This window comes from Vanessa cardui, chromosome 23, assembly GCF_905220365.1.
Source record: "Vanessa cardui chromosome 23, ilVanCard2.1, whole genome shotgun sequence".
Taxonomy (NCBI): Eukaryota; Metazoa; Arthropoda; class Insecta; order Lepidoptera; family Nymphalidae; genus Vanessa; species Vanessa cardui.
In genome coordinates this window covers 6,089,926-6,162,014 of record NC_061145.1, presented here as the reverse complement: position 1 = coordinate 6,162,014, position 72,089 = coordinate 6,089,926, and the positions used below count along the sequence as shown (strand labels likewise).

Below are 72,089 nucleotides of genomic sequence, written 5' to 3'. Positions count from 1 at the left end.
AAGTTATAAGATTATTAATAATACAAGACGTAATAATCTATTGAAATCAATATTGCGTTGTATAAGGATTTTTTTTTTTATACATAATGAAAACTTTATTGAAAAATAATGAAAATTAATTTGTGTTTGCCTGGATTTGAAATCTCAACTGCATTGGTTAAAATATACGTGCTCTGACCACTGGGCCATCTCGGCTTTATCACTTAGTAATCAGTTGAAAATAACAGCAAATATCGGAACCTCTATATACGGAAGGTAAATTTATTTTCCGTAATACAAACATTTTTAGGGATCAAACACACCTGTGCAAAACTTACGAGCAAGCGTGTGGCTTAACAGAACATAAAATCCGTAGTCGCGATCGTTTCTGCTTCGCTTGGTTAAAAGTGATTTTTGGAACCTTCGAACAAATAACTTAATAAAAAAGTGAATATGGTCCTAATTCACTAATGCATGCATACTTGCATACAACAGCAACAGCCTGTAAATTCCCACTGCTGGGCTAAAGACCTCCTCTCCCTTTGAGGAGAAGGTTTGGAACATATTCCACCACGCTGTTCCAATGCGGGTTGGTGATTTCACCACCAACATGTGGCAACCACACATGTGGCAGAATTTCTATGAAATTTGTCACATGCAGGTTTCCTCACGATGTTTTCCTTCACCGCTGAGCACGAGATGAATTATAAAGACAAATTAAGCACATGAATCAGCGGTGCTTGCCTGGGCTTGAACCCGCAATCATCGGTTAAGATGCACGCGTTCTAACCACTGGGCCATCTCAACTCTCTACTTGCATAGTTGTCTGTTTTTTTTTATTTATGAGACGAGCAAATGCTGTTTAAGATGTCATTTCGTTTGTCAATCAATCCGTCTGCTAATATTGAGATACCACCGTAAGATTACAAAATTCGATAGATTACAATCTGACGAGACAGATTGTAATCTGATTGCAATTTAATTAGTGCCTCAAAATGTATGAAAGTTTAACGTGGTATTTTTTATTACTGTATATATCATCTACGACGTCACGAGAGCAATTCAGTGTTGGGACAGCACACGTACGTTAAACGTCAATCCCTTTTTATTTCAGCAGCGCTGAACTAGGCTTTGCCAAAGTGTACCGATGCTATCCGAGCTGTGTTTCGATGAGAACCAATATTTAAATATCACCTATTGCGTCGATTGACTGCTCGATGGTCTAGTGAGCATATAAAAGATCACAACTCCGAGGTTTTGGGTTCAAATCCAGGTCGGCCCGATAGAAATGTATTTTGTGTCGAAAAATTAGTCTGGAATTTGGATTTTTTTATTTTATCGATAATTTAGACTTATTAGGTTTTGTGTTTAAAATATTTTGTGTAATTCGGTATATTATAATATTTTATTTAACATGTTAATTTCATTAGTATTTAATCTGAAAAGACAATGCTATTGGTTCTCCTCGTGTCTATTATTAACTAACTAGATATTTGTGGTGGATTTACAGTAGATTCTTGTTAGTTAAGCTAATTTAATGCTTCATCTATACTTATAATAAATCTGTAGAGAGGCCATTTCTGTACATGAAATTTATTTAAAAAAAAACTATCAAGGGATGATAAGGGATCGCTACTGGTGCCAAAAATGCAATCAGTAAAATTTTTGTCTGTCTGTCTGTCTGTCTGTCTGTCTGTATATTCGTTATAGAAACAAAAACTACTCGACGGATTTTAACGAAATTTGGCACAATTATTCTTCCTACTCCTGGGCAGGTTATAGTATACTTTTCATTACGCTACGATCAATAGGAGTAGAGCAGTGAAGGGAAATATTGGGAAAACGGGAGAAGTTACTCCATTTTTTAAGCTTCCGTCGCGTGTGCAGCCTTAATGGTTAAAGCTACATAGAAATCATGTACGACACAAATGTTCTTAAATTATTATATAAAAATAAATCTTTCATAGTTGACTCACAATAACACGTGAAACTTCCGGAAGCTTAGCAATTCGGCGCTTTCTGACTATATTTGTCTACTCTTACGTTTACAATACTCTCACTCATCCCTAATTACAAAAGTTCACATTACAAAATAGGTAACTATTCAATAAAAAAAAGAATCATGTAAATCGGTGTAGAAACACCAAAGTTATACATGAAATACGCTATAAGTCATCGCGCGTGAATACAGAATCATGCCATAAGGATTATTTTTGTGTATCGGTTGCCGCGTTCGACGCGCTACGCCGCGGGAGGTATAAAAAGGCGGCGGGTCCGCGCGCGAGCTTCATACAATATTTGGCTGTTGATGCGAATAGACGTTTAGAGTGTTCGACCTTATTGACAGACAATAATTGTTATTTACCAACCGTGCTTTTCAGCGCGACTTTTAGTCTAAGCATATTATTAGTTAAAATTTTATTTCTTTATAAGTGAAGTAGTAGTAGGTACGCATTTTAGTTATTGTGGTAGTGTTTAATTATATTAATAGTTTATTTTCGTAATTATCATATAATAATAATTATTACTATATAAGTATATCATATAATTATTACTATATATGTAAGTAGTGTTTAATTATATACCATATTTAGTTATTATATAATATTAATAGGTTTCGTAAGTGTAAGGTAGCTTTGGTTACTGTTGATTGAAAATACACAATGCCACCTAAAAAAAGACCATCTTTATCTCGAAATTCGAGAGATGCTAAGAGGATGAGAAATGCGCGTTCTCAAGAATCGGCAGAGGAAAGAGCACATCGGTTAAACTCTATGAGAGTTAGTGCCTCAACTTCTCGAGCCAATGAAAGCTCTTCAGAGAGAGAGATGCGATTAGCAGCTGACAGAGAGAGACGAGCTACATCACGGGCGTCTCAAAGCTTTTCTCAACGAGAGCTGAGGCTTACTATTGACCGAGAACAACATGTGTTATCCCGAGCAGCTGAAACTGCTTCACAGCGAGAATTGCGTCTCACAGCTGACCGCGAACGACAAACTTTATCTCGCGAGTCTGAAACATTTACTGAAAGGGAATTACGTCTCACAGCTGACCGCGAACGTCATATATTGTCTCGCGAGTCAGAAACCTCCACTGAGAGGGAATTGCGTCTCACAGCTGACCGCGAACGTCATATTTTATCTCGAGAATCTTAAACTTTTACTCAATATGAAGACCGTTTGACAAATGATAGGGTGCACCACAATATTATTAGATCTCTCGAAGATGAACATGAGCATGAACAACGACTAGAGTCGGTACGCGAACATTACAATTCTTTGAGACAAGAACGATTAATAAGTTTGTCTAATGAAAGATTAAGAATCGAAAATATTCGGTCTCTTGAAACGGACGAACAGCGAGAGGCCCGTCTTACTGCAGACAGATTTCGACATAGTCTTAATAACTTAGATGTATACATAGAAGACCAACCTAGAAATACGGTGGCATGGTCCGACAAATATAAAAGTGGGTTTGCTTATAACCTCACAATTGATTACAAATCATCTTCTGTAATAGGCGATATGAACGTGGTATGTTCTTTTTGTAATGCTTCAAAGTGGAGTAAGGAGTCGGCTGGTTTCTGTTGTTCTGGAGGCAAAATAAATTTGCCTTCATTCGAAGACCCACCGGAACCTTTGAAATCACTACTTTTGGGGGAATGTGCAATCTAAACAGTTTTTAGACAACATTCGCACTTATAATAGTGCATTTCAGATGACATCCTTTGGTGCGCAACAAATCTCCGAAGGTCCTTTCATGCCTACTTTTAAGATACAAGGTCAAGTTTACCATTTGATAGGAACTCTTTTGCCTGAAGACCAACCTAAGTTTCTTCAAATATATTTTGTATCCGACTACGACGAACAGTCGAATATAAGAAATCAATATTTCCCGAATTTAAATGCTGAACTCATTTCACAACTTCAGAACATGTTGCATCAGGTTAATTCGTATGTATGCAGTTTTAAATCGGCATTAGAAGCTCTTCCTGGAGATCATGATAACAATTATAAAATTGTTATAAATGCCGATAGGCGTCCAACGCAGGAGCACCCTGGGCGTTACAATGCTCCATCCACGAATGAAGTTGCTGTGGTATTGGTCGACCAGGAATGTGATATGCGTGATATCGTTATCCGTTCTAGAGACAATCGTTTGCAACGTATTTACGAAACCCACAGAGCTTACGACAGTTTGCAATATCCTTTGATATATTGTCGAGGGGAAGATGGTTATAATTTTGCTTTATACCAAACTGATCCGCGTACAGGCGCACCTATTTATAATAAAAAGATTTCATGCCTTCAATTTTACTGTTACCACTTGCAAGTAAGACGGAATAGGTTTGTATACTTGCAACGTTTTCGTGGCTTATTCAATCAGTTTATTGTAGACATGTACGCAAAAATTGAAACCGAAAGATTAGTTTACATACGATCTAATCAAAGGCAGCTACGCGCTGAAGAATACGTGCACCTTCGCGACGCCATGCAGCAAGATAATGATACGGTGAATATGGGCCGTTTAGTTATTTTGCCCTCTTCTTTTACTGGTGGTCCACGCTACATGCACGAACGTACTCAAGATGCTTTTTGTTACGTGAGAAAATATGGACGTCCCGACTTATTTATTACTGTAACTACCAATCCTAAGTGGGATGAAATCACTCGGGAGCTTCTTGAGGGTCAAGCACCGCATGACCGTCATGATATCATCGCAAGTATTTAATTTAAAATAAGATTTCATTTAAAATTAAAATCAATGATAGATCTACTTACCAAAGATAACATTTTTGGAGAAGTATTATGTTACATGTATAGTGTTGAATGGCAAAAACGCGGCTTACCCCACGCACATATCCTGGTTTGGTTAAAAGATAAGGTTCGATGTAGACAGTTTAATCAGTGCTGAAATTCCAAGTCCGATTGCAGATCCTGAGTTATACGACATTGTTAAATCTCATATGATACATGGTCCATGTGGTGTATTTAACGGAAATTCTCCTTGCATGCAAGACGGTCGTTGCACTAAAAGATATCCAAAAGCCTTAGTGGATGAAACTGTAACAGGACATGATGGATACCCATTATATCGTCGCCGTTCAAGAGATACTGGTAGTTTCACTGTTGAAAAGCGAGTATCTGGACAACAGGTTATTTTAGACAATAGGTGGGTCGTTCCGTATTCTCCTGTGTTGTCCAGAGCATTTCAAGCTCACATAAATGTTGAAATGTGTAATAGTGTAGAGTCAATAAAATATATTTGTTAGTACATTAATAAGGGCACTGACCAAGCTACATTTGCTTTGAGAAATGAACATGATGAAGTTACAAGATATCAGTCAGGCAGATATATAAGTTCTTCAGAAGCTGTGTGGCGGATCTTAAGTTTCAACATTCATGAAAGATTTCCACCTGTGACTCATCTGGATGTTCATCTTGAAGGTGGTCAACGTATATATTTCAACGCCGAAAATGTCACAGAACGGTTAGAGAACCCTAGACAAACAACTTTATTAGCATTCTTTCGACTTTGCCAAACTGATGATTTTGCAAAATCTCTTTTATATGAGGAAGTTCCATCGTATTATACCTACGATAAGCAACGAGGTGTCTTTAATCGAAGACGCCGTGGCAGGCCTGTAGATGGTGAGTCAGGTATTTTCAAAGAACATGTTCTTGGCAGAGTATACGCCGTTCATCCTATCAACGCTGAGTGTTTCTATTTGCGATTATTATTACATACTGTGCGAGGACCAACCTCATTTATAGATTTGAGAAAAGTAGACGATGTTGTTTTTCCCACTTATCATGCAGCTTGCCAAGCGCGTCATTTGCTAGAAAATGATCAGCATTGGGATGACGCTTTAGCAGAATCCTGTGTTAGTGATAATCCAAGACGGTTACGTAATTTATTTGTAACATTACTCACATTTTGTAATTTGTCAGATGCTGTACAATTATGGGAAAAATATAAAAACAAATTTTCAGAAGACTTTCTTAGAAATATATCTAACAACGATGAAGGCACAACTAATGATAATTTCCGTGATCTTGCCATAAATCAGTGCTTATTAGCTCTTCAGGATGAGTTAACAGCAGTTGGCGGTAAATCACTATGTGAATATGGTTTGCCAACACCAACCTCAGTCGGAGAAGTAACTAATAGGGAATATTCCGATGAGATTAGCTACAACTTAATGGAACTGCTGACAACATTAGAAAACGGTATCCCAATAATGACTGCAGAACAACGTTCAGTTTATGATCGCGTGTGCAGAAGTGTCCAAAATAATTTGGGAACAATATGGTTTTTAGATGCACCTGGAGGAACTGGAAAGACCTTTTTGACTAAATTAATATTGGCTTATGTTCGAAATCAACGTAAAATAGCTCTTGCCGTAGCTTCATCCGGGATAGCTGCAACATTGCTACCAGGAGGTAAAACGGCTCACACAATGTTCAAAATACCAATTGATTTAGATTGCACGGAAAGTCCAACCTGTAGTATTTCAAGAAATAGTGACAAAGCTAAGGTATTACGCGAGTGTAATTTAATCATATGGGATGAATGTACGATGGCCCATCGAAAAGCAGTAGAAGTAGTAGATAGAACTTTAAGGGATATAAGACAAAATGATCGACCAATGGGCGGTATCACGGTTTTATTTTGTGGTGATTTCCGACAAACCTTACCGGTAATACCACGGGGAACCCGAGCTGATGAGGTTAGGGCTTGCCTGAAAAGCTCTTATTTGTGGCGTGATATACAGTCGGTGCATTTGACTATAAACATGCGAGTGAGAACTGGAGATAACCCGGATGATAGTCAATTTTCTGATACATTATTAAAGATTGGTGAAGGTACCTATCTACAACTACACCAAGGAAAACTTATTCTGACGCCTGAATTATGTTGTATAGTGCAATCTCAATCACATCTTATATCGTCAGTTTACGGTGACGTAACAAATATATTGAATAGGGACAATTCTTGGCTATGCGAAAGATCTATTTTAACTCCTCGCAATGATCAGGCAACTGAGATTAATAACAAAATACTGTCGAACATACAGGGGGAAAGCAAAGTTTATAGATCAATAAATAGAATGGTCGATGAACAAGAAACTATTAATTACCCGATAGAATTTTTAAATTCTTTAAATATGCCCGGACTTCCTTCTCACGAAATTTGTTTAAAAATTGGCATTCCGATTATTCTACTCCGAAATTTAAGACCACCAAAACTTTGCAATGGAACTCGACTAAAAGTAACCCAGTTGCAACAAAATATAATCGAGGCTCAAATTTTAACAGGTTGCGGTGCAGGAGAAACCGTCTTTATTCCCAGAATACCCTTAATACCAAATAATTTTCCATTCCAATTTAAAAGGACGCAATTCCCAGTTTCGGTGTGTTATGCAATGACAATTAATAAGGCTCAAGGGCAGACTTTTCATGTTGCCGGAGTAGATCTCGGTGTCAGTTGTTTCTCTCATGGTCAGTTATACGTTGCTCTTTCCCGTGTTAGCAGTTCTAGAAATCTTTATGTTCACGTGCCGGACGGGTCAACTTTCAATATAGTTTACCCGGAAGCTTTGCGCTAAAGTATTTTGGTTCTATAGGTACTTAAGCCCCATGTGAACGTGATGAAAATAATATTACCAATACATTTTAATTTAATAACACACAAGGAGTTACACGTTGACGAAGTCACAGGCACAGCTATCTATACTTTTCTGCCGGAAGTCACTATTCCACGCGGACGAAGTCGCGGGCAAAAGCTAGTATTTAATAAAATCAACTTTTTTTGTCTTTAATCGGAGCGTTGTTAGTTGATCGTCAATCTTGTATTTACTAAAACCATTCAGATTAGCGTTATTCGTAATTAATTGCAAGTATTCTTGAAAACACAAACGATTTTATACCAATTTTACCTAAAATGTTATCTGAGGAAACAGGGATATCAGAAACGTATCATCTAAACCGCAATTCAGCTTGCATTATAAATATTTGAATTGGAGTTTTGAATGTTTTTGATTTTTAGAAATATTTGCTGTAATATTCGACGTAAACGATAGTGGTAGCTGGGATATGATATTTTATGCTTCAACACCTCTTAAAGTTAACGCATCCTTACCTTTTTAGGTCAGTCGTATTATCGAAAGCTGCAGCCAATACTTTTGCTCATGTATATGTTTACGTTAAATATGTGTTTAATTGAGAAATATATTTTAATATAATGTTACAAATTCATCATCATGTATTTGGTACAGTATTTAAAATATAACATTCCATGAAAATGGAATTAGCAGAGGCTATCACACGTCAGTATAGCAAGAAATTTATAGTAAACATATTATTAATTAATTGTTTATCTCTAAAAACTGATGCAATATATAACGAAGTTATCAGTTAATAAAATAAATACGTAGACAGTTTAAATGACAAAACGTGTTATTAAAACACATAGACTTTAATCAGGCCTAGGTTATAGTTTCTTGGAGGGATAACTTTTTATGGGACGATAAACCGCTTCGTTACGTAACGCGTTACGGCGCTAATCTGTCTGCCTTCTCTTTCTGTTACGCATATGGCAGCGGTAGGTTGGCTCATCCTGTCTCACTCTAACTCACAGTCCTAACCGTATTCCACACTTAGCGTCCTGAGGCGTACACACACAAGAAAAATGAAAAAAAAAAACATTATCTAGGTTGCCAGTCTTTGTCTGCTTCGAGATCTATTCGATATTTGAATACAATTAAAATATGATAATTGTAACAGCTAAAAATGAAAATATAGGTGCATAATATAGTTCCCAAAGGATGATAATAATTGCAAAGCTATATCTAATTAGCATACAAATGAAGATGATATAACATTCGTTCATATACCAGTTCCAGTGAATGTTTGTTTAATAACTGTTGAAAAGGATTACGATAAAAAATGAACAAAAACGACTGCGATTCTTTTCACTCCACAATTGATTCCCATGGGAGAGATAGCTCCACGCTAAATCCTACAGGCGACGGGTTTCTGAAGTAGGATTTACTTGTTGCAGAACATACAACATTATTCTTAACACTGTATTGGCTTAAATATACTTTACTGAATTTATATCGGAGGTTTTATACGTCGAAGTTATTGTATAAATTATGTATTGTAAAAAAAGTTGGCGTACAACGAAAATGTGTCTTATTCATTATTCATATAATTTATTAAACACAAATTTTCTTTACAGAAAGTTGCTAAGGAACGGAGGTTTTTTAGTAACAAGCGATGCATCTCGGTGGCACACATATTTAATTTTTCTTGAATTTTCCGGCTTGGATTTTTGGAATTCTCTGCTTTTCTTTATTATATAATAATAAATAGTAAACAAATAAGAGACAAGTTTACATTACTCAGATCCTATATAAGTAGTTAAAGCACTTGTGTTATGGAAAATCAGAACTAACGACGGTACCACAAACACCCAGACCCAAGACAACATAGTAAACTAATAATAATCTACATTGACTCGGCCGGGAATCGAACCTGGGACATCGGAGTGGCATACCCATGAAAACCGGTGTACACACCACTCGACCACGGAGGTCGTCATGTACTATACGTGTAAACGTGTTTATTAATAAAATAGACAGTCTTATTATGTTTTATTGACCATATTTGACAATACAATGTAACTGATAAAAATATGTATGGGTAGATAGTGCTATAAACTTACAAAATAATGTACTTTGAAACACATGGTATGATATAATAGATAAATATTTGACAACAGTATAAGCTACATTACACAAACTAACAAATTTAAGTCTTGAGTTCGAATATGACGATTAAAATTTAAGTGGGCGTTTAAAAAAAAGAGGAGTATTCATTTAAATTTATTTCAGGTTTCTGAAAATTTTAATAGATTCTCGTCAAATACTTTACTTTGGCTGATGATGATAAGCGTTTATAGGAAAGCGATTACTCAGTCATACTTAACAAATCAATATACGCAATATACATTACTATTATACAATGATTAATATTTTTATTTTTATTTTATTATAATTGGGAAACATACAGTATACACCACATACATTATACAACAATTAATTCGTTCACACACCAATCAAGGTTCCACTTTAAAAAAAAATTAATAAAAAAAAACAATGACTAAATTGACAAATGCTCACACTAACTCTTTTTTAAATGTTTTTTAAAACTACGGAAACTTATCTATTTATACAAGAATCATTACATTAATTCCTTAATTACAAAAAAATTAAAAATAGTGATACAGGGATATGTGACACCGTGGATTTCCCTATTCAATCAGAATTATGATACCCTGCCATAAGGCAAAAAGTTATCTTGACACCATGATATCCACTCAGGAACAAAAAGATAAATATATTTCCAATATAACGACTATACAATAATATTTACATTGTTGTTTTACGCGCCAAATTAGCTCTTATACAAATAACATTTGTATTTGCTTTTTTTGTTTAACTTTGATGTTCTGTACGCTCTACTTGCATTTTATTTAATAACTTGATCGCGTTGTATCCTTGAATTATCTTAAGATAATATCGCATATCACCAATTTGATACATTAGAGTGAGTTTATTCTTAAAGAGTGGCTTAACAGCTAACCGTCTGACATTTAAACGTCGAGTTTCAAGTTTGTGCGAAATGGTTAAACGTTTTCACGAAACGGACGCAGACCATTTCAAATATTGTTATGACAATTACAATGAACGGCAATCAGCTTAATTAAGGCTCTTTGAATCAAATTCGATTTATTATTTCGAATTAAGCGCGTATCAACCGATTATTAATTATTATTATATTTTGAGGAAAATTTGTATTGTTTCCGTTACATTTATTTGAATGATGACTTTTGTAATTATTTTATAAATAATTATTTATTTACATATGTATGTATGTACACAGACATATACAAATATGCAAATGTATATACATATTATTTAATAGAAAAAACCGAAATATATATAGTCTTGACTTGGATATTGACGAATTAATTCAATTAACTTTCAAATTATTTTAATTGTATGTTTCAGAACGACAATATACTCTTACAAGAACTACCCTCTTCTCAAACAGGACCAAGCGGAATCACATAAATACGGCAGAACGTTTAGTAACCGTTTAATGTTCGGTTGACTGTCGGTCGATTAGGTTCGAGTCTGTTTGTATCGGTCGTGGTATTTACTGTTCTTGCATACGTACTAATTAACCATCTATGTATTGAAATATTCTTGTAACCGATTAAAGTTATGTAGTGATGGTAATTGTGTTCAATTATAAATAAATAAAGATCTGTAAAGTATAGGTTAGTCATTCGTGTTATTTTTTTTATTTAATTAATCTTAGGGTTAGTTAGAATAGTATATTAATATTATACAGAAAAAAAAAATATTTTCAAGTTATACGAGGCTAGCCTGATCTGAAACAAGATATTCATGGGATGATCATCATTTCCGAAAATTTGGAATTATACGAATGTTTTTAACTGAATTGCTGAGTCTTTATTTATAAAATCAAAATCAAAATAAACTTTATTCAAGTGGGCGTATACAAGGACTTTTGAATCGTCATTTAACAATTAAGTGAAGCTACCACCGGTCGTCATCGGAAAGTAGATTCTACCGAGAAGAACCGGCAAGAAACTCAGTAGTTACTCTTTTTCAACATTTAAAAAATACAATCATATTAGTTATATACAATTATAAAAAAAAAGCCTGTAAATTTCCCACTGCTGAGATAAGGCCTCCTCTTCCATTAAGGAGAGAGATTGGAACATATTCCACCACGCTGTTCCAATGCGGGTTGGTGGAATCCACATGTGACAGAATTTCGATGAAATTAAACACATGCAGGTTTCCTCACGATGTTTTCCTTCACCGCCGAGCACGAGATGAATTATAAACACAATTAAGCACATATATATAGTGGTGCTTGCCTGGGTTTGAACCCGCAATCATCGGTTAAGATGCACGCGTTCTAACCACTGGGCCATCTCAGCTCATATACAATTATATACAATTATATATATATGTAATGTATCCTGCCTGGAAGACAACTGGTATTAATTGCATGATTTTTATCATCTTCATAATCTTGTATCGAATAATATGCCTTTTTTACCAATGTATTTTTTACAAACGATTTGAATTTACGAAACGGCAAACTTAAAAATATCTCTTCTTTAGTATATAAGCATATACTAAAGAATACATTATTTAGTTTATTAATAAAGAAAACGTTAAGACTCCTTTGAGAACTTGTTTAAATACCTAAATTCGGTGGCTTTTGATAGGGACACTGCGTCAAATTTAAAACCGTTTCAAAGTTTTATTTTCTTTTTCGGGACTCTTCGTTTTTATTGCCTTGAATTTTTAAGGTTATATTCGAAGCGAGCGGGAGATAACTCTGTTTTTATTTCGAAGCTCACTTTTGTGATGCGAATTCCACTTCTGATATTTATAGCCGTAAAGTTGTGCTAAACTACCGTGTTTAAATATTCCGTTTATTCTCATATTAATTGAAATAGCCATATATTTTATTAATGCCATCATGCAGCTTCAACAACAAACAACAACAACCTGTAAATTGTCCACTGCTGGGCTAAGGTCTCTTCGGGGAGAAGTTTTTTAACATATCGCTGTTCCAATGCGGGTTGGTGGAATACACACGTGGCAGTATTTCTATGAAATTAACACATGCAGGTTTCTTCAGGTAATTTCCTTCACTGCTGAGCACGAGATGAAGTATAAAGTCAAATTAAACACATTATATTCAGTGGTGCTTGCCTGGGTCTGAACCCGCAATCATCGGTCAAGATGCACGCATTATAACCACTGGGCTATTTCGGTTCTCATACATATATAGCCTTATAACTTATTAACACTATCATGCAGCTTCCCACGGGTACAATTTATTTAAAAAAAATGTCTGATATAAACACAATTTATGTTTATAGCACTCAGGAATCATTATCTTCCTGATTGACTTTTGACTCTTTCGCCATCCTACTGACTATGTCTGGTAAGTAACCTAGCCATTTATTTAAGCCATTTTTTTATTTTTCATTAATTTCCGCTTGCAGTTTCGGGCACTTTCGACATAAATATTTTAAAGAGAAAATCATTAAACACATTAATATTAAACGGTGCTTGCCCGCAATCTTCAGTTAAGTCTTGAGTTCTAAATACTACTCCATATTAATATATGAGAACAACCTGGCCATAATGAACACTTTTTTTTAAAAAGAACAACAAGCAGAGATGGACTTGGAAAGTACCTGACGGCAATACAAAAAACGAAATAGATTACATCCTAACAAACCTATCGAGAAATGTAAACAATGTACAGGTTCTGAATATCGCATACCCTTCGGACCCGTGAGGGCAGCTTTTAATATACTTCCAAAATCAAAAAGTCGCAGTAGGTTCGATCGATGCCCCGAACCTCAGTTAAAGAATGAAAAAGAAGTTCAAATCTTTATTGAATCGTTGAACAACTTGTCAGTAGGCATGCTAGACCACAGGAATGAAAGAGACACCGTTCAAGCTTGCTACGGTAAAATAATTAATGCAATAGATATCGCTCTAAAAAGTACAAGCGCACAAGGGCTTACAAGTAGCACAAACACAGAGACAAAGCAAATTATATCAGCACGCACTAAGAAACTAATCAGCAGAAGAAAATAAATACATAAGACTAAACCGAAAACAAGGGCTATGAAAATTGAGCTAAAAGCTCTTACCAAACTCATAAGTAAACGAATCAACCATGACTATAAGGTACATCGCACACAAACGATAAAGAAAAAACATCTTCAAGCCACAGGCAGTGCCAAGAAAGCATACAAAGAATTAAAACCACATAAATCATGGATCGGAGAGTTAAAAACAGTACTAAAACAACACAAAATAGATCGGAAATACTCAAAATAGCAACAGAATTTTACAAAGATTTATACAGCCCACCAAATCAGTCAACATACGAGCTACCGAGTCGTAACACAGAAAAAGCGATTATTGCCTTCACCGAAGAGGAAGTAGCCAAAGGAAATAAAGCCCTGAAATCAGACAAAAGCCCTGGGCCTGACAGGATCACAAATGAAGTCATAAAAGCAGGATCGACGTGTCTTGTTACACCTCTCACACGACTGTTCAACATGATACTGACCAGTACAAACTCTCCACGACAATGGTCTGAATCGGAAATCATTCTGCTTTACAAAAAAGGAGATTCAGATAGTATAAGCAATTACAGGCCAATAAGCCTTCTACCATCATTATATAAACTTTTCTCGTCATTACTAGAAAAAAGGCTAAAAAATTCCAACCCGTCGAACAGGCGGGCTTTCGTCGAGCCTTTTCCACAGTCGATCACATACACTCGCTAGAGATGCTTATAGAAAAATTCATAGAGTTCAACAAACCACTCTATATAGCTTTTATTGACTACCAAAAAGCTTTCAATACTTTACTCCACTCATCGATCTGGGAAGCTCTAATATCACAAGAAGTACCTTTGCAATACATAAAAGTCCTAAAAAACATATACACAATAATACTAGCAGAGTAAAGTTGGAAACCACTGGACCACCCATACAAATAAAAAGAGGTGTTAAGCAAGGGACCCAATCTCTCCAACAATCTTCATCTAAACTAAAACTAACAACAAACTAAACTGGGAAAAAGTGGGCATAAACATATACGGACGTTACCTGAACCATCTCAGATTTGCAGATGATATAGTTCTACTATCAGAAAGCACAACTCAACTACAACTAATGAATGCTTGCTAATCTTTACATGAAGAAAGTCGTAAAGTAGGCTTGGAAATAAATTTAGATAAAACAAACGTCATGACGAATCATACTAAAATACCTATTTATCTCAGTAATCGGCCGCTATCATATGCTGATGCTTACATTTACCTGGGAAAACAAATCTCCTTTAACCCACGCAACAACGAACTAGAAGCAGAGAGAAGGGCCAACATCACCTGGAAGAAATTTTGGAACCTCAAAGAAATCCTAAAAAGCGACATGTCCATAAATTTGAAAAGCAGAGTCATGAACACCTGCCTTCTCCCATCACTAACCTACGCTTGTCAAAAGTGGAAATTCACAAATAAACTAAAATATAAGATCATAACCAGCCAAAGAAGTATGGAGAGAAGCATCCTAAAAATCAAAAAGATACAAAAAATCCGCCATACCGCCATAAGAGAGAAAACTAAAGTTATCGACGCACTTAATTACTGACATAAGCTAAAATGAAGAGGGGCTGGACACATAGCCAGACTCAAAGATAATTGCTGGACTAAAACGACAACGTCATGGCTAGGACCATCTGGCGAGAGGAAAAGAGGTAGGCCAAATACGCGATGGATAGACGATGTCATAAAAATAGTAGGCACATACTGGATGCGAGAAGCTGAAGATAGAGAAAAATAGTCATCTTTGGAGGAGGCCTTTACCCTCCGTTGAGAGGGGTTCTTGTACCCATAAAATATAAAACGATTAAAAGAGAATATAGCACATAATTAATTAATGCATGCAAACTGTTTAAAAGAATATATATATATATATCTATATTCTTTTCTATTATTTTCTTTTAAATTGTAAATCTTTATTTAACCTAGATCTGTATTTGTAACAAGAAATAAAAGGCTTTTTATTTATTTATTAATATACTATTTTAACAGTATTAGTTTAACGAGTGCAAGAATACTGTATATATTAATATAATAAATAATAGCAAACTTGAACTATAAGAAAGGAAATGGGCTACTTTTTTTGGCTTACACATGAGAACCAACACCCTAAAACACAAGCGAAGCTGCGGGCGACTACTAGTATACGATATATTATTTTTAAGACTACAATCCTTTAAAAAATATACTTAATAGGTTTATTTTTGTCTCCAAAACTAGCGTGGCTTCGTATAATGATAGATATAATAAAGGTTTAGCGTCTGTGCGCTTCAGGACAATTTATATGAAAAATGCGGCTCAGGTGACTGTGTGGATGGAACCTAACGTATAACTTCACCGTGATTACGGACTTTTGTACGAATGTAAATAAAACCTTTTTAGTAATATTATATAAAATTGAAATTATATTGCTGTCTGGTAATAAAGATATGTATTTTTTTTAATGTATGTATTAGAATTAAAATATAAACGTGGCTTATTATATCTTTAGTCCTTTATTCAGGCGATTTGTTTTGTGTCTTTTTATAAGCTATTAATATAGAGCTTATAGAGCTTTATGCAAGCTCGCCTCTGTTAGCACCAATCATACTCAAAAACATGCTTTAATTTAACTTATACAGTACTTTACGTCAAATCTTGCAAGTTAAATTGGAAACAGTTTTTCATATAAAGTTGAAATTTGACAGGGCTAAAAAAATCTGTATAAGTCGGGTCCATTAAAGAGTTCCGGTAACATCTGACGGTTTCCGTCTTTCTACGTAATAAAAAATGGGGTCCTAGTGTTTAATTCCAATTAAAATGCATTTTCTTGGTAAGCATGACTATGCATTCATTGGATGTATTGGATGGAAAACCTTTAACGATTACTACACTGCACTACACTGGCATGAAATTTTCCAAATAAACACTTCTACTTTCAATTTATTTTATATTATTTTACGATTATCAAGAGAGTTTTGAGCTATTTTATAATTCTTTTATAAAAAATATGTTTAAACTAGCGACCCGCCTCTGCTTCGCACGTGTTGTTTATTGTTTTTTTACTATATTATCAATGTATTATATACCTTCCTCTACAATCACTCTATCTATTAAAAAAAAACCGAATCAAAATCCGTTGCATAATTTTAAATATATAAGCATACATAGTAACAGACAGCGGTGAGCGACTTCGTTTTATACTATGTAATGATCATACATGTAGGTACTTATTGAACTAGATATATTGAATTTGAATGTTATATAACGCTTCTTGGACGTTTTATTTTAAGCAATATCCACGCTTTGAATACGTGAGTGCATTTTTCATTTCCCGAGAGCAATATTTGATAACCAAACCTGACTCGTAGAACGACTTTAATGTTTTAGATCCTGCACTTTAACGTGCTGAGATAAGCATACATTTTAAAATAGAGCTTTGATTACCGGTAGTATTACTTATATTTGGTATAAGGTTGATATTATTTTGAATTATAGAAAGGCAAGACGGTGTAGTGGTACATTGGAGGGAATATCAGAATTTTCACTAACTGCGGGTATATTTAAATGCGTTAATTTTGTTGTACTTTATTTTTAGTTATATTTTCCTAGCACGATTATTGTTCAGTTGCACTAATTAGGATAACGATAATTCAATTCAAATCAATTACTATTGTACCGTAATTAGGAATGTTATTAAGTATTCAAAAACCTTATTTCAGTAGTGAAGCATAATATCGCCTGATAATGTATCAATTTATATACTGGAACTGTGGCAAACTATTCAATATATAATTTAACATTTTATGCATTTCATCATTATAATAGTTTATATTTACTGTTATATTGTTTTTTTTTTCCGAATTTATACTAAGATAACTTGTTTGAAGTTTTATGTGTTTACAGGACAGTAACAGGATGTAAATTTCCTACTTCCGGGCTCTCCTCTCCTTTGTAGGATATGGTTTGGCCCATATTCCACCACGCTGCTAAAATGCCTGTTGGCAGAATTTGCTGACATTAAACACTTGAAGGTTTCCTCACGATGTTTTTCTTGACCGCCGAGAACGAGATGAAAAACAAACACAAATCAGATAACTAACGAAATAACTGGGTTTGAACCCACAATCATCGGTTGAGATACATGCGTTTTAACCCCTGGGCCATGTCGGCTCGGCACTTATAATCTAAAAGGAAAGGCATCGATTTTAGTTGCACCGAGATAATTTAACGTCTCTTTTAGCATAGTTTGGTCGTATATCTGTTAATAAAACCTTTATTGATATAAATGGTTGAGCTAATGGATTCCATAGATCCAGGCTTGTGTTCGCTTTTATATCACGCTACTACATATATGTGTGCTTAGGAATTTTCTCGATGGTAATACTATTGGCAGTATTATATATATTGCTAGTCGGAACATCTTCAATTATTACTTGTATAATTTCTGAACGCACCCGTAAATGGAAATATGGCCGCCCGTTGAACTGTCATGGAAGAGGCTATTTGACAATGCGAAAAGTATATTGTGAATTATTGCAATCTGTGTATATTATGAGTTTAAAAATGGTTACAACTAATGGAAGTTGAAAATAAAACGTAATTTATACAAAAATCCATAAATAAAAGAGCATTTTTTCAAACGTTTGTCAAGTGACAAGAAACGCCCCTGATTGGCCGGGCTTATGATGAAGTCACTTTCTTGTTAACCTTGCTTTTCTACGTACCACAGATAAAAATACAAGGAAGTAACGTCACCGACCCCATTGCAGCGCCATATTTTCCAAGTAGCGTTTTTGCGCGCTATTTATTTATTTATTTATTATTTAAATATGTACTAGAAATAAAAAAGTCAACTTTTACTAGGTTCCTTAACTTCTGCTAAATAATATAAAATGGGTTTTAAAAACCAGTCAAATAGCCTATTAATATCGAAATGTATCGATAATACGAATTTTGCAGATATATGTTAAACAATAATTATTGTTTAACGATGTATTATTGTGTATAGGTTTCGATCGGGACTATTCTAGAACTACACGATATTATTAATATAAATAGATAAGAAAGTTTATTGTGAAATCCAGAATTAAAATTTCAAGTTGAGATGATTAAATTTAATCGGTTTTTTTGGTAACAAAGTTTCAGTACCAGCTAAGGCTTAGAAGGTAAAACGATTATTGCACCTGATTTTCATCAGATTGTATCGAATTTCCATCCTGTTATATTAGTGAGTGGAAAATGTCTCCAATTTTATTCCTTTGTTTGTACACACTGAGAGCATTATATATAACTTAGTTATAATGCTCTTAGTGTGTACATACAATTTATCTCTTAGTTTTTAGTTAGGAATTTAACTTTAAACATAAAGTGACCTTTGTCAAGGAAAATACGATAAACAGGAAATTGCTTTTTTAGTTCAAATGAACAAAATAAGCAAGGCTCGTGTATGTTTTTGAGTGAGAAGTTTTACTTCTTCGGCGCAATTAACAACTATATAAAAAAATAAAAAACTATTACTCATTACTACCAACATCATCATCATTACCTAGTACAAAACAAAGTCACTTTCCGTCGTCTTTCCCTATGTATACTTAGATCTTCAAAACTGTGCAACGGATTTTGATGTTGTTTTTTTTTTTTTAAAAGATAGAGTGATTAATGAGGAGCGTTTTTATGTATTACAAATGCACAATTTAGTAGAGAACCACTGATAATTTTCGAGAATTCTAATGTTATGTCGTAAATAAATACATTTTTTGCGCTTATATTGAATATGCTTGTTGAACCTTAAAAAGTCCGCAATTGTAAATTTATTGTTCTCTAAAAACTCACATTAACAATTTTGTATCCTATACTTATAAGGAGAAATAATGGCTTATTTTCGAAGCGATTTTCCAATCCAATTAAGTACCTTAAATGCATTGTGCATCGATATAGCACTTTACAGCAATTAATTTAAATGAATATTTTCGAAGATATTACAGATTTAAAATGCACAATTTACTGGTTTGTATCATTTATTCACAAAAGCTGTGAACATTGTATATACATAGAGACATTTTGTATTATTATATAGCATTGCACCCATGCGAAGTCGGGTTGGGTCGCTAGTATTATGATAATTAAAATTTCTTTTTTTTTCACCACTACTATGGTCCTATCTCACAAATTGAAATATTTACAATTTATATTTGATATATAACTAACATTGAAAAATGAGAGAGCAGTGCTGAGATGGCTCAGTGGTTAGAACGCGCGCATCTTAACTGATGATAGCGGGTTCAAACCCAGGCAAGCACCATTATATATATGTGCTTAATTTGTGTTTATAATTCATCCCGTGCTCGGCGGTGAAGGAAAACATCGTGAGGAAACCTGCATGTGTCTAATTTCATCGAAATTCTGCCACATGTGGATTCCACCAACCCGCATTGGGACAGGGTGGTGGAATATGTTCCAAACCCTCTTCCTAATGGAAGAGGAGGCCTTATTCCAGCAGTGAGAAATTTATAGGCCGTTACTTTACTTTTTTTATTGAAAAATGATATAATGAGTTAAATATTTATTACTCGAGCCAATTATCACTTAATTGGTGTTTAAGCAAGCAACTTTATCACGTACACCTCTTGCATGTCACATGCGCACACATTAAAATTTAAATATATCTCTTTCAAAAAGAAGCATAACTTCATAAATTGAATCGAAATTCATCTTCATCATCATCTTCATCGAAATTGTACCACATGTGTATTCAACCAACCCGCATTGGAACAAAAGAGAATATGTTACAAGCTTTTTCCTTAAAGTCAAAGTGGCCTACTCTCTCATTGAGGAAGCTTTAGCCCAGCAATGGGAAATTTACTAGCTGTTGGTGTAAATTTAAAATATAAATAAAATTAAAATTTTAATTTAAAACACTAACTTTTATCTTATATAATTTGATCGAAAAGGGGATAGTGTGAACGGCGTTATATTTCACACACTCAATAAAGGAATACGCTAATCCAAAGCGAAGGATGTTCTGACCATAAATCGAGAGGGACAATCTGCAGACGTGACAAGGCCTCACTATTTCCCTTTTGGTTTCGCCGTCGCCCCTGCAAGTTAACAGCGGAAGTGGCTTTGTAAATATTTTTCTTCGTCATACGAGAATAAATACAAAAATATTTGTATTTTTTCGAACAAGTATGATACAAGTTATATAATATTACGTTACGTACGTACTCGACTTTCCTTTAGTAGTTTAAAAGATGGCGGTTTTCTTCTAAGATTTTTAAATATAACATTGTGAATTAACAAGGTTCCTTTTATTATTACAGTTATTAAATACGGGATTTGTACCATATTTTTTGTTTTTATTTAGTGGAGCTCGATATTTCGACATTATCTACGAGTGTCTTGTTCACGAAAGTTTCGTAAAAATAAAAAATAAAAACATGGTAAAGAATATATTATAAGTATTAAATAACTGTAATAATTTTTAAATATATTTGCATTTTTACACAATAAATGATAAATTTTGACGTTAGCTCTCTGTAACAAGAAGACGATTAAAATTTTATTACGTTCGTAACTGATGTCAAATTTAATCTTAAGCCAAGTCAAATAATTCTGTCAAAGGTACTGTTATTAACTAGTAAAATATTTTTGTGTATATTATTTAGCAAAATTTTAATAAATAATCATAAGTTGTGATCACTTTTCAATATCCAAAATGCAGCTCAATTTACAACATTACATTTCAAAATTTCATATCTGTTATTTTAGTTTAAGTCCATTATTTTTTCACTAAAATTGGTGAATGATATGATACCGCTGGATAAATTATAGTTGCTTAGGTGATGTACAAGCTCCAATGCTACTTTATATACTCCTAAAGCTAAATAAATAGGCACCGCACCAGAAATGGATTGAAAATACTTCAAAAAAATTTGAAGGATACGAATAAGGGTTATTTGTTATTTAATTACCCAATGCATTTAATAACTTTCAACTAGGATCTCCGGCCTTTTAACCAAGCTATTTGACCAGGTAGGTAAGTGTCAAATAATCATGACCAAAAGTGTATGCAAAATCAGTTTAAGCGGGTGAGTGATTAAACTGCCGCTGCAAGATTTGACCTAAATATTAACTATTCCATTAGCATAATGTAATTACATAGTCATTACAAACACATTTGTTAGGACTGAGAACACTAACATCTTTATACTTGTACCCATCGTCGGAGAAAAGATAAATTGTTACCAAAACAAACTTATAAGGAACGTGACTTGGAACTTTTGTCGGCGATAGCCTTTTCCACTTTCCTTAGATTATACGTAATTGTATCAATTTTAATAAAATAAACGCAGAAACTGAAATGTAACGTGTAATTTTAACATACAGAAATATTACACTATTTTTTATCTTTATTTATTAAATTTAAAATTGTCTGGAAGAGCTCTCCGGTGTTTTTATTCCATATAAGTTCTAAAACAAAGACCTTATGGGAAAATCTTCGAACCATGTTTTAAATGTTATTTTAATTTATTTATTTATTTAATTTAAGGTAATTTTAAAGAATTAACATCATGCTAGCAACACTGATGTATTCTTAGAAAGATTTGTAAATATTGGAATCCCTATAATTCAACATTTTTAATAAAATTCTAATATTAATTACGTATTAAACTAGTACATTGAAAATTTATAGTTGATATTTGATCAGTGTTTAATGATCGGCTAATATTAACAAATTTGTAATCATGGTTAAAAACCATACGTGTTCAATAACTAATTATCAACAGTTTTAATTAGCGGGTTAATTAAACGATGATTTATCTACTTCTTTAAAATATATTCAAACACACCCAAAACTACAATCAGAGGTACGCCTATGTTTAATTAATTATTATTACGTAATGATGTTACTTTAATAAACGTTTAATTGTTATACATTTGGGATGTTAGTTACATTATGATACAATAATAAATTCAATAATTAATAATAATGTTAAAATAAATTCTGATTTCTAATCAATATCATCATCATCATCATCATCAGGCTGTGTGTCAGACATAGGGCTCTCACCCGATCCCGACCTTCGGCTCTTCTCATCTGCTTTCCATCAGCCACCTTCCTTACATCATCACCACTTTGCCACAGGGCACCCTCTATTACTTTTTAGTTATAATAGACTGGATTATGCCAGTAATTCCAACAATATAACCTCTTTTTTTGTCATTCCGATTATCTTCTACGAAATATTAAACAGTCCTGTTATCAGCTGCCTAGGAATGAGACGGGGAATTACCAAATTATTCTAAATTTTCAAACATAATGTTGCCAGTAATTATTTATTCAACTATTAATTGTATCTTGTTCGTTCTTGTTTTAATTAAATTAGCTAACTCAGAATTAATTGGATTCAAAAGTTTATTATTAAATTAATTATAAACACATAAATATACACAAGTGAAAACAAAATATGCTTTTTTTAAGTAACTTAATTTTTGCTATATATTGAATTTTAATAATTTATATCGAATCAATATCACATTAAAATTAAGAAATTTATTGTTTCATCACTACATAGTATAAAACAAACTCACTATAGTTGTCTGTCTGTCCCTTTGTATACTTAGATCTATTTACAACCGACTTCCAAAAGGAGGAGGTTATCAATTCGTCTTTTTTTTTTTATGTTTGTTACCTCATAACTTTTCACTGGGTGGACCGATTTTGATAATTTTTTTTTTGTTTGAAAGGTAGTGCTTCCCGTGGGGTCCCATTTTTTTTAAATTTTTTTCCGATGATGGTATCCGTATGAAAACGACATAAGTCTTAAATTTGCAATATGTATATGCGCGACAAATAGGTGAATAACTGAAAATCACGTTAACCAATTTTGATAATTCTTTTTTTATTATAAAATATATACTTCAAGGATAATTTGGTAAAAGTTTGGTAAGGTTTTGAGCACAGGATCCATGGCAAAGTAACGGAACGGAAGGGAACGGAACAATTCTGAGGAGCACGTTAGCGATACTCGGTCGAATCTTTTATTTTTATGTTATTTGGATATTTGAGTCACCTTCCGTAATGCGGTAATGTTAATGTAATTATCATAGTCGAATATTATAATCAACTAGCTACCCAGCCCGGCTTCGCACGGGTGCAATACTGATACTAAATATACTACAGAATTTGTTTATTTACGACATCACATCGCAAACTTCTAAAATTATCAGTGTTTCTTTACTATATTGGTCATGTATTATATATACTAACTTTCCTCTGGAATCACACTATCTACTAAAAAAAACCGCATCAAAATCCGTTGCGTAGATTTAAAGATATAGGGACAGAGAAACCGACTTTGTTTTATACTATGTAGTGATGGAACTCCTAAACGGCTCACAGTTAGGGTGCGATATGGGGCAGAATTTCTTACTATCTTTAATCAAATTTTGTGTATGTGATGTAATGTAATATGATGTACGACATATATTAGCTCTTTTTCAAAGTTTTTTTGCTGAGGTCGATTACAGCTCTTTCGAGGGATCCTTGTAGTTTATGCCGCAATACGTATTAAAGTCGCATTTTCGAAAGTCTATTTTTGCTTTATTCGCAAGTTTCCCTTAAATTGTCCTCGAAGTAGTTTATGACTCATATAAAGGGAACGCTTAATCTATCCATATTAAGAAAAATTAGTTAGTCAAATTCACAAGCTTCACTTAAAATCAAAAAATAAATAAAAATTTTAACAAAAAGAAAAACCGACTTCAAACAAAACACTACTTTAGAACAAATGAATATGCACTAAAAAGTGTTAAAAATAATTGCGTATTCAATATATTTTTTAGAGTCCTCCTAAGTAAAATGAACTTTCTTACTGTCTTTAATCAAATTATGTGTATGTGATGTGATGTCATATGATGTACGACATATGTATATCAGCTCTTTTTTAAAGTTTTTTTTTGCTAAGGTCGATTACAGCTTTTTCGAGTCATCCTTGTAGTTTATGCCGCATGACGTATTAAAGCGCATTTTCGAAAATCTATTTTTGCTTTATTCGCACGTTTCCTTTGAAATTGTCCTCCAAGTAGTTTCTGACTCATATAAACGGAACGCTTAATCTATCCATATTAAGAAAAAATAGTTAGTCAACATCAGCTTCACTCAAAATCAAAAAATAAATAAAAATTTTAACAAAAAGAAAAACCGACTTCAAACGAAACACTATTTCAAAACGATAAATATGCGCTAAAAAGTAATAAAAATAATTGCGTATTCAACATATTTTTTAGAGTCCTACTAAGTAAAATGAAATGAAAAGTATTAGACTACTTAAACGTCGATTTACGATTATATAATGTAGTTATAATTATTGCTATATTTGGAGCCGGTGTCAGCCAAGAAAACCCTACAATATATCTATCAAAAAACTATATACTATGTAGTGATGGAACTCCTATACGGCTCGCAGTTAGGGTGCAATATGGGGCAGAATTTCTTACTATCTTTAATCAAATTTTATGTATGTGATGTGATGTCATATGATGTACGAAATATAGTTGGTCTTTTTCAAAGTTTTTTTGCTGAATTCGATTACAGCTCTTTCGAGGGATCCTTGTAGTTTACGCCGCGTGACGTATTAAATCCGCATTTTCGAAAGTCTATTTTTGCTTTATTCCCAAGTTTCCTTTGAAATTGTCCTCGAAGTAGTTTCTGACTCATATAAACGGAACGCTTAATCTATCCATATTAAAAAAAAATAGTTAGTCAACATCAGCTTCGCTTAAAATCAAAAAATAAATAAAATTTTAACAAAAAGAAAAACCGACTTCAAACAAAACACTATTTTAAAACAAATGAATATCACGAAAAAGTAATAAAAATAATTACGTATTCAACATATTTTTTAGAGTCTTCCTAAGTTAAATGAAATGAAAAATATTAGACTACTTAAAAGTCGATTAACGATTATATCATGTAGTTATAATTATTGTTATATTTGGAGTCGGTGTCAGCCAATAAGACCCTACAGTATATCTATCAAAAAACAATACGAGAATACTTTAACAAATATGTTTTTTACAAATTACCTTTTACACAATAATATACTGGATCAATCAAGGGGCTCGTATCGCTTCTTTCTTTTGATTGTTGGGGCAAGGGCACCGTGGCTGACACCGGCTCCAAATATACCAATAACTATAACTACATGATATAATCGTTAATCGACTTTTAAGTAGTCTAATATTTTTCATTTCATTTAACTTAGGAAGACTCTAAAAAATATGTTGAATACGTAATTATTTTTATTACTTTTTCGTGATATTCATTTGTTTTAAAATAGTGTTTTGTTTGAAGTCGGTTTTTCTTTTTGTTAAAATTTTATTTATTATATATTATAATAAAATATTATATGAATATATTATATTATGTAATGTAGTAAATAAACATATTTTTTGCGCTTGTATTACAAACGCTGTCATACGAGATATGTAGACCAAGATAATGTATTACAGTATTGTACACCTTAAAAAGGTTTACGAAAAAGTCCGGGGTGGTATATATCTATCTTTTAGGGATAGCCCACAGTAACCATTTTTTATCGTTTACTTTACGATACATAATGTTTTATTCACGAAAGGATTTTAAGCAATATATAATTATCTTATTCAATGTCGTACCTTGAAAACATGCGTAATTTAGTACCTTTATAGTGTGTAATTTAAATAAATATTTTCAAAGATATATACAGATTTAAAATACACTGACATTGCCGTTTGTATTGTCTAAAGACAAAAACGCTGTAAACGATGAAAATAAAGACATTCAAATTCTGTAGTCTGCAATGTGTGAAGCCGGGGGCTATTTTCTATTATTGTTGAATATTTTTATTAAAAAACTGCATGCTCAGAAATTGTATGAAATAATCTGTAAACAACTGGAATATCTATTATGTATTGGTATTTCAATAATTCTTGCTTTTAAGCTATCTATCATTCCTGTAGAACTACTTTCATCAGTACAGCTTTGAAAGTTTCAAAGAATAATTTATAGTCGCACTTACGATAAGACGAATTGTAAACTGATACATACGAAAATTCATGCATAGTTCAGACATTTATATCTGAGCTGAAAACTTCGAAGATATTCTATGATTGATCGCCTAGGATGAGTTCAAAAGTAGCCTGGAAACCATGATAAGAATGTGAATGATGGCTCAAAACTTTTAATATATACGTTTTGCTATTATGTGGCTTCACGATATGAATGCAGATAGTTATTTCAGATTATTGTTGTTCGAGGCGATTAAAACCTCCTTGCTATGTACAATAATTACGGCGAGACGTCATTTAAAAAAAAAAGATTGCGCTTGGAGACTTGGACGTCAAACAATACTAAAAATTATTTATACATAAAATATTATATTATACGATTAAATTCATTATTTAAGAGCAAAATACTATTCTCATTTCTCCACCTTGCATTGGCTCGATCAATTGTGATTTTCCGTTACAAAGATTTTCCTTTTACGAAATAGGTAAAAGGATGGTAAGTACCACTGACCAAAGATATTGATGTAAGAAATTTTAAGCATTCATTTCATCGACAATGCACCCACTAACCTTGTGAATTAAGACGTTCGACTGATGACTCGCTAAGTACAGCTGTTTGGTGGTTAAATATTTTATTACTAAGTGGTATCTCCAGACGAGCTGCTAAGCTCTACCACCAAGCATTCCAAGTCACGATAAGAATCCAATCAACTTTACTATTATAAAGTGTTTGAGAATAAATAAAAAAATATATATCCATAACTATTTAGTTCTATTTGAACCCAGGACTTAGAGAATTTCAGTCTAACAAACTAGCAATGATAGTCGTGATGCAGTATTGTAGAAATGCTATACTATAGGTTAAATGAACTAGCACATAATAATGCTGGGTCGGATACGATAGGATTGTCATGCGTCGCTCGCTCCATTTCACCTCGCCGCACTCGGAGGGTTGTGCTGTCACCAGTGAGATATAATATGTGAAGTGTATTTATTTTGCGGACAAATTCTTAGACCGTGGTTAATGCTAGACAAATAAAACGTGGTGTGAATTATGACTGTATTTTGTTTGTTTTATTTTGTTGACATGACATGACATTTTTTTCGCTCCTAAACTTAGGCACTCACGTACATGATTAATAATACTTTTTTTTTTCAATGTTTAATCGTCGTTGGTAAGATTTTGTGATAAAATAGAGTATCTCATATTTTCAAGTTTTAAAATTACCATCAATAAATCTTAATTTTGGTCTGATTAATCTTGATTTGTTTATTACTTTTTTGATTTTAGTTTTTACGATTTTGGAATAGTTATATAGTTGGTTTGGCAACTAGTCTTCTTAAAAAAATATTGAATAAATAAAATTAGAATTTTGTTATTGATAGATAAATATTTTGAATATTTTGGTTTATAATAGGATTAATCAATAAAATTTGAAATCTGATCTTATAGAGTTCTGTTAACTGTGCTTTTGTCGGTAACCATTCCAATATAATGGTTGGGTGGAGTTGTTTGGAATAGTCTCTCAAACCAAGGAGATTTAGTCGATTCCTCGAACTAGCTTTATGTGCTACTTTGTCGTGTTGTTTGGAGGAGGCTCGGCCTTCCTTGTTTGTGTGATAAATACACATTTCCCTACAAACTACATATGACACAATACGCTAAGGTATATACGCAATACATAAAGCTTCTTTGTTGTAAATATTATACCGTGTAATAGAATGACAATTGGGATTTCGTGTACTTTTTTTTATGTTATAGGTTGGCGGGCATATGGACCACCTAAAGGTAAGTGGTCACCATCACCCATAGACAATGACGGTGTAAAAAATATTAACTATTTATTACATCGTCAATGTGCCACCAACCTTGGGAACTAATATGTCATGTCCCTTGTGCTTGTAGTTACACTGGCTTACTCACCCTTCAAACCGGAACACAACAATACTCAGTACTGTTATTTGGCGGTAGTATAACTGATGAGTGGGTGGTACCTACCCAGATGGGCTTGCACAAAGCCCTACCACCAAGTAAAAAGTGTAGGAATTGGATGTTTTATTTAATTTATACAAATCTTTTTCATATTTTTAAGGTCAGATTCATTAATTATATATAAACATAAATTTTATTTTACATGTAACATAATATGATGTTCCAATAATTCTTAGCTGTAAATTAAAGTGTTTTTTTTGTGATTGTGTGATATTGTTAGTTTCATTAATTCTATTCTCTTTAGAAATCGGTTACATTGTAGCTGAAAATTTACAAAGTAAGATTTTTATAGTGTAAACCATAAAGATATCTTTACAATAAAGATCAAGTTTCGTGGTAACAACATTGTTACAAAATTAAAGTGAATTTACTACGAGTACAAAGATCTGATGAAATTCGAACAGAAAAATAACAAATTATTTTTAACTATTATGAATTTAGTATCTAAAAAATATGATTTAAATTTTTTACCTAGTTAATGTAAAAATAATGAGTTACAATCTACACCATTAAACAAGCTCTACGATTTGGTACTTTTTACTTACTGCATATGGTACCCATATGGTGGCGCGGTACATAATAGGTTGGGGAAAAAGTTTCTTCGTATTTTATATGAAAATTCAAAAAGTTTTTTATAGTTTATTTACATTTGACTAAAGTATGTAGGTGCCATTTTGTTCCATAACTTTTTGCCATCTTGTTGGTAGTGACATGATCCCATTGCTGTAAAAATTTTGGGGCTTCTGATCGAAAAACTGCGACAAGTGGTTTTGGCAGTCCTCTCGTGATGTTAACCTGACACTGCCTAAGGAATTCTGCAGAGACCGAAACAGATGAAAATCTGAAGGTGCAAGGTCAGGACTATACGGCGGATGCATTAATACCTCCCAGCCAAACTCTCGTAATTTTTGTTGAGTGGTTAAAGATGTGTGAGGTCTAGCGTTATCATGGTGAAAAACCACACCCCTTCTGTTGATCAATTCTGGCCGCTTTCTCTCAATTTCTTGCTTCAATCTCACTAATTGTTCGCAATACAGTTCTGAATCGATGGTCCTGCCGGGCGGTAACTGCTCATAATGAATGATGCCCTTCCAATCCCACCATACACACAGCATTACCTTGTTGCGAGTTAATCCGGGTTTTGCCACAGTCTGTGAAGCTTGACCGGCCTTTGACCACGATCTTTTTCGCACGGTCTTGTCGTATGTGATCCACTTTTCATCACCAGTTATCAGCTTCTTCAAAAATGGTTCGGTTTCATTACGTCGTAATAAAGAATCACAAATGAGTACACGGTTCCTTAGGTTTCTTTCAGTGAGTTCACGAGGCACCCATATATCGAGCTTTTTTGTGTAACCAGCTTTATTCAAATGAGTCAAAACCGTTTTGTGGTCAATTGCCAGTTTTTCAGCTACATCGTAACTACCAATATGCCGATCTTGCTCCACTTTTTCAAAAATGGCATCAATTTTGTCCGTAACAGGGCGAACAGAGCGAGATGCATCTTTGATATCAAAATTTCCGGCTTGAAAACGCTTAAGCCAAACTTGCGCTACTCTCACAGATACTGCATTAGGTCCATAAATATTACAATTTTTTTTCGCGGCTTGAGTTGCATTTTTACCTTTTTTATAGTAAAATTTTAAAATGTATCGAATTTCTTCTTTAGATTCACTCATTTTAACAACAAAAAAAACAAATGAAAATCACACAAATTCCTAATTTGAATTTGGAAGTGACTTCTTTAAAATTAAAACTTTTTAATGATACCAAAACCAGCAAGATACAAATGGTATAGCCAAAGAGATTTTATTACAAGTTCATACATACTATATGCGAAAAGACTTCTTTCCCCAACCTAATATACCAAAATATCATTTTTTCACAATTTTTGTCTCTCTCTCTGTTTGTTCCGGCTAATCTCCGAAACGGCTGGAGCGAATTTGACGGGACTTTCTAAAGCAGATAACTGATATAATCAGGCTATAACAATCGAGGCTAATAACTTAGGTTACAATAATATTTTTTACGTTAAATTCAAACGCGTACAAGATCGCGGGCACAGCTAGTGTAATATAAAAATATCACATTATGTGATCGGGCCTTGGGCGGCGAGAAATTGATTTCGTCCTATCATGCTGCATTAGGACAGGTCGGCGAGTTGACATGCGTCATAATAGAGGGCTGTCATTTTCAAACTAAATCGAGCTAGAAAAGATATGGAAAGATATATGCTTTTTCATCAATATCCTTAGTAGCTTGTTCAAATTCAGCAAAAAATATTTAGGGCATCCTTGTGCTTACAACAGTATTAAGTCTTGTCTGATTTTACTTGTTTTTTTAATTAAATTAAATATTTCTTCTGCGGTCATTGCAAAACTTTATTTAGGTTTTCATTTTAGGAAGAGATTTTGAGGCAGGCCTTACTCATGATTAATTAATGATTAAACTCGCATTTTTAAAGCGGACGGCTTCACCCAGCAGTGTTCTCAGAGTTGTATCCCTATAAGAAAGAAGGAATTGATTAACTTCAGAATGAGTTTAGGCGGCTAGGTTAAACCCCTTTAGAGTGCACTTGTATCTCCACATAACTTGTGCTACTAGAATATACTGCACAGTTTGTCCTTTGAGAATGGCCAAAATTATTATGATCAGAAGTAGGCATGAATGTACCATACATTCATGCCTAATTTAAAAAATATCTTTGAAGTACATGATTTACAGAGTGAACGGGTATAAATTGTCACATAAAGGAAAGGCGTTTCAAGGGGGCTACCTTTCTTTCTCTTTTTTTCTCTCTGTCTCTTTCTATTAAGATTGATTCACATAGGCTTTGATAAAAACTTGTCATTTTATTGTTCTTGAGCATTGTTAATTTATTTTGCGTCTGTTATTTAATACACAAAACATTGTAAAAGAAACTTCAGTCCAACCGGGTGTATGACGCATCTCTTTTGTATATTTTCTCGTTTATATAATAAGGAAAGTGCCAACCCTGTTTTCCTACGCAACATGTTGATTTTCTCACACTGTGTTCTTAAAGTGATCTTACATAATGGTATAGCCGAAAATAAGTTTGAAATATTCTTGAATTATAGTCGGGTAAAGTAAGTGGGCGGTATATTCTATAAATCATATCAATATTTTGATACAACCCTGACAAACAAGGAGTCGAGATGGCCCAGTGGTTAGAACGCGTGCATCTTAACCGATGATTGCGGGTTCAAAACCAGGCAAGCACCGCTGTTTCATGTGCTTAATTTGTCTTTATAATTCCTGAAACCTGGATGTTCATTTCACAAATTTCATAGAAATTCTGCCACATGTGTATTCCACCAACCCGCATTGGAACAGCGTGGTGGAATATGTTCCAAACCTTCTCCTCAAAGGGAGAGGAGGCCTTTAGCCCAGCAGTGGGAATTTACAGGCTGTTGTTGTTTGTTGGTGACAAACAACAGTATAATACAAAATATATGATCAAATATTATTGTGTTTATTAATATTATTATGAGTATGATTTATACGACATTGATTTCATGAAGGATTGAATTTTTTTTACTTAGGTTTGATAAAGGACGAGCAAAGGTGCCTCCTGATATAACGATCAGTCATCACAGCCCACAGTCAATGCCACTGTAAGAATTATTAATCATTCTTTACATCGTGTATGCACTACTTTGGGAACTAACATGTCATGTTCTTTATGTCTGTAGTACAATTACAAATTATAGGTAGTACAAAATGAGCAAGGATATGTTAGTCGACGTGTTCCGATAGAGAACGAAGGCGATTGACTCTACTACGACCAGCTTGGTGGTAGGGTTTTGTGCAAGCCCGTCTAGGTAGGTACGACCCACTCATCAGTTAATCTACCGCCAAAAATAGTACTCAGTATTGTTGTGTTTCGGTCTGAAGGGTGAGTGAGCCAGTGTAAGTACAGGCACAAGGGACATAACATCTTAGTTCCTATGGTTGGTGGCACATTGACGATGTAAGGAGTAGTTAATATTTCTTACAGCGTCATTGTCTATGTGCGATGGTGACCACTTACCATCAGGTGGCCCATATGCTCGTCCGCCAACGTATACCATAAAAAAAGCTCTCAAGATAAGCCTGTTGAATTGGCAGTGGGATGGTCACATCTGTCGAAGAACTGATAGCCGTTGGAACGATTACTCACGGAAAGTGGCTGGGAGAATGTGGATGAGAAGGGCTCAAGATCGGACAACAACAGTGGACGAATACAGGCTCATATTCATGATGATGATGAACTGTTAGTCCTTGCTCTAATAGGTGCAGTAAAATTTTGCTGCAGAAATTTAGTAGGTACGTAAAAGTTGTATTGTTTCACTTCAAAACACAAAAGTGTAGCATTATTTTTATAAAAATGATTCGAATTAACATGATTTTATTTCGAAAAACAAATCATTTAACCTAGATACGGTAAAACGAGTGAGTGCGCACAAGTGACGTCACATCCGCCGTCAGGCAGCGCTTCCGCTACACGTTTCCGGAACGCGCACTAACGTTCCTTGTTCAACGTTTGGTGAAATAAAATGGTTATTAATTATTATATTATTAATTTCTGTTTTCGTAATCTAGATTTTACATCGAATTAAATATCATTACATAGCATAAAACAAAGTCGCTTATTGCTGTCTGTCTATGTATGCTAAGTTTTTTAAAATTCTGATGCGGATTTTTTTAATAGATAAAGTGATTTGAGGGGAAGGTTTTTGTATATCATACGTAGACTATATAGTAAAGAAAAACTGATAATTTTAGAAATTTCTTATGAAATGTAAATTAGTTAATTTTTTAGTATATTAAGTATAAGTATTGCACACGTTATTTTAAATAATTTTTTTGCTTTACCGGCTTGTTTAACAATTGTCGTTCTATTGCAAGTTATTTACACAAAACCTTAATAAATTATATACCTAAACCTTCCTCATGAATGACTCTGTCTATTAGTGAAAAACCGCATGAAAAAAAATCCGTTCCAGTAGTTTTGGAGTTTATCGTCAACATACTGATAGACAGACGCGACCGGAGGACTTCATCAACCGACTTCAAAAAGGAGGAGGTTATCAATTCGTATGTATTTTTTTATGTTTGTTAACTCATGAAATATTACAGTAACTATAACTACGTTATATAATCGTAAATCAACTTTTAGGTAGTCTAATATTTTTAATTTCATTTTACTTAGGAGGACTCTAAAAAATATGTTGAATACACGATTATTTTCATGACTTTTTAGTGCATATTTATTTCTTTTAAAAAAGTGGTTTGTTTGAAGTCGGTTTTTCTTTTTGTTAATTTTTTTATTTATTTTATTTTATGTAGTGATATGAATGTAATGCAAAATGGTTTCAAAGTTTAAGTGTACATATCGCCACTTCTAAATTGATCGTTCGATCGTTGATCGAAGGTATACGAAGGGTCAGTAATTGTGCTCAAAATGGGTCACCCCAATTTAACCAACGCGTGGATGACGGCTTTATGAGATTTCATACTGCGTTTCGAATAATGCTATTGGGAGTTATATTAAAACGAATTTATATGCTAAAACGGCATATCGTATGATTGTTCATCTTTCGTCGTATGTCATTAATATGTATTCTCTAATTCCAAGTGGCGTTTGTAGTTGAAACATGTGGAGTAATAACTACTTTTATAAAAGATTTAGCTTTATTTACCAGTGAAAAGTGGGTTAGTTCATGTATTGTCTCATCAATTGTACAGTAGCTATTATTAAATTTAGAGCCAAGATGGCCTAGTGGTTAGAACCCATGCATCTTAAGCGATGATTGCGGGTTCAAACTCAAGCAAGCACCACTGAATTTGTGTTTATAATTCATCTTGTGCTCGGCGGTGAAGGAAAACATCGTAAATAAACCTGCAGGTGTCTAATTTCATAGAAATACTGCCACATATGTATTCCAACAACCCACATTGAAACAGCGTGGTGGAATATATTTCAAACCTCCTATTCTCCTCAAAGGGAGAGGAGGCCTTAGCCTAACAGTGGGAAATATACAGGCTGTTTTTGTTGTATTATTAATTTAGAATTAATCTCCTCACCTCGTAAAGTCAAGTATTTTAGTAAACTGACTTAATTAATATTTTACTTAATTAGATTGTATCTAAAGCTCGAAACTGACTTGTAATATTCGAACGTAATGCATGTTATAAATGTTACAATGCGAGCTTTTATACAGCCGGTACAATGAGCCGAACCGTTTACAGTTTGCTACACGTACCTGACTACATTTTGCTTCGGACGGTTTTGCGTCGGATTCCTTTGAGAGTTACGTTGCAAGTCAGAGGTACTGGGCGACGTGTTACTCGTCGGCATACATGGACTTCTACGTGCCTTTTTGCTATTGTCACTTTGTCGCTTCATACCTTTGCTGACACGATACTGACTACGCTTACGACAGCCTTTATGAAAAATGTTGGCCAAAAACACACAATTATAAGATATGAAAACAATGATGATAGAGTAGGTAAAAAGTCCTATAAATTTTGTATATGTATCACACTTGTAGTATCTTCCCACATATATTTTAATCAGTCCTGCCTAAAGAATTACCAGGCTTGTTTTTTTGCTAGAAAAACGCTTGACGCATTTCCCCCATGTGATGGAAGTTAGGGGGTATGTGGGACTCCCCGATGGCCTGGACGACGAGTACGGCCAGGTACACCGGAATACCCATCACAAAACCAGCGATACCCTCTCCTTCTCTTCGGTGGACGCCACGGGATCGCTTTCGTATGCCACTATGACGCCCTCACAAAGAATCGCCAGCCCATTGCAACAAGCACATCATGTATATTGTGACCTAATGGATAATACGATAGGCTAATAATCGGTCAGTAAAATGTCGATTTTGGGGGATATTTGGAGAAATACCCAACAACAAATATGTTGAATAGAATAAAAAAGAAAAGTATACATAAATATCTGAGGCAAGATAACTATGTTGCATGATGTGCACTCTCAATGACTGTCATGACCAATATCAGGTGTAACGGTTTTTCTTACTTTCAGATGCAACTTTGGAAAATTAGTCCTGAATAGAGCAGATATCTCTTCTGTTTATCATATAAGTATAAACAAAGAAGTGTAACTCTTAATATAATTTGAAGAATAAAGGCACTAGATATCCCGTGAGACAAAACGCTTCCATCACAGCCCTTTCCCTTGACCGATTTACCCTAATTTCGGAACTTGACCCGTATATTTAAAGGATAAATACAAATAAATCGCTGTTTTATTTCCCGGAGGTATTTTCGGAAGATTCTAACAATATCTTAGAAACAAGATCGAAAATAGACACAAATACTATCTTCATCTTTTTCTTGAATAAAAAATAAAATCAGATGAAATTGCAGCTACATAATAATAGTATATTTTTCAATCTTCTCAGAAAAGTGTCGCATTTTCTTGTATAAGTACTATAGATATAGTAGTTTTTCCAGTTAGGCATTACAAAAAATTACTTAGCTTTATATTTACATTGTTAAATTGTTTTGTATGGTCAAATATTTGTCTTAATAAAATCAAGTATTTTTTATACTACCAATACATTTTTTTATTGTATATTCTGTGATTTCTTATCAAATTTCTACTTTCATCGTAAATACTTTCTTTATCGAGCCCTACCCATGTCCATAGATGTAAATCTATAGAGATATCAAATTAGGATCATTATATGAATGAAAATAAATTGACATTTGGTACTAATTATTCGCGCTGGTTGAACAGTTGATGGACCTACTGCAGCATCACCGGACTGGGCAGGTATCAGCCACTCATTAAGTATTCTACCGCCGTACAGCAATACTCAGTATTGTTGTAAGTAAGACAGTGTAACTACAGTAGGAACATGAAAATATTTTCCAAGGTTTTATTTGGCGGCCTATTTGGTCGTCAGCCTACCTAAATCATAAAAAACCTAATGCTAGATTTATTGTAATGTAATAAATATAAGAAGCGCGTTATCATCTTACACAGAAGCTTTCTAGTTTGTCCCGAAGTTTGGGTGCTTGATAAATATATGTCACCGTTAAATTATAAGAGTCGAGATGGCCCAGTGAGAGCCGAGATGACCCAGTGATTAGAACGCGTGCACCTTAACTGTTGATTGTGATTGTGATTTTTCTAGTCCATCTCTCTTTATCTTGACGTACAGTATCACTAGCCTACATCCACTTCAGAAAAACATAATAAATTCAAAATAATCGGGAGATTCATTGTTTTTAAAAATGTGTAAATCCAACAACCGCGCTATTCTCAAATTGCCATTTTGTTTTCCACAGTAAGATAAAGCAATTATCAAGGCTACTTGTTGTGTGTAAAAGTGTTCAATTGAATTATTCACATTTTCAAGATTAATTGAATGACTATTTACTTCGAATAATACTTTGTTTTATTATTGAAAAGAATTTATAGTTTTATAAAATTATTTTCTCTTCTGGATGTTAAATATATTATGTATATACATATTACATACGATAGTAAGAAGCCGGTATAATAATCGTATCAGCTTACTAATTAAGTTTGATGAAATTTCTCGTACATTCTTTGCTTTAAAATTTTGTTTTAGTATTCATGTTTTATTCTGGACATATAATAAAATTCGAGTGTCTGTTTGTATAATTAAAATAACTACAATAACATTTTTTTACAACTTTTTCTGTTTGTTCTTGCTAATCTCAGAGACGGCTGGAACGATTTTAACGGTACTTTCACTGGCAGGTAGCTGAATTTATAAGGGGTAGCTTAAGCTTCTTTATATTATAATTTTGTGATATATAAAATATTAATAAAGTCACGCTGCAAAGTATAAATACTCCCCACTACCGCGGGCAGCCCCGGCTTGTACCACCACTCTGCCGTCACGTTGGGTGCCACCCAACCCCACCAACAACTTAATATCACATAAGCTGTCAAACACAGAATTAAGTAATAAATTGTAGTAAAATCTGCGAACCGAACAATAAATTTTCGTTAAATTAAAACGCAGGCAAAGTTGCGGGCACAGCTAGTTGAGAATAAAAGAACAGGTCATAATAATAAAAGTATGACAAGACTTTGTCGCCGCTCGCTGCTTCATAATTAAATTTCAATATAGAGATACTGATACCTGTATGAGAATTTACAATAATGACTCGGAACTTTAATGAACGAGCTTCGCGCGCTTCTAGTATTAATCTTTTTTTTAAAAATGGCGTTTTTTGCAAAAAAATTCCCTAAGGGATACATGAAAGTGAAATATCTCTCATTGATAGTCATGAAATCTCAGAAACCGCAACACTTAAAAACTTGCTAAGAACAGATTTTTTATATACCTACCCCTTAGGGGGTAAATTGGTGTCGGAAATTTCTGCTTCCTAAATTTTGCATAGTACAAGCCGCGCGTTCAGTTAGTAATCAGATAAACTTAAAAAGCAAAAACCATATCCACATACACATATAAGCAGAAATCGTTAGACCACGTTGCGTTATAAATTAATTAAAAGTATGTATGTTATATACGTACATTGAGTAATGATATGAGATATTATAAGATATACAGAGGAAAATTACAATATGTCAGTGGCAATTTTAAAGTAAGCCGATTTCACAACCGTATATCTGAAAGTATCATAGGAAGCTTCGTTCTGCAATATTAAATGCATTCAAGAAAAACACAATACTATACAGGTTGACAGACTATATAACTTAGCAATTTTGAATAAATGTTATTATTCAACGACACTGATATTACTAAAATCATTGATAATTTGGCCAATGATAAAAATATTGAACTTAAATATACAGTGATTGATTAAGTATTTAACTAATGATTTGGTCAGGGTTTTCCTAGATATCCTTAAACCTCTTAGCTCTGATTCTAATGCGAGGGAATCTGAATACTAAGGCAGGCATTCTTATTACTTTAATTGAAGGTACCACTTAGGGTCTCAGAGATAACTAATCTCGAGTCGTTTCATATTTGAAATGAAAGTTTGGATCAACATACACTTAAATATTTTCGTATGTTAGGAAAAAAGAAAGAAAGATAACTTAAACTATCCTAAGTTGAACTATTTAATATTAACATTGTTTAACTTGAGAAAAGCTTGTGTTGTTTTAACTTTAATTTTATTTTTATTAATATCATAATATAAGGCAAGGTTATTTATTAATAAAACCCTTGTTCATTATAAAATATATTTCATTATTACTGACGATTCTCGAATATGAATTAGAATTTTGTGTATGTACTTTATTGGTATTTATTACCTACATACTGTGCTGTAGTCGTCTGTGTAAGAGAAAGGCAAGCCAAAGGCAAGATAGACTGGCGCCGTAACGCGTTACGTAACGAACCCTCTGATAAGAAGTTATCACTTCGATGAAGAAATTTATAATTTTATAACATAATATGGCCTTTTGGAATTCAAAAGAGTAAAAATAATAATACAATCGATAAGAAAAATAAAAATAATTCTACTGCAAAAGGCGGTCTTGTCGTTTAGGGAGCAATCTTTTTCAGACAAGCTTTTGATAGAGGATATGATAATGATAAAACTGTAAAAATACACAGTTTGTCAAGCTATGGGATTAATTTAATTAATTATTTACTTTTAAATGGTTTGTATTATATACATTAACAATACACACACACACACACACACACACACACGCGCGTATTTAAACATATATGGTTACTAATTTGTAGAGGTTTGTGTTAACACGTCTTGGTAGGTACATTGCATCTTAGTTCCCAAGGTTGGTGAAGGATTGGCGATATAACGAATGGTTAATATTTTTTACAGTGCCATTGTCTAGGATAATTTAGTATTTGCCACTAAACTGGTCCCGTAGTGCGGAAACTTTCAGATATTAAGCTGAAAATAACAGATACTTTGATATTAGTCATATGGCCGAAAAGCGATAACTCCTATTTCTCCTTCACCAATATGTCAGAAAAAAATATATAAACGCAAACCAAATCAAATCAAATCAATTTATTCAAGTAAACTTCACAAAGAAGCGTTTTTGAATCGTCAACAATTAAATACTACGCATTTACGCAAATGACGTAAATAAATAATTATATGAAGAAATTATGTAAAATAACACACCACACTTACGTTTATAATAAAATATTATTGTAACGTAAGTCCACAGATATTTATAAATGACATTGCTTTACATATAGTTTCTAAGAAAATACAAACTCAGTTGTAGTAATTCGTAGATGACTTATTATTAGAAAACTTCCGTAAACATATTTTGGCTACATCTCCATAATTTATTACGATCCACCTTTGTTATTCAGGATCATTAAATCTTTTATACAATAGTTTCAATATTTTCATTAATATAATTAATTCTATTTGAAATAAGATTACAAAATATTGTAGTAAGTAGATGTACAAGATTGAATTTATCCGAAATCAAAGGCACAGCAAGAAACAATTCATTTCATTAGATAGATGACTAGATGTTTTACCATTCATCTAAGTATGTATATTTTTATGCTGTTTGATTGAAACTAGTAAAAGGATAACTTAACAGTGATCATCGTCGCCTATGGATACGCAACATACGAAGAGATACTGGTTCGTTGCCGGACTATTGTAATTATAAACTCAAAATCAAATGGCTTTATTCAATGTGGAAGCATTAAACTTACTTATTCATAGTCAAGTCAAACCCTAACTGTGGTTCGGAAAAGAAAATACTCTGAGAAGAACCGGCGAAAGAATTATTTTTTTTTCAATTATTTACAAAATTGAATATGAATAGTAATAGGAGGTGATCTTTTCATTCTCAAGGAGTGCTATCAATTATCAACTTACTAATTGTATAATAAATAACCTTTCGCACACAAGCGTACATTTGGTTACTCACCCTTTTAACAAGAGCTCAATGATGTCAAAACAAATAATAGATTCACGGTGAAAAAAATCCTAAGCTATTGGTACCCATTGGAAAGAAAATCCCTGGCTACATTTTATAAACATTTTTTTTAATCATTATTACGTTGGACTTTCTTTATTGAAGTTTGAATAATGAAACCGTTATTCGAGCCGGAGTTACTTTGTCTCTGATTTTTAATTATAAAGTTGTGAAGAAAAATGAGCAATAAACTTATCTCAAGGTCTTAATGTTTTTCTTTCCAAGTGATAAACCGCGAACGGTAATATTTGTTTAAATCTTTACTAGGTGAGATGATCTATTTATTTATCGAATATGTAATGAATAATTGATTTTCATTCAGACTACGGATCAGTGAGTCATGATGATGAATAAAACATTGTTCATTCACTCGAAAAAGTCAAATATTACCATTATAGAAAGATATTATGGAAATATGAAATGGAGGCTTTTAAACGCTCTAAAGGTACTCGAAGAATGGGGGCGATTCGGGACTTATTTGACATCAATTTATCAATTTAAACGCTAAAAGAAGACGATCAGTCTTGGTTCATTGAAGTTTTTATGCCGTTTTATAAATTTGTCCACTATTTCAATTAGTTAGTTGCTTGGTACTCTGAACTACTGAATATCCACCTATTAAAGTTGCTTAGCTTTATGCATACCCAAAAATAAGAAAAAGACCTTATGTTTTGTTCTTAATTTTGTTATAAAAAATATACTTTCGATTTTTCTTTTACCAATTTCAAATGATGATACTAATATTTTATTATGAACTGAACCAGGTAGACCAATGAATTGATGAAGGTGCAGCATGGTGATTGGACGCGAATGTCGGAGAACTGGAAGTTTTGGCTTATTTTGGAAGAGGCTCGCAGTGGGTCGGGTGATGGTGTTGATAATGATGGCACTATGAAAATCCATTTGGCTGAAAACGGGGACTTTAAGCCTTATGCTCAATGCTTATTTATGATATATGTTGGCGAACGAACAAATGTGGTATCTGTTGTTAAGTGGTCAAATAGACAATGACGGAGACGGACAGAAATATTAACAATTTCTTCAAACGTCAACCTATGGTGACTATACTATACACTATGGTGTTATGTCTCTTGTGCCTCTAGTGAATTTTGGCTTCTTTGACTTAATATAACAAAATGTACGTTATGAAAGAAATATTCAATATATAAATTATTGTCTTGGAATTCAGTTAAATTATACGTTGGTTAGAAAGTATATAACAGCTACATAATATTACATATACCTAATATACAATTTGTCATCTGGGGTTTCTTATATTCAAGCTTCCTTGGGATTCAAAGTCACCTCATTCTCAATTTCATCACATTAGGTTCAGACAGACAGTGCAAATTACGTAAAAAAAACTTACCCAAAAAATAGACACGTACTGTTGAAATAATTAGATTTTTCCATCTAAACGAAAAATTAATCGATCAATTTTTGTTTAGAGCAAAACTCGTCCGAAAAAACCACTAAAAATGACAACACAAATATTGCGTTCCAATACAAATAGTTGGATAGTAAATATTTGTGAATGCCTTCAACTGCCGTCGCCGTCCAATATTTACCTATGAATACGGAATAGAGGCGTTTAACACTTACAAAAGTTTGGTCCGTTTGAAATTTATTTTACTTTCAATATTGTACTACCGTCATGACTGTTGGTTCTTGGAAAATGTAAATGTTGTACGGCGTTGGATTCACGCGCTCGTGCTTTGCGAGAATTTGTACAAATTCTTAAAATAAAAATAAATTCTAATCATATCAATTTTAAAAAAAGTATTTTTTTTTAACTAAAATAGTAATTATTTTAGGTCTCATGCACCATAATAAAAACAAAAGAATATCAATTGGATACCTAAGACGTAACTATTATCGTCCAATATTGTAGGCTGATGAAGCTAGTCTTTAGCTTCTATCTTTCAAAATGATAACAATATATACATATATGACGGAAAACCGGCAAGATTGTTTGGTTGGGGATCTTTGATATACGTTTCACGAAATAATAGAATAAATCTATAGCTGGATTCGAATATTGATTTTTTACAGTATTCGCGAATTTCAATTCAATTCTTAATTTAATGGCTATTAGTTGTGCCGGCAGGGCAGAGATTATTTCGCCAATGTCACGTAGGATGAAGAAGACAAGAAACGAGATTGTAATATTCGCGAAACCATCTGTCATTTCTTATTTTTCCAAAATGATTTTCACTGGCCATCCAGAATCAAATCTCTAAAGTAAGTGAATACAATTGTAGTATTTAATTATCTGATGCTGCGACATATGCAGGATTATCGGTAATTTGACATATTTCCGTTAAGAGATGATAGGGGTCACTTTTCAACCGACTTCAATTCGTCTGTATTTTTTTCTTTTTTTTATGTTTGTTACCTCATAACTTTTCACTGGGTGGACCGATTTTCATAATTTTTTTTTGTTTGAAAGGTAGTGCTTCCCGTGGGGTCCCATTTTAATTTTATTTTTTTCCGATGATGGTATCCGTATGAAAACGACATAAGTCTTAAATTTGCGTTATGTATATGCGCGACAAATAGGTGAATAAATGAAAATCACGTCAACCAATTTTGATGATTCTTTTTTTATTATATATACTTCAAGGGTAGTTTGGTGAAAGTTTGGTAAGGTTCTGAGCATAGGATCCATGACAAAGTAACGGAACGGAAGGGAACGGAACGATTTTGAGGAACATGTTAGCAATACTCGGAATCTTTTATTTATAGGTTATTTGGATATGGATATTTAAGTCACCTTCCGTAATGTGGTTATGTTTATGTAATTATCATAGTCGAATATTATAATCAACTAGCTATCCACCCCGGCTTCGCACGGGTGCAATACTGATATTAAATATATAATACTACAGAATTTGTTTATTTTCGACATCACATTGCAAACTTCTAAAATTATCAGTGTTTCTTTACTATATTGTTCATGTATTATTTACACAGACCTTCCCCTTGAATCACACTCTCTATTAAAGAAAACCGCATCAAAACCGTTGCGTAGATTTAAAGATATAGGGACAGAGAAAGCGACTTTGTTTTATACTATGTAGTGATGGAACTCCTAAACGACTTTAAAAAATATGTTAAATATGCAATTATATTTATTACTTTTTAGTGCATTTTTATTTGTTTTAAAATAGTGTTTTGTTTGAAGTCGGTTTTTCTTTTTGTTATAATTTTATTTATTATTATTAGGATACGAATTTCCAGAAAATAACTCTCCTTTCAGGGACCTCTTCGCGAGGATAATGATAAGGATAGAATCTTGCATTATTCACTATAGAACATGGTGTGTGTGCTTTGCTCCGTTAGAGAGAGTTTCTCGGATTTGCTTTTACCAATACTTTATTTAGGCTATATTACAAAATGTCTTAGTTATAACTTAGCTATTGAACTGTTAGTTTACATTTTATTTTAAATTTGTATTAAGTAAGTCAGTTAAGTAAGTAAGGATTTTTTCCATTGGATATTATTTTTAGTTAATTTTGTGGGAACCTTTAGTACAAATTCGTTCATGTTCGAATACGAATTTTCGCCAACGTACTTTCTGATCATTTTATTTCGGTTGCTTTGAAATAAATTCCTACTTTTTATACATTTTTGGAAAGTCTAGAAAATGGGAATATTTATAAAAAAAATCTGCAGAGTTCTATTACTATATATAAGTTCTATACTGATTTCTTTTCATCATTAACTCTTAGTAGTGCCTAATACATATGAGTTATTATTAAATCGAACGAAATACGAAAATCTAAAGTTTTTTTTTATCTGTATGCCTACTTAGATTGGAATATATTAAACAATCTGATTATTTTGTAAAACCACATAAATATGACATAACAAATACCATAACCAGAGAAAGCACCACTGTGTTTTCAGTGTTGATAATTCATGTCGTTATTAACGGTGAACAAAAAAATATCGTGAGGAAACCTGCATGAGCCTAATTTTAATGAAATGCAATGACACCACACGTGTGTCAACCTATCCTATAGGACCAGCTTGGTTGAATTAGCTCCAAAAACCTTATTCTTATAGTGATACTTCACTTTAACTCATGTTAACAAATTCGGCTAGTGTTCCGTATAGTAATGAACAAGACTGATTTTACACTACGTGAAATGTTTAAAGTATTTCTTGCACTCGTTCACGTTAGTTGGCGATTACATAGTAATCAAGATCTGCAAGTGAAAATTGCACATTTGCATCCTCTAGTTAATACCGGGAAAATGAATGAATAAACCCCTTTAATACTACCATGAAGCCATTCTGCGGATAGAGTAGGCTTAAGACTCAGAGAAGACATCACTAAGTAGCATTAAGGGTACACTACTCTGAACTCCTTGACGACTTAGAACATGAAAATGAGCAAACTTTATTTCTTCGAATTTAAGTTTAAATGGAAAGTTTTTCTTACATTTCTTTTAAGGCGATTTATTTCAGTGTTAATGTTGGTAATACTCACAATTTGTTTCTCAAATTTTGGTGGTATCCTTTTGCTGAGAGTACTTATTCATAAATCCATACATATACATCGAAATGAAGAATGAGTTGACATAAGAATTAACAACATTAAATGCTTAAATATATATATACAAATATGAACTAAAACTAGTTACTGTATAAATCTTGACCGCGTGGAATGGTGGCAAGAATGCTAGCAGCATTTCCCCGTTGAATTGCAATTCCGATCCTCTGGGCAAAAAACGAACCAGCCCTCCTGTCACCAGTGGAGGCAATGAGGCGAGGTGTTATACTTTTGATGAAGCTTTTTGCACCACTACTCCAAGGGCCAAGCATTTCGACAGCAAATTGAATGAAAATGATAAAAATCAAAATGAGTTGAGGTAAAACAAGGACTTCTATGGAATTGGAGGCCACAGAGGTTGGCGTACCGTATGGACTTCATGGTAGAATACGTAAGCGATCCCGTGACGTCTCCCAAAAAGACGGACTGGATGCCACTGTTTTTTATGGGTATTACGGCTCCATCAAGGCCGACTAGCCCCACCTAATGAGTGTTAAGAGAAAAAAGGTAATTAAAAGACTAAAACATTAAAACAGGTTATATCATGATATATCAGTGCAGTCTGTGATTCATATGACGTTTTATAAGCTTTGTGTTCGACAGCCTTATAATATTGGAAATTAAAAATCCAATTATATTTGATGTTGCCTACATTTGAATACTCTGTGGCTATCTAATCTGCACTCTGATGGGTTAGCCGGGCTTATGAATATAAATCGAGATGCAGTAAGAAATATTCGCTTTTAACTCTAAATGCGCACTTGAATTTTGTTATCTGTTTTACGAGTGAAATACTCTTAAGCGAAAATTCTCAAACTTTCATTAATCAGATTACTATATCTAAACTTTTTCATATATTCTTTTCCAATGCGAATTACTGAAGTGTGAAATTTTTTTATGTTGTACGGTTAAATATACTTTTGTGAAAATTCGAATACATAGTTTGGAAACCACTGTCTGTTAGTATTTCGAGATAATATAATTGTGTCGAATTTTCAATGGATTCTTCCCTTAGGTTGGGTTTCAGATAATTTTCTATTAAGGCTGGTAATAATTAACAAAATGATTATATAAATATTTACGAAATATACGATTACTTAGATATTTATTTTGAGGGTATACATATTTGTTTATTACATACATATGTTTATAATTATGTACATCCATTGTAAAATAAATAAAAATTTTAACAAAAAGAAAAACCGACTTCAAACAAAACACTATTTTAAAACAAATGAATATGCACGAAAAAGTAATAAAAATAATTGCGTATTCAACATATTTTTTAGAGTCTTCCTAAGTTAAATGAAATGAAAAATATTAGACTACTTAAAAGTCGATTAACGATTATATCATGTAGTTATAGTTATTGGTATATTTGGAGCCGGTGTCAGCCACGGTGCCCTTGCCCCAACAATCAAAAGAAAGAAGCGATACGAGCCCCTTGATTGATCCAGTATATTATTGTGTAAAAGGTAATTTGTAAAAAACATATTTGTTAAAGTATTCTCGTATTGATTTTTGATAGATATACTGTAGGGTTTTATTGGCTGACACCGACTCCAAATATAACATGATAGTAAGAAATTCTGCCCCATATCACACCCTAACTGCGAGCCGTATAGGAGTTCCATCACTACATAGTATAAAACAAAGTCGCTTTCTCTGTCCCTATATCTTTAAATCTACGCAACGGATTTTGATGCGGTTTTTTTCAAAAGATATTGTGATTCAAGGGGAAGGTTTGTGTATATAATACATGAACAATATAGTAAAGAAACACTGATAATTTTAGAAGTTTGCGATGTGATGTCGTAAATAAACAAATTCTGTAGTATATTTAGTATCAGTATTGCACCCGTGCGAAGCCGGAGTGGGTAGCTAGTTGATTATAATATTCGAGTATGATAATTACATAAACATAACCACATTACGGAAGGTGACTCAAATATCCAAATAACCTATAAATAAAAGATTCGACTGAGTATCGCTAACGTGCTCCTTAGAATTGTTCCGTTCCCTTCCGTTCCGTTACTTTGTCATGGATCCTGTGCTCAGAACCTTACCAAACTTTCACCAAATTACCCTTGAAGTATATATTTTATAGTAAAAAAAGAATCATCAAAATTGGTTAACGTGATTTTCAGTTATTCACCTATTTGTCGCGCATATACATAATGCAAATTTAAGACTTATGTCGTTTTCATATGGATACCATGATCGGAAAAAAATAAAAAAAAATGGGACCCCACGGGAAGCACTACCTTTCAAACAAAAAAAATTATCAAAATCGGTCCACCCAGTGAAAAGTTATGAGGTAACAAACATAAAAAAATAAAAAATAAAAAAATACAGACGAATTGATAACCTCCTCCTTTTGGAAGTCGGTTGATAATTTCAAAGCTAACACTACATGGTAATTAAACTATTAATTACTATCGGTTGCTATAACAACAAAAGTGAAAGAAAGAACAAAACAAAAACCAGCAAACAAATACGTGCAGATATATCTCACTTTAAATATAATAAAAATAAAAAAATTTAAAAAAATATTAAAAATATTAAAAATTTACAGAGAAATAAAGACATTGCAGGATACAGATATCCTTCAAAATGATATTAATAGTATTGTTCACTGGTGTTTTGCAAATAATATGATTTTAAGTAAGGATAAATGTACGCATATTAAATTTAGCCGAAAACGAAAGCTTCATGATCACACCTACTATATTGATAACGTGCCTCTGATTGAATCAACTAGCGTTAGAGATCTCGGCGTAATAATAGATAACACTTTAAGTTTCAGATATCATATTGATTATATTATATCAAAAGCCTCACAACTATCTGGTCTTATACTAAGACTTATGAAAATCTTTAAAGAGCCAAGCCTAACAATACTAGTATACAATAGTATAATAAGAAGTATTTTAGAATACTGTTCTGTTGTCTGGAATCCTGGCTACGAAGTACAGTCAGACAGAATAGAACGTGTACAGAAACGGTTTCTCTATCACCTTGCTTATATAGATCTCAATGCTAAAAAATATATTTCCTACGACGCTCGCCTAGCTAAATATAAAATGCAAACACTCAAACATAGAAGAGATGCTGCTGACTTTCTCTTCTTATATAAGCTGTTAAACGGATTCATTGATGCACCAGAGTTACTAGCTAAGATTACCTTCTCAATACCGCGCCAAGGCAGCCGTCTTCAAAATCGTAAAGTTTTTACCCTACCCGACACCAAATCGAATCTTGGTCAGCATTCACCAATTTACCGTATTTGTTCGCTTGCGAACTGTACTCGTCAATACTTAGATATCTTTGGTGAGTCCACTTGCTCTATTAAAAGCAAATTAAACAAATATTTTATGTAGTATTTACACAAGTACGGTTATTCTTTGAGTAACTTAAATTTATTTTAAAGCACGCTAGGTTTACATCTAGAAGGCTGCAACAAAAGTATTGTCTCTTATGCTAAGATTTAATTTTGTAAGTTATAGTTGTAAGTCAGTTTTGTAAACTTATATAAATAAATAAATAAATAAATAAAATAAAATATAAATCTGGTATATAAACATATGTTTTAAGTATGTAAAATTAAAGTAAAGTAAAGTAACAGCCTGTTCATTTCCCACTGCTGAGATAAGGCCTCCATTAATGAGAGGGTTTGGAACATATTCCACCACGCTGTTCCAATGCGGGTTGGTGGAATGCACATGTGGCTGAATTTCATTGAAATTAGACACACGTTTCCTCACGATGTTTTCCTTCACCGCCGAGCACGAGATAAATTATAAACACAAATGAAGCACATATATATAGTGGTGCTTGCCTGGGTTTGAACCCGCAATCATCGGTTAAGATGCACGCGTTCTAACCACTGGGCCATCTCAGCTTTAGCAAAAGTATGTAAAAGTTAACGCAATCTAGCCTAATATTATAAATGTGAAAGTTTCTGTCTGTCGTTCTTTCACTACCAAACCACTGGACGCAAACTTCTCCTCCAAGGAAGAACATAAGCTACTTTTTGCCTAACACGTGACAACCAGTCCCCTAAAACGTGAACTAAACCATCGGAACAACTAGTAATAAAAAATATAGATTAGAAAACAAAATGATCAAATGAAATTGAAAACTGAGATGTCATGTCACTTGTGCATGTAGCTGCACTGGCTCACTTACCCTTCAACCAGAATACTAAGCATTGCTGCTTAGTGATAAAATATACTTTGAGTGGCTCCTACCCAGATGAACTTGCACAAAGCCTTACCACTTACTTTACTTGGTGGTAGGGCTTTGTGCAAGCCCGTCTGGGTAGGTACCACCCATTCACTCACTCGTACTCAGTATTGTTGTGTTCCGGTTTGAAGGGTGAGTGTCCAGTGTAACTACAGGCACAAGGGACATAGCATCTCAGTTCCCAAGGTTGGTGGCGCATTAACGATGTAAGGAATAGTTAATTCTTACAGCGTTATTGTCTATGGGTGATGGTGACACTTACCATCAGGTGGCCCATATGCTCGTCCGCTAACCTTTTCTATATAAAAAAAAAACGTCAAGTTACTGGTGCATTCTACTACAAACAAAATCAAAAACTTAACGCTAGTCGATTCAGATAATTATTATTGATGATTAATGATGGATAGAAATAAAATTATTGTCTATGTAATTTTAAATAGATTTAACAAAATAATATCGAAATAAATTTCTTTTTTATTCATGGATACATTAGCCGTTCTTTAATCAACCTTGTATATTTGACGCTGGTAAAAAAATGTTCACGCGCCTAAAATAAAAGTAGTGTGAAACATAAATATTTATAACAGAATCACGTTTTAAAAGCATGTGTGTTAAACACATTGTCAACTGTCACAACTCGAACTAGAAATAGCAAATGAATTTCCTAAGAAAATTTAATTACAGCTCTAAAGTAAAGTGGTTTCAAATTGTTTTAGAATAGGAATTGTCTTCGAGAACGTTTAATATTGAAACAAATAATACGATTTTTTATCAGTGGATAAAAACGAAATCATACGATGCTGTGGACCACAATTTAAAGGTGACTTGTACTACGCAGCGAGAAATTATCATTATCATTTTTTCATTTTCAATTATCATTAATTATCATTATTTATTGGATAAATTACATTATCTAGAGACGTTTTGTAGTTACCGAGATGAATTGCAATACTAACAGATTATACGAGTGAGCCGAATAGCGTCCTCTAAGAACAACCAGTTTAGCAAACAAGTGCTAGAATGGATTGAGTAGATCAGATATTGTTGAGTCAGTCCACCTTCCTGAAAGCCAACCAGAAATTTTTGCCAGCTAACCAAGTTTAGGCGTACCTTGAAAAGAAATGTTACAGAGTAACCCTAGCCTTCAATACGGTGTTATGACATTTGATTCTACATCATAATTTATATCACATTATTATTGTATATTATGAATATAGCAGGAGTTATTTAATTTACTTCATTATAAACAATTATTATTGTAATTAATTGATCAATAATTTCTTAAACTGTAATTAATATTATTTTATATGGCATAGCATTTAATGCTGGCATGTAACACTATTTCTTATTTTAAATATGATTGAGTTGTCATTAGAAAACAATTGGACGATAGCTGGGCATTCTAACAAAAGAGAGAGATTGGAGCATCATTGTAAAACGATATTATTGTATATTTTGGACAGCCGTTTACTGCCTCATTATAAAGCGGTAAGCCTGATGATGGTAGCTAGGAAAAACAAATCGATGGAATGGAGTGAGTGGAACCTAAATAAATATTACATCTACAATCTCAGATTTAAATCAAGTGCCCGATATGTACCCAAACTGCGACCCAATAACAATCGTTAGGTCGGCCGATTGCACGCCGTATCACAAAGTTGGATTCAATTTCCGATCTTAAATCGACAGTAATTTCCACTGTTTCTGTTCAATTATTATGTGCCCAAAAACATGTAACTAAATCCTGATTCAGTGGATACAAGGAAAACCTTCAAGCATCAATATTCGATACACGTGGCCGAGAATTATTAATAATTTGCGCAAACCCAGTGTTGCAATTGGCAAGAACATCAAAGTTGTCGAAGAAGCCGCTATCCAATGCAACTGATTACTGGCATAGTGTTCAATGCAACTGCATTGGAATGACCAGTGAAACTTCTACTTTATTTTTAATGTTATAAAGCACAATTTCATATAACAGTAACGATTACTTGTGGCTAGCATTTGTGACGTAAATCGCACATGTGATTTTGATTGACAGACGTTTTATTAAATTCGATATGCGTCTTTCGTGTTATGATATGAGTCGCTTTTAAATCATGAGTAATACTATCAAATATTATATTTTAACACAAATTTAACGACATGGTATTTGACAGGAATAAAATTAGAAAGAAACATCTCAGTACTAATCTCACTTCATTGTCTCTGAAAAAAAGGAAAATAAATCAGCTTGTTGTAAATGTTCAATAAGATAATATTGGTACTTTTACGATAGTCGAACAGAAATAAAAACATCAAAATAATAATAACAAAAATGTCGCTCTTAATTTTATACAACAAAAACAAACAGACACCGGCTCGAAATATAACAATAACTATAACTACGTTATATAATCGTAAATCGACTTTTATGTACATGTATATTTTATTTAGAAGGACTCTAAAAATATGTTGAAAACGCAATTATTTTTATTACTTTTTAGTGCATATTTATTTGTTTTAAAATAGTATTTTGTTTGAAGTCGGTTTTTCTTTTTGTTAAAATTTTTCATAAAGTATAAATCTACCAGAAACAAATCAACATTTATGAGATTAACGATAGATCAACACTATTATTGGGTTTTGTCACAGCTTCAAAGATTAATTTCGATTGAATCCGTAATTAATGAATACGTTTATCCACAAATATTTCGTGTAAATGCGTGCCAAAGCTATGTGTCTATACACATACATTTGGCACACATTTTACTCGAAGAATGCGAACTAAAACATCAAAAATATCAAGAATATACATATCTATATCTTGAGATAATATTTTTAAATATTTTTTTATAGTATCTGTGGTAACTTTCCTTAATATGGTTTAAAAGTGTTAGTAAAAACCTTAATTAAGTATATTTTCATGGATTTATCAATTAATCAAATTTTATATTCTCAATCTGTATGCAGAAATATGACAAGTTTAATTAATAACCCATACCAATATTAATACTACAATATACAATGATTTTGTATTTAATGTTACTCAGTCGGTTTATAGCTGTTGGAAGGTTCTATTGCCGGAGTCTAGTTTATTCTTATAAAAAAACCGCGCCACTTCAGGTAAAATTATCGAATTGTTCTGAATGGATAACTAACTCGCTTTATTACTCTGTAGTAGTCTTTAATCTTTTTCTAGATTGACATAGAAAACGCTAACTTATAATTTAAATGTTTTCGTCGTTCGAAATATAAATTGCTTTGACATTTATGTGGAAAATTGCATGGAGTGAAACACAGGGTAATACGTCATTCCAAGGGACCGGTTATTAATTTGGCGTGTTCCATTTTCAAAAGTAACGGGTTGTTATCAATCATACGATATTTTCGAGTTCGAATCGAAAAAAAAAAAAGTTTTCATAGCATATCTGAAAACGAATCAATTCGTAATGATTGATCGTTTTATAATTTATACATGTGTGAATATTAAAATACGTGTCAGGATTTGATAAATAATTTCGATAGACGCAGTCTAGTATGAACGATATAGTCCCGAAGTTGTGTAGCGTTGTATTGTTGTGTTTCAGTACCGAAAACAAAATAAACTCCACCTAAGTTTTAATTACATAACGTTCTTTCATGGCTTGTTATTAGTTGAACGAGTCGAACGACTGTTTCGTGATAATGGTGTAAAATTATTAGGGTTAAGCTTTATAATTTAGAATTTTAATTACACAGATATACTTTTGAGCAGGAAGTGTCAATAGCGCAATGGTTTATCTGGCGATGTGAAAATTCTCAGGTTCGATGATGACTTTTCGGGATATTCTCGTCGTCACTTCTTGCACAAGCTTTAGGCTTAATTATAGGAGTAAATTGGTTTAAGTAATTCTTTACTTTTAGGTATTACTATTGTTTATATAAAAAAGATCTTTAGTGGCTAATATCAGAGGTTTGAATATATAATTCTTTAATCGAAGATTGCGAGCTCGATTCTAGATGAAAACTACGGGTTTTTTATGCTTATTATAAAATATTCGTGTAGAGTTTTTCAATAGGCGGTAGAACTTTGTGATACATGGGATTTGAACCTTACTTATGTTATATATAACAATTTTTTTTTATGCTATATATTAAGGTAATGCGGGTAGGCCCCCACAGTGTGGTCGACGACCTGGTGAAGGTCGCGGGAAGCCGCTGGTTACGGGCTGCACAAGACCAGGCGTTGTGGTGATCTTTGGGGGAGGCGTATGTCCAGCAGTGGACATCCTTCGTCATCATCGGCTGAAATGATGATGATGATGATGATATGTTAAGGACTAGGACTGCGTCTATTAAAATATGAGGATAGTTACACACTGACGCAGCCACACGCACACACGTAACTCATAACTTAACTACATATACAAATTCGATATACAAATTCAACGCACGTTACATACTACTCGTTCAAATTCCTGATTAATTCTGAACATGTGTAAAACGCTTCGTTTTATAAATTATTTTATTCACAATTCTAGCCTTTCAGTTTTTTCTCACTCTCTTTTAAACTCGTCTTTTACATTGTCAGAGCCTTTGAGCCATCGAGTCTTAGCTAAAATATAACAATCTCGATGAAATGAAGATACAAAATATTTATTCAACAAGAAACAACTTGAACATTTTAATTGAAACGGACGGAGTAAAAGCTTTGTCTGAGTCAATTATAGGTGTTACTCGAATAATGTAACAAGTTCAGTATAACGATCCAATATTTAAGACATTTCTAAAAAATATACTACAAAAATTGGTTTCGTACATTTTTACGTTATATTTATAATAACGCTATAATAAATATAACGCTTAATATAAAAAAAATATAAAAATGTATGTGTGTGTATTGTTTAAATATAAAATATTGTCTTAATGTATTTCTGATTAGCCTAAAGATTGATTGATAGAGAATCATGATTATAATAAATCAGCATTTAACAAACCACTGCTAGGTATAGGCCAATGGTGCCACGGCCGTAGTTATCTAGTAACAGCCTGTAAATTTCCCACTGCTGGGATAAGGTCTCCTCTTCCATTAAAGAGAGGGTTTGGAACGTATTCCACCACGCTGTTCCAATGCGCGTTGGTGGAATGCACATGTGGCAGAATTTCGATGTAATTAGACACATGCAGGTTTCCTCGCGATGTTTTCGTTCACCGTCGAGCTCGAAATAAATTAAAAACACGAATTAAGCACATATGTATATATATAGTGGTGCTTACCTGGGTTTGAACCCGCAATCATCGGTTAAGATGCACGCGTTCTAACCACTGGGCCATCTAAGCTAGAGCTTATCATATCTCAGTGATCTAGTGGTAGAGAATGCCTAGAAGTATTAAATTTGCTCTATGTTTGATCTATATAATTTGGTTTTGGTTTTCCTGTTTGATTAAGTACCAACACTCATCAGATAATCTATCTATATATATATATATATGTTGTGTTAAAGGCGTGTGAATTATCTTATATATTAATAGCTTTTCTGTCCCAGTGATTACGCGATGGCTGCACAAACAAATCCGGTTATAGTCTCATTTTATAGATCTCCAGCTATATAGAGAAAAGGTTGTAAATTATTAAATTGTTGTGGTGGAAAAATGTTACTTGCCACGTATAGAGCCACGCTATGGCTGTCTGAAAACAAAAAAATGTAAATCGCGCGAACACACGTCGTCAGATTACAATGACATTAAATCAAAACAAAACCCGTTATAGGTTTCGAAATTTGAAAAAATCTGTAGAATAAAGGCGAGGTTTCGCGTGCGACCCGACTTGTTTTAATTATATACAAAAAATATGACATCGTGCTTCGTAATCATAGTAAAAGTCGCTCACCGCTGTCTATCCCTATGTAATTTAGTCTATATGCATTTATTATATTATAGATATTTATGTAAGCGTAATACATATTATATTAAAATTATATTATATTATATATGTTATATTATATCAAAATTGTTTATTTTATATAATATTATTAAGAGTATATAATGTTGCACTATTTATACCTGCTATATAACACTATCTCTTAAAGCTGTGGGTTGGCTGGAAGAAATTTATTTTAAATTAATTTCATGTGTAAAATTACCATGTAAAATTTCTCAGTGCAATCAAGAGTATTATATATGTATGATCTTTAAAATTACGCAACCGATTTTGCTGCGTTTTTTTTAAGTTTCATACACTGATTCGAGAGGAAGGTTTTTGTATAAAATATATAGATAAAACAGTAAAGAATCATTGATAATTTTAAAAAGTTTCTAATGTGATGTCGTAAATAAACAAATTCTGTAGTATATTTAGTATCAGTGTTGCACCCGTGTGAAGACGGGGCGGGTCACTAGTAATAAATAAAATGATGTTTTTGTTAGGAAAAAACCGACACGATTTCTAATTATGAAACTACCTCTAAAATACATGGCTTAATGTTAATGTAATTAATACAGATTTCGGTTGCGCATACAATGTTAACTCTGACCAAGTTTTAATTAAATTACTTGATTTGTGATTAGTTAAACGGGTTAATGTTACAAACAATTAATTACGTTATAGCCATATATTTATAGACTATTGTGTAATGAAGCTCTCTCTAAAGTGTTATAGTATAACAATTATTATTTATAATAATGATAATCATGACACGTGGGTGATAAAATTATCATTTCTAGGTCTAAACATATAGAATTCAAAAAGTAAAATGATCTAAAAAAAAACACCGACTTCAAAAATATTGGAATTTTAACTATTTAGATATAGTGTTAAACAGTTGCCATGTATTATATAATGTGCTTACTAAAAATCACATTATAAATATGAAAACTGCAGATTGATAATTGCACACTATAATTCCGATAGTTATCTACATCAAATTTGACACTTAAACATAATTGAATTAAACGTAATTAAACGTAAAAAAAAATTATTTTTTTTATAACATAGGTGGCAAACGAGCAGAAGGCTCACCTGATGGAAAGTGACTACCACCGCCCAGGGACATCTGCAACACCAGGGGGCTTGCAGGTGCGTTGCTGGCCTTTAAGGAAGAACACTCTTTTCTTGAAGGTTCCCATGTTGTATCTGTTTTCGGACATCAAGGTGGTGCGGGTGATTATTTACTTATTACATTATTTACTTATTACATTCGTCACTGTGATTTATAGAAGACAATGTGTTTGTTGACAAATTTTGTTACCAAATAAATTTTTATTGAATTTTTTGGAGAAATTATCACCTTGATCATTTATTTCATTCATTTCATTATCATATTCTTTTTATACATATTTTGATGGAATAGGCGTTTATCGTCCATCTTACCTGAAGTGTAGAAAAAGACGAAGGTGGATTCTGGATTCACTCTCTCTCACACTCACACACACAGACATTACGTTCAATAGTTTGACCGCGAAAGAACAACAGATGGTCAGACAAACAGAGTTACGTATTGATAATATTAGTATATATTTCATTTAAATCATTGTCTTATCAAATTTATTTCGATTAAGAAAATTTATTTCATACGAATTTATTGTTAGTTCAGTTACAATGAAGTTCTCAAAGCGTCTTCTGATATAATTGGGAATCTTAGATGGCTTGTTCATAATGCTTTATGAAGTTAAAAGTTTCAATAAAATATATTGATACTGAGTGATTTTAGCACTAGTAAACTGTCCAGGATTTACAGGTAGTATTAATGAGAGTCTACCGACAATGTTTATATTAAAAAAACAATCCAATACGTAATCAAAATTTTCATCATAATGGGATTGATAACTTGGTGGTAGGGCTTTGTGCTAGCCCATCTGGGTAGGTACCAAGCACTCATCAGTTATTCTTCCACTAAATAACAGTATTCAGTATTGTTGTATTCCGGTTTGAAGGGTGAGTGAGCCAGTGTAACTACAGGGACAAGGGACATTACACCTTCCCAGTTCCTAAGGTTGGTGGCACATTGACGATGTAAGGAATAGTTAATATTTCTTACAGCGTCATCATATGCTCGTCCGCCAACATATACCATAAAAAATGATTATTTACAAATATATAGAAAAACAAACAAACAGATATTGATTACATTAAACATCAAAAGGATTAATATAATCTCTTCTGAGATATCTCAGTTACAATAATGACCTTGAATGAACTTGATGAGATTATTATAATTTGGTTTTAATTTTAAATTATAACGGCGTGTTGACATTTCTTGTACATTTGGAATAGTTCCATGATTGAAAATATGCACAAGCGGAAATTCAAATCTTGATGAAGCTGTGACGGTTTTATGACGTATGTGACCATTTATAATAAGCAACAAGAAAATAACTCATTATTTTAAGGGAAATCGGTAACGCATTGGTTCTGTTGACGACCTCCATGGTTAAGTAGTGTGTACACCGGTTTTCATGGGTACACCACTCCGAGGTCCCGAGTTCGATTTCCAGCTGATTCGATCACAAAAAGTTCATTAGTTTACTTTCGTCCCGTCTTTACTTATGGTTTTCCTTAACACAAGTGCTTCAGCTGCTTACATTGGAATCAGAGTATTGTATGTGATGTTGTCCAATCTTTATTATTGTTTGTTCGTATTCTAACCACCAATATCGTGGAACCAATCAGCTAACAAAATCATACCCAAGGGTTTTCACGTCAATCAAGGGGCGGCCATTCTGTCAATCTTTTCCATTTAGTTTGTTTTGGTGCTTTTATTTCATTCTCAGCTTCAAATGATGCAGGATTTTTTATTGATTTCTATGTTTCCAATATTATGTCTAAGCATATTATATATACTTTATGTTTTTTTTTAATTAGATATCTGTTTACAAATGTAAATGTCTATAAATTTCCCATTGCTGGACTGAGGTCTCCTCTATCTTTGAGGATAAGGGTTGGAGCCTATTCCACCACGCTACTCGAATGGGCTGGTTGATTCATATGTGGTAGAATTTCCTTGAAATTAGACACGTGCAGGTTTCTTCGCGATGTTTTCCTTCACCGCCGAGCATGAGATGAATTAGAAAGACAAAATTATTGTTTGGGGACATTTTAAATAATATTGTTTTGAGTAAGTGTTAAACATTTTGAAAACGTAGATATTGCCACATCGCCATGGGATCAATCTTAGAAACTAAGATGTTTTTTCCTTTATAATTGTAACACTTCAATAAGTATTACTGCACGCCAGTAGAATATATCATAAGTGAGCGTTACCTACCCAGAGAGTTTTCACAAAGACTTACCACTAAGTATAATTTAAAATAGCTACCGTACAAAATAATGTGTCGTGGCAAGAATGCCAACATTACCATTTTGAGTGGCATTTTCAATTCCAATTTCGAATTGAGATGAATCAACTTCGACAAATCCCCAGTCAATTTGTAAGAAATTTATTTTACATTCAATATCCTGTTTATCTTTAAATTATCCTTATTTTTATTTGTGTGGTAAAATTAAGAAAATAAATAATAATTTAGGGGAGGTGATGCCGAGAAGATTTATAATTTAAAAAAAAAACGTTTTTTTTTTTGTCTCAATATTTTATTTCTGTTTTTATTTTTAAACGATTATAGATTTCAGTCATGAGAGTGATAGCGTGATCCGAACTAAAACTAGGAACGCGTCAGTCATCGATATAATTCACGGACGACTTGGCGAGTTTGACAACGTAACGACAGGAATGCAAATAATTTTAGATGTGTTGATCTTATTTATGCTTTACGATTAGCTGGTATTGTTTGGCAAACGAGCAGGAGGCTCATGTAAATAATGACATCTGCAACATCTAGGGTATACCAAGTTATTGTCAGCATTTTCCAAGATGAATCGTTTCGAAAAAACCGTTCCACAGAGTAGTTGTAAGACAGAAAATACTTTAAAAATCGCGCTGTTCAATCAGCTTCACCAATCACATAAAAGCAACTAAATTATACTACAGACACAAAACAATTTTGTACGGCTAATTATAAAGCACGTTATGTAACGCTGTAAGTGTTTCCTCGTTGAATTGTAACTCCCATTAATTATTATTAGATTTATTGCACAGTTCGTATGTTTTATTATTATTAGTTTTAGAATTTGCGTGTTCTGGTATTTGATTTGTTGGAATCTAAATGTAGTAGTTAATATATAAATTATGGCAAATATGAATTCACTCCGTATTTTATTTTATGATTTATTCAATTGAAGTTATGTTTTTAATGAGTGCGTGGTTGTAGAGATGTCTTTAATACGTAAATAACGAGGCGGATTTCCCGCAGACGGACTTCAAATGTGATCATTAACTTTTTATATTCATATATCGATACATATTATAATGCTCGTCTTTTATCAAGGAGTGTTAAGAACCGCAGCCGCCTCAGAATAAGCTTAAGCTTAAGATCCAAATAATTATTATTATCCAAATATGTGTGTTATTTGTAGTACAGTTAAAACACTTGGGCCTTGGAGTTCAGCAAGGATCTTCATTTAAAATATACAGTTCAATTTATTGCCACCACTTACGACAGGGCTTAATTTTTTGCCTAGAAGATCCGAATTGTGATTCAACGGTGTACCGCTGCTGACATTCTTGCCACCATTCCACACCATTATTTGTGCACTACGTAGATTAAATATTTAATTACTAATTCTTCTGTAAATAAAAAAACTGTTAATTAACAAATTATATACATTCCAAATATTTTTTCGTACATTTTATTTAAATATACTCTATGTACTTTTTTAAATCTAAATTACTCTATTATTTTAAAGTGAATGAAAATGTTATAATAACATAAAATATAAAAAATAAATATTATTTAGTCTTGATATCCTGATAGCAGTATGATATAATTCATGGAAATAAGTTATAAATTTTATAAGAATGTTATGTGGCTTCATTTTGTTACCATAGCAGTTGGCTCGTTGGTCTAGGGGTATGATTTTCGCTTAGGGTGCGAGAGGTCCCGGGTTCAAATCCCGGACGAGCCCACATTGCTCTTTTTGTCTGCAATACACTTATTCAGGTGGAATAAGCATTGACAACATTTTTATATTAGGAACATAATATGAAAAAAAATTCTTATTTAAAATATGAAATATTTTGTCAGACACCTTCCCAGGCATGGATAGATAAGCTATGTTTATCAAAGTCAGGCAAATTCGCATCAAATTAGTTTTGAAAACAGAGTACAAATATTTATATGTTTCTTTATATACATAGATTTAAAATGTTTCTACGGAAAGTAATCTTTTACATATATTTTGAATCCCTCTAATCCATCCTAAACTCAATAATATGTACATAACATCATAATCGTACACGAATATTACAATACAGTTGCAATACACGTATGTACAGTCATATACACAAACACAGCTGCCGCACACATGCAAACCGTAACACACATACGCACAAAATCTATTACCCGCTCCCATAAACACGAACATCCACACAGATGCATAAACATTCGGTGTTAATTACGTTACATGGCGAAACATCAACAAGATAGCGATACATGTATTAGTTCAAGTGAACATGACACTAACGTACTGTGACAATGACGATGTTTGACGCTTAATTGTCCGATTAAACCCCTCGTCACGTTAACCGTGCATTGATCATGCTTCATTAGTATTAGCAACGCATTAATCATATTATGTCACTTGTGTCCGGAATAAAAATTAATTCGTGTGTTTCCGTGCATGTGATAAAATATGATTCAGCTGTGATGGCTTTGTTTGGCTGGGTTCAAACCCAGGCAAGCACCACTATATATATAGTCTACAATTCATCTCGTGCTCAACGGTCAATGAAAACATCGTGAGGAAATTTGCGTGTCTAATTTCATCGAAATTTTGCCACATGTGCATTCCACCAACCCGCATTGGAACAGCGTCGTGGAATATGTACTGATAAAATTTTGAATGTATTATTTTGTTATTTTCGTTTGGCTGTCATAGAATACCTATTCCGAATCTCCTAAATCTCGAAATTACTAACTATAAATAAAAATATGTAATTTTGAAGACAAAAAGACATTTCGGGCTCGTCCGGGATTTGAACCCGGGACCTCTCGCACCCTAAGCGAAAATCATACCCCTAGACCAACGAGCCAACTGATGTTAAATTCTAAATTAAACCGCATACTGATTTTATAAGAGTGAAGAGTTTCATTCATGTATAAAATATTTAACAATCTCATTGACTGCCCTCAGCTTCTTGAACTTTTTAAATTTCGGATACCATATAGAATTCCCATATGGAATTCTATATATGCATCAAATTTCTATGTCTCAACCACCCTTTCGTACTATTGTGTTTAGTAAAGGTTCGCCGATAGCTCGCATTTGTAGCACATTTAATACATGGCTCACAAACGAACCTAGAGATATTTTCTCCCTTGGACTCAGCCAGTTTCCTGCACTTTTGATAGAAAAGATTAGAAGAGAAATAAGTGTTTCTCCCTATTGGCTATTATATATTTTTTTATTAAAACCAAAATTGATCCAAATTATAAATATTTAGGTATCTGTATACAACATAGATTTTGTGCATGTTGTACACGCCTGTAAGTGGCATACATATTAGTATTTAAGACTTAGATGTTTAAGATTTGTTTGTGAATGCTGTATATGTTATGCTGTTGGTGTGTCTAAATAAATAAGAAATAAAAAGTAATATAAGCTTGATTGAATAAAAGTTGTTTTTATAGTTAAGTAAAATTTTTATGCCATGTAGAGGTACGGCAAAAATGTCACCTAATAGTTATCAAACATTGCCCATAGACATTGGCGCTGTTAAAAGAAAAAATCCTTACATGGTCTATTGGCCGTGGATACTATTATGATATGTCCCCATTGTTTGTAGTTATAATGTCTAGCTTATCCTTTAACACGGAAAGCAATTGATGTGTAGGGAAAGTACCTACTCAGACGGACTTATACATACCCCACATATTTTTTATAATAAATATTTTTAGTGCATAATATTATAGCTACATTACTATATGCAAATATTAGATTCCGTTTGCATACGGTAAATAGAACGTTTTTGGGCAATGGTATACGCATATAAAAAGATACCGGAAAATATAATCAATTTACCATTGTCAAAATTTAAAAAGATTATTAAGACTACATTAATAAATAAATCATACAATTCATTAAAAGAGTACTTTTTAGAAAGAAACGCCTGGAGTTAGGCTCGGGTTCCATCATAGGACACTAATTACTGTAAATTGCACATTTACAACAGCATTGTAAATCTGTTTATTTGAAAAGTGCAACTATGCGAGTTTCTTGCCGTTTCTATTCGCTAGAAGCTGCTTTCCGAAACGGTGGTAGTATTTAATTGTTGACGATTCAAAAACGCTTCATTGTGAAGTTTATTTGAATAAAATTGATTTGATTTGATTACATTGGTTCATCTTCTTCTTAGCTTGGAATAGTCTAAGGTATGTTTGTAGTACGAGGTATCTCTGTTTAATACAAATATTTTTCTAAAAAAATTGCTGTAGAGACTAAAAATCTTTTAGCTTAATACGTTGCAAGAGAGTGCCGGTACAGCAATCTAGTAATTAAAAATAAACACGATGCCTCACTATATCTGCCACTGATGATATTAATCACATCAACGGAGCTGTGAGCGATTGTAGCGTTAATTAGTTAAGTTCATATATTTTATTGAACACTACAAGCATTATATACAAAAATCTTAGGACTAAAATAGAAATAAAACTCAAAATACAAAATGTTTGATGTCTTGCACAACGCCCGGACTTAAGGCTTATTACATCTCTTCCAGACAAAACAATCTGATTTTTAAAAACGTTTTCTGGGTAGACAGTGCAACCATACACTAACATACAATCTTTACACACCAATACCTATACATTACTATATTGCATAATAGACTAAGATTAGAATTTTATATTAAATTAATGACTATAAATATAGTGTTTTCCAGAAAAGTGTAAAAAGGATTTATCTTGTTTTGGATTTTTAATGAGTATTAATAATGCTTATAAATTAATGCGTCCTCAAATTCAACCAGTAGTTTGACTTATTTCAATTTTATTTAATGTTTTATCAAAAGTATTTTATTTAATATTATGTAAAAAGTACTAGTAAAATTCAGAGTATGAAATGCGAAAAGGGCTTTGTTTGTTAAGCTATCACGTCTGAACTACTTTACTGAAGGTGAAATTTTAAAATATTGAATACTTTATACCTAATACCCTCGCATACGGGCGAAGCTTTGGGACAAGATCACATATATTATATATATTTTACAGCTAAGGTAGTAAATGTACAGAAAACATACCTATTGGAATCTGACTACCACCGCCCATGGACATTTGCACCTGGAAATTTACAAGTGCAGCATTTTAGTAATAAGCTCTTATTGATGTAAGAAGTATATGTACGTTTTCAATATATCACGAGTAAAATAAGACATGAGTTAGAAAAATCAAATTTAAATGTAATTATTGTTCTAGATTAACACACAGCGCGAAAGTTCCAAGGGAATTAAGATTTAAGTAATCTGTAAAACATAAATTAAATTCTACATCTGGTAAGCTTGTAAACCCACATTATGCTGGGGTCTGAATTTTATGGAGCTGCTAACATTGTCCTTTAATTTTAATTACGGTTCAAAAATCCTTGTACTTAAATAAAGACTTCTTTTATTTTAATGAAATCGTGTAGACATTATATTACCATGCCCTGTGATATTTTAATGATAACTATACAAAGACTGTATAATTATAAAAAATAATTTATACTATCTATACTTTTATACAAATATTATAAATATGAAAGTAACTCTGTCTGTCTATATGTCGCTCTATCGCTACCAAACCACTGAACAGAATTTGATGAAATTTTGTATGAAGCAAATTTAAACTCCAAGACAGGGCATAAGCTACTTCATTTGCCTAAGAACTAGCGCGCACTGGTAACTTTTGTCACGGTGACTGTTTCGTCACTGTTGTCAAGTCCGTGAATATGTACAGATGCAGACACAAATGTCACCCAATTGTCACGTCGTAAAGTGCGCGCACCTCCATACATATTCATGAACTCGACAAGAGTGACGAAACAGTCACCGTGACAAAAGTTACCAGTGCGCGCTAGTTCTAACACATGACAGCCAATCGATACGGAGACAACTAGTAAAATATAAAAATGACCTATTTATATTCAAATACGTATTAAGATATGAGAATCTTTAAATTTTTTAATACTTTGCAAATTGTTATAAGTAAATATTAGGATTATATATACTTACTATTTGTATAAATTTATAATTCTTATATGAACAGTAAATAGTTCATTGCCAAGTATTGATATCATGTTTAGTAAAGAGTGTCATCTTAATAGTAAGAAGAAAAAATAATTACTACACTTCAAATTTATTTTTAAATTTTCTTGCAAAAATGAGCTACATTGTGCTCATTAATCCCTATATTACATATTAAAACGTGTGCTAACTTAATTAGCTAATGGGGAGGTTTTTGAACTCAAGTTTTACATCGCTAGCAATAATCGGCACTATGACGGTTCAAAGTGTTAGTTTAAAAAAATATTTTCATTTAAAGTTCGTTTTCGAGATTCGAATCTGGATTTAATTAAGACATTTATAGTAAGGGCCAACGTTTAGCAGTGTAGTTTAACGCTCGAAAAGTTTCAGCATAATATTATAATTCATATTTATTTAATTTTGCATATTGTGAATAAAAAATAGAGCTTCACGTACAATATATAAAATAACTCGCACTCAACTTATGAATACATTCATAAGTCGAACCAGCTCGTCAACAGCACACTGTTTCAATTTAAAATATAAAATGAAATGTTTTGCGAAACTATATTCATTTTTGAGTTTCGAATTTCAAATAAAAACAAAATATTATTTCGTTTTAATTTTTACAAGTAAAAGGTATGTTTGACGTGTATATAATAGTGTGTTTGTAATCATTTAAAGCTGTAACAGGCAAATGTGTACACAATCATACAGTTCATTAAACTATTACTTAAAATTTTTGCTTGATGGTTTTGTGGTCCATTGATCGGAACGCTTACCTACGTTATATTAAAAGAAAAACAAAATGTGAAATTTCCGAAGTGATAAGTTATACTAATCAATGAATGAATTTATAAATATTCGTGGTCAGTCTACCCGTGACCACGAACGCTGTAAAGTGCTCGAAACGTCGGGATGTCAAAAATAATTAATATATGCGATTCAAATCCGTTATAACTAACTAGTTTTATTTAAAGAATTAATTTATATACTAGATAAATGAAAGAGTTATATGTTTAATTATGATCTTATGATAACGATGACTTTGTATTTTATAAATTAAATTATAACACTAACAACAACAGCCTGTAAATTCCCACTGCTGGGCTAAAGGCCTCCTCTCCCTTTGAGGAGAAGGTTTGGAACATATTCCAACACGTTGTTCCAATGCGGATTGGTGGAATACACATGTGGCAGAATTTTTATGAAATTAGACACATGCAGGTTTCCTCACGATGTTTTCCTTTACCGCTGAGCCCGAGATGAATTATAAAGACAAATTAAGCACATGAATCAGCGGTACTTGCCTGGGTTTGAACCCGCAATCATCGGTTAAGATGCACGTGTTCTAACCACTAGGCCATCTCGACAATGAAGTAAATTAAATTAAGTAAGTCAAAACAAAAATGTTGGAAATTCACAGTGCAGCTTTTACCATAAGCTTATTTGTATGTAGGCAATAATTGCTATCAATTAATTAATTGACATTTTACCTTCGCAGTAATTCATCTTGCAATTATATGTGACCACCGCAGCTTATGAAAACGCACATGAGAAAAAAATATCCAAGTTTGATACTAGCTATCATTGGAAATTCCGTAGGTAGTATGTTTGTTCGTCTTCCATGTTTTAATATATTAAATTAATAATTGATACCAAGTTTCTCTTTCTTTTAAAAAAGCACGTGAATGATTATGGTTTAATAACTTTCAACCTATTTATTTTTATATTACTGGTAACCTTGGGGGTAATTATACTAACTTATAATTATGACACGTTCCTGATTCCATCGTGATCATACTTCGATTCAACTGCAACCGAATTATTGTGCACTGGAATAAAAAGGGCTTAACTGCAACGTTAAGGTATTGATTCAATTGCGATATAGCGACATTTTAGTAGTAGAATTCGCGCCCTGGTGTGTGACTTTAGGTCATATAAACTGACGGGCATAAATTAAAGGCATGTTAGTAATACCGTTTAAATTAACCTTACACGTTAAATGATCGCTATCAGGTGGTACTGATACCAGATCTTGACTTACGAGTTTGTACGTTACCGCATCGGACACATTACCCACACAATAACAAATCGTGTATATTATTTATCCTATAGTAATATGTATTTAGCGACTTTAGATTTACGAGCATTTCGTAACAGAATACAAAGTCATTATAATCTTGAATAGAGTAAGCCTATTTTGACCTAGTGATTATGAGACGACTGCACATAAAAATCGTTTATAGTCTCATTTTGAAGAACTTAATCTGTTGATTTGCTGAAAATTAGATAGGATTCTTGATTGTAATGTACTGAATTTTTACAATTTAACAAAGAATTAATTTTAAAGAACGGGGAAAGGTTGCTTGCTGGTTGGAGTGGCGACGTGAATGTATAAGAAAACGTGGCATATTTTGTGAAAATGGCTGTGCATGAAAAACGTAAACAGAATTAAACTAAATTGTTTTTACAACTTCCAATTGTAACTGAACTGAGGTATGTTTTTTTTATTCGCATTATAAATTTAATTTACATAAGGTTTCAAATTATTTGCCATTTACAATGCAATTTAATAAAAAATAGCTCAACCTTTCTTTGAATGAAGGCGAGGTTTCGTCGTCTTCCGTCACTCCTGTTTAAGGTATTAGTTGTCAAGTAATTAGTAGAAAAAAGTAGCCTATGTTCTTCGTTGGAATTGCTTCATACCAAATTTCCCCAATTTATTTCGTAGAGCGTCACACATCCATATAGACAGGCATTTTATTATAAAAATATAGATATTTTATTATTAATTGTTAGTGACAATCGAAAATCTGTATCAGTATAAAGAATCATTGTTCCTAATTTAAACTTAAAACCTTAAGTGCCTCTTCTATATAAATACTCTTCATCCAAAGTGTGCTCGATATTCATATAAGTCTAAATATAAGTCGCTTCCCGCCGTCTGTACGCTTCGACCTTTTAAACTATGCAACAGATTTTAAATTAAAAAAAGCGTTTCTTTCAATAAATAACGTGATTCAATTGGAAGATTTATAAAACATATGCATATTATTGTAGAGAAAGATTGAGAATATTTACAGCAGGAAAAACGAGGCTTTTTATATCTGTTCTTCAATCTAAAAATTTTATTTATACCTACCATTAGTATACCTGTGTAAGGCCTGGATGTACAGCTAGTATTATAACCGTAAAAAATGTTGTGTAATTTCATTGAAAAATAATAATTAATATTCGTTTAGCAGGATCTTTATAAAATCCGCATTCTGATTATAACGATACGATCAATATTTAACTCAGACTCATTTACTAATTTTGTTTGTGTTCAGAGTTAACTTTGAGTTTTAAATATGAGTTTAATTAAGATGTTTGTATCAAGGACCGACGTTGAGCGTAGAGAATTCAGTAATTTCTAAGTTACAAACTTGACTGCTTGCCAAGTTTCTTGTTTCTAAATTCAGTGCACTGAGAAAGTGCATTTGGAACTTAAAACTCATTATACAACAAATACGTTGTAACAACTTCTTTGCAAACAATCGTGGTAATTTATTACTTCTAGCTGTTAGGATTAAGATTAACTATTCCCAACGTTTGGATGGCTAATGCTTTACAAATGGCGATCTGAGCCGGCAAATGGAAAATATATATAATACGTTGAATGTAATGGAAATTTGCCAATTACAGCCTTTAGAAACTCGCAGTGACAAATAATCTTTGCTTTATAATATTTTTCACGCTGTTGATAAATGATGTATTTTGTGTCTAAATCATTATTATTGGTTAAAGTTACTCTTATAAGTTATTTTATCTTATGCATCGTATTTAAAGGCAATTGACGAAGTCTGTAATTCAATCCGCTGTTCTTTTTAGTTACAGGCCCGATGAAAGTAAAAAGTTATGTACTGTAAATTTCCCACAGCTGGGATAAGACTTCCTCTTCCATTAAGGAGAGTGTTTGGAACATATTCCACCATGCTGTTCCAATGCGGGTTGGTGGAATGCACATGTGGCAAAATGTCTATGAAATTAGACACATGCAGGTTTCCTTACGATGTTTTCCTTCACCGCCGAGCACGAGATGAATTATAAACACAAATTAAGCACATATATATAAATAGTGGTTCTTGCCTGGGTTTGAACTCGCAATCATCGGTTAAGATGCACACGTTCTATCCACTGGGCCATCTTGGCTCCTAACCTAAAATACTACTAACTTTATTTTTGTCATTGTCATGACCATTATTATTTCAATCAAACATTCGAATAAAATAACATTCGAAATTTAAAATTACCACCGAGTTAACATCTTAGGCCGGCTTTTATTTAAATGCTTAGTAAAATGTGTGTACAAACTACGGAAATAAAGTGTTTCAGTTCAGTCGGAAAAGTTTCAAGTTGATGGAGTTCACAGTTAAATTGTACGAAACTTGCAGAACGAGAGATCCATTCGTTTTAAACACGTTTCACACAAGTACTCTTATAAACTTTTTTCATTCTTTTTGACGTGGATATTTTCATTCATAAATTTTACGATAAATTAAATTGCATTTTTCAACCACGTCTTACCAAGCGTTGAGCGAATGATTAAAATAGTAATAGCGTGTAAATGTCCCACAGCTGGGCCTGCTCTCTCCTTAAAGATTAGATTTGATGTTTAGCTACCGTGCTTCTTCAATTTGGATTGGTGGATACAATTGTGTCAAAATTTCATTGAAATTAGACACATAACACTTTACACACTATGTATATGATAAACACAAATTAAACACATGATAATTTAATAGTCTTAACTTGCCTGGGTTTGAATCTGTAATCATCGGTAATTTAAATTCTGGGCTTACTAAAATACTTTCGACGGAGATTCCATAATTTATTTTAAAACAATAATAATTAATATTAATCCATATTTGTCACTGTATCAGATCAGTAATGCGACTCCACTGGGTCACTATACTGTGAAGCAGCAACACTAATGCATGCAGCGTTCCGGTTTTAATGGTGAGCGATCCAGCGTAATTACAGGCACTCGGGTCATTACATGAAAGTACTTATGTCTGATACTAATGTACCTCTTACTCCAGACTCTGTCAGCTAAGGTGTTTGATTTACTCGCCTGTTTCTAGTAAAAATATATTGTATTTATGAAATAGATTACATATTTTATAACACTCTGAGTTAATCAGTTTTTTTTATTCTCGATACAAGTATAATATAATATGATATAGTAGGCTGTATTATTTGGAATATATACAATCGCACTCGATTGTCATATAGTTAATTTATGATGATTATGTAAAATTTATATTTTATTCATATTAATTCCGGGCCCAGGCTATCATTTGCAAATTATTTCTAAAAAAATCAACACTACACATTATTAATTAAGACTAATGCCTTTTGTCGACCTCCGTTGTCGAGTAGTGTGTACACCGGTTTTCAGGGTCCCAATGTTCCGGGTTCGATTCCCGGCCGAATCGATGTTGAAAAAGTTCATTAGTTTTCTACGTTGTCTTAAGTTTGGGTGTTTGTAGCACCGTCGTTACTTCTGATTTTTCATAACACAAGTACTTTAGCTACTTACATTGGGATCAAGGTAATGTATGTGACTTTGTCCAATATTTATTTATTATTTATTACTAATCAGAATTTTGAATGCCTTGTAAGTTTGCTGAATAAAAACAATAACAACAACAGCCTGTTAATTTTCCACTGCTTGGCTAAGGCCTCTTCTCCCTTTGAGGAGAAGGTTTGAGCATATTCCACCACGCTGTTCCGATGCGGGTTGGTGGAATACACATTAGGCAGAATTTCTATGAAATTAGACACATACGCACGAGATACACAAATTAAGCACATGAATATTCAGTGGTGCTTGCCTGGATTTGAACCTGCAATTCAAGTCAAGATGCACGCGTTCTAACCACTGGGCCATCTCGGTATAAAAACACACCAGCAAAAATACAAATATATAAATAAATATACTGTAAGATTAAGGTAATTTCTAGTAAGGAGGTACGCTAACACTACAAATATATCGGCTTTTCAGTATGGGTTCAATTTATTTACGTGTGCTTTTGAATACTCCCTATTTTAAACTGCATTGCCGCTACGTCGGCGCTGTATGGGGAAATAACGCTGCGTCTGCTGGTAAAGGGACCCTGCACAATATAGACAGATAATATAAACTCAAAATTTTTAAATTCAAAAGAATCGTTAAAGAGCGTATGTGTGCTAAAGTATATTACAGCACTAATGACTTTCTAGTTGACTGCACACCTTTGGGAATGTGATGATCGCCTCCAGGCTGTGTCAAATAACATGAATATGTTTATTACTGTATATTGTAAATTGACATTATAAAGAAAGGTCCGGCTGAGTTTCTTTCGCCGTTTCTTATCAGGTCTGAGGTATTATATTCTGAACCGGTGGCAGATTTTCGACAATCGATAAGAAAGTGTAAACACTTCTATTTTTAATAAAGATTTTTGGCTTTGACTTTGACTTTGAAACAATTATTGTGTTTGATTGATATGGTTTTAAATTCTGAACTCAAATTCAAATTCCTTTATTCAACATAGTAACATTACACTTATTTATTGATGGTCAAAGTAAATATCACCACTAAGAAATGAAGAATATTATATCTCGTATTTTATTTTTGTTTGATATAAGGAACAGGTTTCCATTTTTTTTATTTCAAGACTTAAAAGTCTGTTTTAATGTTCATAACAAAATGCGAATAATTAGTTTAAAGTAATTATAACTTTTAGCTAGGAATAAATCTTGAACATGAATTGTATCTGATTCAGAAATGTTTCAATCAAATGTTATATAGAGAAACATTGCACTGATTTTACCTCACCTTGTAAATTACCCTCATCGCCATCAAAGTATTGAAAATATATACTTGAATACAATTTTAACTGTACATGTCGTACTTTGTACTATAGAAAAATAGCCCCTGTTTTAATTTACTTAAATAAATTACGATCAAATATATTCTTCCAAGGCGTAATACTTGAGTTTGTACTTTTCGGTTTAAAGGCTGTAAAGGCACAACGGATATCAAATTAGTTTTCAAAAATTTATAGAGCAAGGGCGTAGCGTTTTCGGCGGTGAAGGAAAACATCGTGAGAAAACCTGCCTGAGTCTAATTTCGACGATATTCTGTCACATGTGAATCTATCAAATCTGCAGCTTGACATTTACAGACTAGACTACACATGTTGTATGTTGAAGCAAAGTTTTCTTTACTTAGGACAGTGTACAAGCTCCT

At 33.0% G+C, this 72,089-nt stretch overlaps 2 non-coding genes and 1 pseudogene across 2 annotated transcripts; 1 reads left to right on the top strand and 2 right to left on the bottom strand.

Annotated features, from left to right (window-relative positions):
• Nucleotides 1-39,599: 39,599 nt before the first annotated feature.
• On the bottom strand, nt 39,600-39,705 carry LOC124539930 (annotated as a pseudogene).
• Nucleotides 39,706-60,423: 20,718 nt separating this feature from the next.
• Nucleotides 60,424-60,495, top strand: Trnap-agg. The gene has a single exon. It is a non-coding gene; the product is annotated as a tRNA-Pro (tRNA).
• Nucleotides 60,496-61,549: 1,054 nt separating this feature from the next.
• On the bottom strand, nt 61,550-61,621 carry Trnap-agg. Its single transcript has one exon. It is a non-coding gene; the product is annotated as a tRNA-Pro (tRNA).
• Between the last annotated feature and the right edge of the window lie 10,468 nt (nt 61,622-72,089).